Source organism: Ananas comosus, linkage group 21 (genome assembly GCF_001540865.1).
Source record: "Ananas comosus cultivar F153 linkage group 21, ASM154086v1, whole genome shotgun sequence".
Taxonomy (NCBI): Eukaryota; Viridiplantae; Streptophyta; class Magnoliopsida; order Poales; family Bromeliaceae; genus Ananas; species Ananas comosus.
This window is the reverse complement of record NC_033641.1, coordinates 10,576,288-10,645,290: the sequence shown is the minus strand read 5'-3', so window position 1 is coordinate 10,645,290 and position 69,003 is coordinate 10,576,288. Positions and strand designations below refer to the sequence as shown.

The 69,003-nt window shown below is 37.4% G+C and overlaps 5 protein-coding genes across 6 annotated transcripts; 3 read left to right on the top strand and 2 right to left on the bottom strand.

The window, feature by feature from the left end:
* Positions 21,848-22,536, top strand: LOC109726367. The gene is made up of 2 exons (XM_020255904.1): positions 21,848-21,976; positions 22,040-22,536. The coding sequence occupies exons 1-2, from the start codon at positions 21,848-21,850 to the stop codon at positions 22,322-22,324; spliced, it is 414 nt and encodes a 137-aa protein (XP_020111493.1). The 3' UTR covers positions 22,325-22,536.
* LOC109726133 (ankyrin repeat and KH domain-containing protein mask-like) lies at positions 39,727-42,122 on the top strand. The gene has a single exon (XM_020255569.1). The coding sequence runs from the start codon at positions 40,039-40,041 to the stop codon at positions 41,743-41,745; it is 1,707 nt and encodes a 568-aa protein (XP_020111158.1). The 5' UTR covers positions 39,727-40,038; the 3' UTR covers positions 41,746-42,122.
* LOC109726809 (pyruvate kinase 1, cytosolic-like) lies at positions 46,099-53,461 on the bottom strand. Its single transcript, XM_020256600.1, has 16 exons — positions 53,250-53,461; positions 52,881-52,977; positions 52,600-52,697; positions 52,225-52,380; positions 51,576-51,653; positions 50,568-50,699; positions 50,031-50,111; positions 49,777-49,848; positions 49,589-49,678; positions 48,835-48,979; positions 48,652-48,740; positions 48,324-48,419; positions 48,103-48,170; positions 47,872-47,971; positions 47,099-47,158; positions 46,099-46,476 (listed from the first exon to the last, which is right to left on the bottom strand). The coding sequence occupies exons 1-16, from the start codon at positions 53,316-53,318 to the stop codon at positions 46,324-46,326; spliced, it is 1,584 nt and encodes a 527-aa protein (XP_020112189.1). The 5' UTR covers positions 53,319-53,461; the 3' UTR covers positions 46,099-46,323.
* On the top strand, positions 55,547-65,648 carry LOC109726396. Of its 2 annotated transcripts, none has more exons than XM_020255961.1 (7): positions 55,547-56,693; positions 62,781-62,868; positions 62,995-63,048; positions 63,152-63,243; positions 64,407-64,642; positions 64,798-64,971; positions 65,107-65,648. In XM_020255961.1, the coding sequence occupies exons 1-7, from the start codon at positions 55,654-55,656 to the stop codon at positions 65,202-65,204; spliced, it is 1,782 nt and encodes a 593-aa protein (XP_020111550.1). In that variant the 5' UTR covers positions 55,547-55,653; the 3' UTR covers positions 65,205-65,648. The 2 variants fall into 2 exon arrangements, with proteins under 2 accessions (XP_020111550.1, XP_020111549.1); XM_020255960.1 differs by having other exon boundaries at positions 55,548-56,693; positions 62,724-62,868.
* On the bottom strand, positions 66,033-67,770 carry LOC109726397 (involucrin). Its single transcript, XM_020255962.1, has 2 exons — positions 67,221-67,770; positions 66,033-66,463 (listed from the first exon to the last, which is right to left on the bottom strand). The coding sequence occupies exons 1-2, from the start codon at positions 67,692-67,694 to the stop codon at positions 66,293-66,295; spliced, it is 645 nt and encodes a 214-aa protein (XP_020111551.1). The 5' UTR covers positions 67,695-67,770; the 3' UTR covers positions 66,033-66,292.

Sequence of the window (69,003 nt, the reverse complement as noted above, 5' to 3'; positions counted from 1 at the left end):
TGGTCTAATTCTCTCTTATATCTAAACTTGTATCTATCCCTGGTATAAGCTAGTTCTTACTTATATTCGAACCAAACAAAGCCTTAAGGAATAGATGCACCGGAGTTTTGAATAACAATGACAAATGTAGTCCAGAAGAAAAGATTATGCATGATGCAATGTGCTCCTCAATTGCAGGCTCGCCCAACCCAAACATAAAAAACCAACTTTTATCAATGTGATCAAAAGTAGAAAGAATCAGAGTAGATAAATTCTTTTCTATGGCCCACGGCTAAACTTGACCGCCTAGAGCAATTAGCTAGGCCTATGCAGCACTGAAAGTTTCATAGGCCATTTAATCTTGGGCCAGTTAAAAGTATTCTGGCCAGGCCCCTCCCGGCATATTAATTGCTCAGTCCATTATGTTAAAGGCATATAGATTAGCAGTCTTTCACCAGAACTCTATAGTAGCTTGATCCAATTTTCATGCTAAACATATTAGATCCAACTGACACATTCTTTTAGTGTCGTCGTAGCCCAAAGAAGCTACAAACTGCCCAGCCCATTATCCATGGCTGTGCCCATTATCCATGGACAAGCTCGTAGTTTCTAGGCCGATAATGGAACCAACCTGTGCCACTGTCATTTAATGTGCTGTCAATGATTTTTAATATGAAGAGAAGCAAAATTTCATTGCGAGACAAAGGATTGAAGATATATTTTGAGGCTTTTGAATATAGTGTGCATAAAAGAAAGGACAAGAGAAATCTCTCAAATAACATTTTACCATACAAAAGCCTACTTTTCTCATCACATATAATGTATCATCTAAAGTTCCATATGAAACCTACATTCTATTTTGAGCTTAGTTAAATTAAACTTTAATGAGTGTAGGAATAAGATAAACTGTCTAATACGACTGATAGCATAATGATTTTATATCCTAGATAGGATAATGGCCTTTTGCAGATCTTGACAATTTCCCTTAATGCTACATTATCCATTTAAAACTTATTAAATAATTTTCAAAACCCTGTTTATCTTTATTTTATAAACTTCAAGATTCATCAAATAAAAAATTGCCTCATATATTATGCTCCGAATTTACGTTTCTAGTTGCTCACACCATCATAGTTGCAATGCAAAGCATCACATATATCATTTTTGGCGAATTCAACAGCACCTTTTTCAGTAATAAGAGATTTTGCGTATGGCCCAACCCATTATTCGTGTACATATATTTTACTAAGTAAATGCCTAACGATTCATTCTATTTTTATCTTATGCACAAAATTCATACCAATATTAAGTCTTGTTTCCAAGAATGATGCTGGGCTACTCAATCAGTAACATTATAAATTTCATGTCGATAATTCAGTTGATTACTTATGTCAATAGCAATATTGATTTATTTGATTTAAATAATTTAATTTAAATACTAAAAAGTTAAGGGGATGTGATTAGAAATAAAGTATTTAAGAGGGCCGTTTCAAAATGGTGAGGGAATCTCCAAATATTTTAACAATAATAATTGGAATTCCTCTCGTATGAAAAATTATAATTAGTTATCTCAAACATCCTACTGTATTGTCATCCACATTAAAAAATTGCTTGTAACGAATTTGTTAGGGAATCTTTTGTATTTCCAAGAAGAATGGGGTTTTGGGAAGGAAGCTAAGAAAGGGCCCAGCCGGTCAGGCCACGCAATTTTATAGTTATGTGCACTTAATTTGTTGGGCATTATTAATATAACCAGATCACAATTGAAACAGTTCATTGCAATGGTCCAATCTACTAATCACGGACATGTTGGACCGAATTGGTAGTTACACCCAAGGAACTTTGCATAACGTTGGGTCAGATAGAATCCTGGAAATGAAAGAAAGCCCAGGCCATGTCATTGCAATGATCCGAATCATTATTCGCCACCCATGCCACTATTCTTACGGCCCCAATTTTCGGGCCAAGGCGGATACACAGCTAGAATACAGGTAGGGAGGGTAGGAAGACGGCACGGATTTACGGGCTGGATCGGCAGCCTAAGTTGGGGCTGGCCTGTGATCAGCTCGTTTAACCCTCTCAGTAAGCTTTCCATGATAACAGTTTCTTAAAATTAATTTAATAGTTCTAAATTTAAATTTCACTTTGACCTTGAATTAAAATTGCGAACTTAAGCTTTCAATTCAAATTATAAGCTTAAATTTAAATTTAAAATTTAATTTTAAGTTCTTGAATTTTTAATTTAGATATGATTCTGATTTTTAATTTAAATATGATTCATTTCTATTTCTACGAACTAAACAAATTATTATTTTTACCATTCTATTTTTTCTCTTTTAAACCATACATGCTCTATAAGTATTGAAGACAGCCTATGTCTAGCTCACCCAATCTCTGTACTCCTGCTTGGCCTTCAACAAAAATTGTTGAACTTGATCGTTAGCCCATTCCATCGTCACTAACTTAACATGGTGCTCGTTCTATATTTAAATTTATAAGTTTTATAGTAAATTAAAAGGATAAAAGATATATTGAGAATTGTTTAAGTAAAAATAATAAATATTTACTCAACTGACAATTTTTTGACATATCATATTTTTTATATCTTAACATTTTGATAATTACTATTTAAAATAGTTTGTGGGGAACGGGGGACGAGACAGGTTGTCTTACTTCTCTTAAAAAAGTCTATTATATTCACTACTAATTTCATCAATATAAGTATTTCAAAATTTTATTAGTAACATTTAATAGTAGTAGCTAATAGAGCCACTAATTTTAATAAAATTTTTTCTTAACTGATTATTAAAAACTCAATATAGAGATAAAGAAAGTATAAATCAAATAAATAATAGCTGGCGGGGGTCCATTTCCCTTCATCGAATTCGACCTGATCTGAGCCGTAATACGATACGTTTGGACTTTCGCCTACGTTAGTACCAATTCCAACACAGGCGGCCTCAACATTGAGCCCACGTATACGTCCTGACTAATGTGTTATAAAAGGCCTTTGTAGTGTCAACGGTGCTATTGGGCCCAACATCTTAACACTGCAGCCTAGATCCGTATAGACAACAGTCTATGTGCAACACCCGCCGCGACAATGTTCACGTTGAGGTACTGAAGGGCCAGCTTAGACAAGGCTCATTAGACATTCAGGTCCAACGCTCCTATTACAAGACGGAGTTCTTTTCGAGCCCCAATCCTACCTAGGAAGGCCTAGCCGCGAGTGACGGCCACCTAATAGAGGCCCAATATCAGTTCACATTTTCTGTGGCATTCCGCTTGCGGGTTTTGTTTCTACCAACTTTAAGACGTGTGGGCCTTTGTTCTTTGCCACTGATCAAAATAGTTTTATCATTCAACTTCGTTTTCCAAACCAACTATTATTTTTTCTTATTCGGTACAATTTTGTGGAAGCTACGTCTCCCTCGGATCTCATGTGAATCCAAATTGGCCCGCTAGTATTATTAAATACTCCCTTACATTTAATGTGGGAGTCTAATAACTACACTGAAATATTTTGCGCCAAACTCTTGAATCCAATGAGTTGCTATTTTTAACAGGCCCACGAGAGTGTTTGATAAATTTTTCTATCTCGTAGTGATCTCAAAGATATTTATATAATTGAACTTTTCCGAGACATTAAGAGATCATCGCATCTTAATAGCTTCATAGTAGATAATATGAGAGTGCTATCTATCGCCGGCACTCTTTTTTTTTTAGAGAGAAACACAACACACTATTCGATTCGCTTTTTCTTTTAAAAATAAATTTAGCTCGAAATGTGAAGTAATTAGGTTTCGAACTTGGAATCTTGGATATCAAGTATCAATCACTAAATCTTTTGCCACTTGCATTAGGGATGATCAGACACTCTAATTAGATTGTAAATGAGCTTTAGCATTTTACACTAATAATTTGAATCCAACAAATAATTTGTACTAGTAATATAATTGTGGCCCTAATTGTTCACATAACTAGGCCATACGTTCAAGTCAAACTGACACAAACCATCATAAACTTTTTATTTCGAGGGTCCAGTCCACTATTCACACAGGTACAATATAGACTCTGGGCTGGGAATGGGCCCAGCCCGCTGCCCATGCTGGGCCTAATTTACATAGGAACTAGCCTAACATCATAACTCATGCCATGCTCCCGCCAAGTAACATATTTAATAACATATTTAATAACAAGAGTCTTTGGACTAAAAAGGCCTACCGTATGTGAGCGTCACTCAAACGCATTCTTTGTTAAGGCTGGCTGAAACAACATAACTTCATTCAGTGGTCCCACAAACTGAACCGCATTAAACCCAAGAACAAATTTTAGTTCTATACATTAAATTTAATTACTACAGTCGAAATGCATAAAAATACTTAATGGTGATAATTTTAAATAAACCACAGTTCTGATTATATTAGTTCAGGAGAATAATTTTAAACAAGAGGTACTACCTAATTACTATTAAACAAAACAAATAAATATTTCATTTATGTTAGAAATAATTTCACCACTCAATATATAAAATACCAAAGTTTATAAATAATTCTTAGTTCCATGCAATCAAATGCATGTATTTAAAATATTTTTTATTTTTAACCACATGCATTTTTCTATCAACAGTGCATTTTCTAGTACAGCTAACAAAACGCCACTTCGTGTTAGTGTTGCTGAATATATAATGCATTTGGATATGCAGCAAACTCTCTGAGCTAATAACAATATATTTTGTTATCCATTACGGGTGATCATTCCTTTCATCCTAAATTATATTGAGGTTGATTAGACGTCTTTTTGAACAGAAGAATTTCAACAAGTAGGGCAAGCCTGGGCCAATAATCTCCATCCCAAGCTAGCTAGACCCTATGAAACTCGGGCTAATTTGTGCACGGGTTGTGCTGCATCTATAAATTTTGACTCTTTGCAATTTTAAGGGCGGCTAACTAAACGGACCACTTAGTCGGCCTGATTCCATTCTTTAGATACTCTAAGCCCAGCTAGCTTAGAAAGCACAAAGTACTACCCTGGCATCAACTAGAAACTTTCTATTTTGGGCAAGTTTCGAGACATACCAAATATAGATTTATCGATGTATATGGCCAGGCCCCGACAAAGTCCAGCCCAGAGACTACGGCCTAATAAAAGTTAGATTTCGCAGTCGCGGTCGATTCTGAACTCTGAAGCCCGATCGGGCCATTTAATGGGAGGCTGGCTGGTTCGGTGGGTACAAATTCACGTCATCATCGGACTGATACGCGAATCAAACTAACCTTTCAGTTTTTGCCTTTACCTAGCCAAGTTGTTGGACAGTATAGTACCATAGCAGTTTACCGGAGAGACTATCTAATTTGCAGTCTATCACATACAACTCTCAATTATTATTATTATTATTATTTTTTTGAGAGATAAGTAGCACGCTATTCGCTTCGTTTATTTCATTTAGAAATAAACTTAGCTAGAAATATGAATCAGCTAGGATTCGAATTTTGGTCTCGGGTACCAACCACGAAGCCATTTGCCACTTGTTCTAGCAACGGTCGATACAACTCTCAATTATTACACTTGCATTGATGATAGATGGATGTACGGCAATATTTAATATTATTTTGACTAAAATGCACGAATAGCGCATCTAGTCTTTCCAAATATTCCCACTTGATTTCTAAACTTAATTTTTAACGTCTAAACTTTCACGTGTAATACACTTTTAGTTTATAATTGTGAAAAGTTCTATGTCTTTTTAAAAAATTATCAAAATGGTAATTTTGAATATATTCAGGTTAATCCCAAGATTACTTTTAGCCTTTGTTTGGTTGGGGGTTAAGAGGTGGAATAACTTCTTAACCCCCATATTATCCTCAAACACTTTCAAAGTTACCTAACCTCATCTCAAATGGGCTATTCCGGATTAGCTAACCCCACCTAATCCTACCAAACCCCAACCAAACACTATTTTCTATTCATAATAACCCACTATCCTTCTTATCCCACTATCCCAACTAAACAAAAAAATACTCTAACCCCACATTAACTCTGAACTTAACCCTATACCTGGAATAACTAGTTTTTCCTTAACCCTGAACCAAACAGTAGCTTAGTGCTTATTTGGTTTATCCATTTTGGGTATGAAATAGGAATCGGACTGGAATGGGAATGGCCCATTAGCCTTTAAATTGATTCCGGTCTTCTAGTCCGGATTGAGATTTCATTCCAGAAGGCCACTAAGTTTTCGAAACCCATGTGACCATCTCACATTCCTTCTCTTCACCCCTTTCTCATCAAAATAAATAAAAAAAAACCTATCCTCTCTCAAAACCCTATCCCTAATCCACATCAATAAAAGTTTTTAAAAATAAATTCGATAATTTTTTTGAAAAACTTATTAGAGAATAGTATTATATTTTTCATAAATTTTAAAATTTATATTTGAGAGTAAAATTAGTATTATAGTATCCTATAATTTTTTTAGTTTATACGAACCAAACAATGAAATGTGAATAACTCATTCCAATTTCCAATCCACAAATAAACCAAACGTTTTGGGGGAGTGGGTCATTCCAATTACCATTCTAATTCATTCCTATTTCATTATTCATTCCAATTCCACCCTTGAACTAAACCCCACCAACAACACCCCTTCCTTACGCTCCTCGAGTGGTCTAGGCTGTAGAACTACTCCGGGAGCTCAGTTCTCGGCAAGAACTACAACTCAGCCACCTTGACCTAGGCCGGCACGAGGCCGCCACTCAGCTACTCCACAAGACATCTGTAGGCCTCGTTCCCCCCTCTTCGCCTAGACCGCTTTCCCCCCGGTTAACCTTGTCGTCATCTCCCCTGGGCATCGGCCCCCTCGTTTACTCTCTCTCTCTCTCTCTCTCTCTCTCTCTCTCTCTCCTTCCGCTCCTCCAGTGGCCTAGGCTGTAGAACTACTCCGGGAGCTCAGCCCTCAGCGAGAGCTACAACTTAGCTACCTTGACCTAGGGCGGCACGAGGTTGCCCCCGAGCTCCTCCACAAACTAGTACAGTGAGATCAGGCCTCTCTCCACAAACTAGAACAGCGAAATCTGCAGGCCTCTTTCCTCCCTATTCGCCTAGAGGTCTTTCCCCCCGGTTACCCTCGACGTCCCTTCCCTGGACAGTCGCGCCTCTCACTCTCTCTCTCTCTCTCTCCCCCCTTCCTACCGCTCCTCGAGTGGTCTAGGCAGTAGAACTACTGCGGGAGCCCAACCCTCGGCAAGAACTACAACTCAGCTACCTTGACCTAGGTCGGCACGAGGCCGACCCCGAGCTCCTCCAAGAACTAGAACACCGACATCTACAGCTGCCGCTCGTGGTCCTCCGCCCTCTGTTTACTCCACTCCACCCACTGTCGCAGGAGGGACCCGTCCCTCAGCAGCTGACTCCGGTGGGTGTGCGGCTTCTCCTGTCGACTCTGGTGGAGGAGCCGCGTGGCGACCAAGCGGGAGCAGCAGAAGGACTTCACGAGGTGCCCATGGGAGTGCTTGACCACGGCGTAGGAGCGGCATCAGCCCTCACGGCAACGGCGCCCTCGTCCTACCCAGGTTTGTAATTTACCTATGTTTGCCGGATTTGGCTTGGATTCGGGTAGAACAGGTATAAAAAGGGGTATAGTCAACCCTCGGCCAGGCGATAAAACAACCCGGCCTGCCTTATGAATACGATGGCGGGCATAGAAGAACCAAACTGGAAACAAGCTCGGGCCGGAAGACTTAGCTATTCAGATAAAAACAATACAGATGGACTTTATTTTTCAAAAGTCAATACTACATGTAAATTAATCAGCGTGGTCTTCCTGCGTAATTTACCCAGAGTTACGAAAGAAATACAATGGTTGGAATATAAGCCCCTATATTCTGAGAGACATGATGATTTAACCTTTGATAAGTTTAGTGTTTCTACACGCTATATAGAAAAGAAGAAAAAAAAAAACAATATTAAAAGATATGAGTGGGTTGCTGCATAGTTAACTATCAAGAACCAAGTTGAACCAAGGGTGAAAAATCGTAAACTTCAAACTGTATATAATGTTAAATAAAAGATCCTTAATTCCCGAANCTTCTCCACTCGTGAGGTGTTGGGAAGACTATTGGAAGCTTTCTCCCAAAGGATCACCCTCTGCGACAGGTGATATTGCCTTTTTTTTTTTCTCTTTGTTCGTTGTTGTATCTCACACTTTTCTCTTATGCTCTTATTGGTAGAAACTGAAGAAAATATGAAAAAAAAAAAGAAGAAAATGTCAAGAAGTCAAGTTGATTAGTGTTCGTACCCCCTTTCCTTGTGAAAACTAAAAAAAGAAAATCGAAATGTGCAATAGTAGTTGCAGATCTGTAATGGTGTTGTAGAATATTTGTGTGATTTCCGCAATAATGGTAGTTTTGGTGTTTGAATATGTATTTAAGCTGGTCCTTGATCTAGTACTAGCTGGTAACATAGTTTAAAGTGGGTCTTAGTTTGAAGTGGGTCGCGACTTTCTCTTGGATAGAGATAATGTCACTTTTGCTATGTTTATTTATATTTTCTTTTGGCTGATTAATCTTGAAACTGTCCATGAATTGGAATTCTAGCATCCATACAAGATCTAGTCAGTTACAACTGAGCAAGTAAAAAAGTGTTATGATGATGTTAAAGAGTAGATAGTAACATGTGCGGAGCTAGAATACTTCTAAGAATATATGAATAGTTCATGCTCCTAAGTTTTAACCCTTTGATGCGTAGAGTTTAGTAGGAATAGGCGGAATAATATTTGATTCAAGAACTAAAAGGTTGGAGTATGTACTACGCATATGCTTCTATTAGCACCGGGGATAAGCTGTAGTAAAATAAAAATTGTAGAGTTTGAATAGCCATTTCCAAATGTTTGAAAGTTTAGATTAGGCGAGGGTCTTGATCTAGTCCAGTTTGTTAAACAAGTCCTATTAAGTGCTCAATAGCGTCTATCCAACCTTCATGCTGGGATTGGATTCTCAGTCAAATCCGTACCAAAGCATCATAATCTTGATGTCAATAGCCCAACCCACTATTCACGCCTATAGGCCTTTACAAATATCAGATTCAGCCTGACCCATCTGGCATATAAAATCGTAGGGTTCGGATTGGGCTTTTTCTTGAAAACAAAATGCGTTTACTTCCCTTCTGTCCGAAGCCAGGCTTTGATCTGGTTCGTTTTTGCAATGTCATTTATGGCATTGTTTTCTAGATCGGTGATGGTTTGTCTAGTGCCTATTTAGCATAACGTGAGACCTAAATTTTGGCACTGCTTTTAGCTACAAGAAGCATTTTTGAAGAAAAAGTTTGGAAATTTTGATGTAGTTCAGAGCTTATGATCCTTTAGAACCAATTTTCAATTCAGAGCTTTTATTTCATTTGCAAAAGGAAGCTACTTGGAGATTTTAATAGAAAAGAAGTTGGCGTACAGTTTCTAACATATGTGGAGTTTAAAATTGTGAAACGCAAAGGTTTTTAATAATTCTCTTTGAGTGATGATGGCCTAAGATTTGTTAAAAGTGTGAATTCCGATATGAAATTATAATGAAGAAGATATTAGAGGATTTTGTCAAGAAAGCTAATAATTATTACCTTTGAAGATATGTGACATGAAAAGTGTTCACTTAGGATACTATTTGAAGATGAAATGTTAGCACAGTTGATCATATAAAGATTGTTATTGTTAGTCATTTTTGAGGAGGATCCATATAAAGTTTATTTGGGTCCTGCAATGGATGTAGAGTGGATTCATTAGCCATGTAAAAGTAACATGCTATGTAATTTTTCATTTTTTTACTTTTTACAGAAAGATAGTAGCTAAATGTCAATTTTACTTTAGAGGGCAATGATTTGTAAGGGTTCACTTGCTTGTTTGTTTATGTTTAACACGATGATACCTTTACATACTTTCATTTGTTTATGTTTAACACGATGATACCTTTACATACTTTAATCCACAGTTATTTTTGTTTTTATTATCAATTTTAATTCAATACACTATATATTGAAGTATAATTTATACTTCACTCATTTCTTGTCTTTATCAAATTTCTTTTCATCTTGTAGTTATCTCTAGGTACATCTTGTAGTTATATCTAGGTATTTTTACGGGCTTCTTGGGCTACTAAACCTACGAAACTTTTTAATTTAAAAATAGGCGTCCAAAATTTTTATTTATGAAAGTAGGCTTAAGCGGTGAATGGTTTACCGCTTTTAGGAACCGCTTTCACGTAACTTACATGTTTTCCACGTCCGAACTCCGAAAAACGTTTACTATTAAACTCTAAAAATAATTTTAAGATTTTGAAGAAAGGTGAATGATTTATCGCATCTAAAAAGCAGTAATTCATTCACCACATAGAACTAGTTTCGTAAATAATTTTTGAGTGGGACTATTTTTATAATTTTAATATTCTTTAAGCCTATTAATATTTTTTTTTGTAATTATAATATTCTTTAAGCCTTTTAAATTTTAATAAAAAAATGCTATTCATATAAATTTTATTTTGGTACTTGACGTATACTTATTTCTTGTCTTTATCAACTTTTGTTCATCTTGTAGTAATCCCTAGGTATCTGGACTATCTTGGTTGTGTGTTGTTGAAGATAAAAATGAAAATTATCAATATGGCAATAAACTTGGCTTATACACTTTTTAACTAGGGATTGCATATTCAGGGGGGAGAGTGGTTATGAAAATAAAAAATTATGTACATAGAAAGATGTGGAAAGAGTTACATCCCGAAGGGAGTGTGAAACTACCACCACATGTAGGAAAGAGCTACCACCCCGGTCGTCCGGTAAGTGTGTGAAGCTACCACATGTTTGTGATGTATCTAAAATAAAAAAAGGATAGATTTTTGGTGATATAAGGTTGGAGAGTGATTATAAAAATAAAATATTATATGCGTAAAAGATGTGGAAAGAGTTACATCCCAAAGGGAGTGTGAAAACTACCACCACATGTAGGAAAGAGCTACCACCCCGGTCGTCCGGTAAGTGTGTGAAGCTACCACATGTTTGTGATGCATCTAAAATTAAAAAAGATATAAATTTTTTGGTGATACAAGGCTGGATATGCTTAAAAGATGCTCAAAGAGCCACCCCAGGTGCTCGAATTATGCAATCTTCTAATTATAGAGTTTATTGGCCAAGTTTATATCATATGGTAATCTTCATTTTCTAACTTCATGATCTATTACATCTTGATAGTTTTTGTACCTCTGGATTACTTTGTGATGACGTGAGTATGATAAATGTAGGTTTTAAGTATTATTATAAATTCTCTTTTGGTGTTTGTTGTATTTGGATTAGATTATAATTTTTTATGAAATTGGAATGATTTTGTTGCATCTTGTGTGAAGATATGGTGTTCAAGTACTTACAGTATTCATTTCTATGTTTAACATATCAAATATTTTTGGATATTCAAATTTGAGTTTTGGATGATTTTTAAATTCAATTTTTGACATTTGACTTACTGATTTCTCGGAATAGACTTTTGATTTCTGGCCTTCCGGAACACGTTTGATTTTTGGAAACGACCTTCAAGTTCCGCTCAAAACTAACGAGGTTTCTTTGGGGAATTTTTTCATTAAAAGGCTTAAAAATATTGCAATCATAAAAATAGTTTGCTAAAAAATTTATTTACAAAACTAGGCATATGTGGCAAATGAATTAGCGCTTTATAAATGCGGCAAATCATTCACCGCTTTCTTCAACATGTTAAAATTATTTTTAGATCCTAATACTATACATTTTTCGGAGTTTAGATGTAGAAAACATTTAAAAAACGTGAAATTCACCACTTTCTAAAAATAGTAAACCATTCACCGCCTACAATTAGTTTTGTAAATAAAAATTTTGAATGCCAGTTTTTACAATTAAAATGTTGTGCAGGCTTAGTAGCCCAAAAAGTCCTCTCTGTCAGGATCATTTTTTCGGATTGAGGTTATACTTGGCAAATTTTGGCTCTAGCAAGATATAACGCCTATAGTGGCTTAAGTAAGATATAACGAATGTTGTACAATGGAGATAAGAGTAGATCCGTTAGCCAGCGAATCTATTATGTTATTTTGCACATCTGAGGTTTTATGGTGAAGCAGGAACTGAATGCCAATTTGACTCTCGAGGACATTGATTTGTAAGAGTTACACTAGCTTTGTTTTGGTTGATGCTGGGGAGGACTTTAGTATGTATACATGCCACCATTAAGTACTGTACGTTGTGCGTCATATCATAACGCTACCCAATTTTAGTCGAGTGTTTCTTAGTGATTCAGAAAGCAGAAATTTTAGCTTCAGTTTATGAACTTGAGATGATAGACCTTGTTGTAGTTCAGGACTATGAGCCTTTAGAGAAGAAAACTACAATTTGGAGCTTTTGTTTCTTCTGCAGAGGTAAGTTGTTGGGGGATTTTAAAGAACAAGTGGTTAGTATTTAGCCTATTATAGATGGAGTCAAAGAATGTGAAACCGAATGCTTTTCAGGATTCTTTTTGAGTGATGACTCTCTACACTTTGTGAAATTTAAAAGTGTGGATTCAAACCTGCAATTACAGATGGAGAAGCTATTAGGGAATTCTATAAAAAAAGGCAAGAGTTGTTGCTTTTGAAGATGTGGATATCGGAATAAGTTTTTGAGAAAGCAGTAAAAATTTTGGATCAGTTGATTTTTAAGGGAACCTAATTTGGATGTTCAAGACTCGATTACTGTTATGAAAGTTATGTTGTGTAGCAATAACGTGTTCATGAGTTCTAGGATATAGAAGAGAGAACAAAGTTTTTATAACAGATTTTTTTTTCCCTGACTATTGAGGTACTTGATTAATTGAATTGCAGGATGAATTTTACTTATGATACCATCTTCATAATGTTGGTGACGAATTCGTCTTTTTAAGTTGAACTAAAGAATTATTTGATTGATGGGAATTTGTTGGATTGATCAATAAAATATCATGAATTGAGATTTTGGCACAACATTTTGTGCAGATTTGTTTTTTTCCCTGTCTATTGAGGTACTTGATTAATTGAATTGCAGGATGAATTTTACTTATGATACCATCTTCATAATGTTGGTGACGAATTCGTCTTTTTAAGTTGAACTAAAGAATTATTTGATTGATGGGAATTTGTTGGATTGATCAATAAAATATCATGAATTGAGATTTTGGCACAACATTTTGTGCAGATTTGTGTTAAGAAAATTATCTTATTTGTTGTATTGAAAGGAATATTTGGACGTTTATCTGTGAATTTTGGTTCAATCGATGTTTAGAGCTTAAGGTAGAGTTCCTTATATGAAGCCACTAATACTTTTTGTTCTTTGATCATATCTGCTATGATTATTCTATATGAGTCGACTCCCAAAAGTTATATCGACTGGTACCTGTTGAAACTAGTTTGTGGATGTATCTATTATCATGCTCTTTTCTTTAGGTTTACTTGCTTTATTAATCTATTGCGGTTTTGTCAGGTTTGAGCTTGGGTTTAATCTCTTTCATGAATGCAAGGTAGACATTATTGATTCATTAATATGACTGTTTATATTTAGTTTTGTGTTCAAAATTCTGTTGCTTATTTTGTTTTTCACAAAGCAAACTCGTAGTGTCTATTTGCAATTCGGAGGATGTGACTAACTGCCAAAGCAGTTAGGTGTAGTCTTCTGTTGTTGTTGTGTGTGTGCGTGCTTGGGTGGGGGTGTGGGTGGGGCAGGGGGAGGAGGCGGGTTCAGTTTTCTTTTTGTTGCTATCATATGCAAGATGAGGCTATGTGGGAGTTATCTTGCACTAAAATTAGTTAGACTCGGAACAAATGTCTCAGAAAGAGTAGCAATCGAACGTTCATATACAGAAATTAGATTCTCTTGGTCAAATTATCGTTATTTTGTAATTAATGGATCAACTTGATTATACTGTAGCTTTGACACCTTTCTTAAGCTAAATGCAATTTCATTAGCCAAATTAGACTTGGAATTTTGGTGTTGATTCCTTAAAACCGAATTTGCTTTTGATCCCTTTGCAACAATTTATTTTTTTTGGTATTGTTACTTTATTTTTTTCTAACCCTAAAGTAGACTTATGTCGACACTCCTATCTAGATAACTATAGCCATATCCATATTTGATTTTCCATGGATCCACAACTGCTGGTTGATCCGCGTTATCTGCTCCTTTAAAACTCGACATACCAATCTATTCAAAACCACCTTAGTCTATCTAGGTTGACAACGATCCTTGGATTAGATGATCCCTCAGGTCTATAGGATTGTCCAACTATGAACAGTCTGTGGTAATTCAAGTGGTGTTGCAGGGTGGTTCTGCTAGACGATAAAAAGATTCGAGTTCTGTAAATTAAGCATCCCTATACAAATGGCATCCATAAATAAGTGTGTTGATTTAAGTTTGGTTTTACTATCTGAAGCTACAGTGTTTTCCAAATAGGTACCTAAACTTCAAAAATTTTGAATTTACTTCCTGACCTTTCAGTGCTTTTATCCTTTTTGACAGAATATTCCATAATTTAATGGAATGTTCTATTACTTGGTAAATTTCTATAAAAAATGTGAACAAATATTTGTAGTTTTAGTAAAATAAAACTTTTGATCTACGGGTTCAGTTGGTTTGGTATTCCAATTATGAAACATATTTAATATATAAATCTTCGGATCCACATCTGATCTCTAGTTTATCTTTGCATTGTTTATTCCTTTATAAAACTCCAAAGAGAATAAAAGAAAAATGATCCAATGATGGTATTTAATCCCAATATAACCTTCGACATTAAGGTATCGTTTGATTTAGGAATAAGCTATTCCTAGTTATTCCTGGTATAGGTACAACTCTTATTTTGCTTTTGGATAAAAATTGGGTTATTCTCTAGAATAGGAAAAATAGTGTTTCAAAGTTAGATTGAAATAATGACAATAAGAGTAATTATAGTTCTAAAATAATAATATTTTTCTAATTAATTAACATAAAAATATTAATGAAATAATAATTTAACTTATTTAACCACAAAATAGTGGTGGGAAGGGTGACATAGTTTAGTCTCTTTCATCCGCCATTCACACATGAGGCATATTATAAATTTGAGCTTGTTCTACTCATATGAGAGTTAATTTGTTGAAATTTACTATCCTATTGCTCTTTCAGTTGGACATCTATTTTTTAGTTTGATGAGAATGTATCTTGGTTATTTGATGAATTACATTTTGCTGAGAATGTATCTCAATGATCTTTACTCCATATTTAGCCCGCATATTGTGTATAATATGATCCTTATTGCTTTGAAATCAAGTTGGGAAAATATATATGCACAAATTTCACTACAAGTATTTTTCCTATAAAAAAATTACAAAAATAGAAGAAAATGGTTCTAGATTAAATTGAAAAGTCTACTGTCAACCGTCTGTCCTGTTCCTAAGGTCTATTAATTGTAAGGCCCACTGATGCATGAGATTGGATATTTTAGGTCAAAAGTGAAAACTTTGTATTTTAGGGTACAAAAATAAGTCCAATTATAGACTTGTCAATGAGAACATTTGGTGCAGTTGCACTAGCCTGCCCCAATAAAACATTGGACCGAACCTGTTGGGGGCATACATAGTAGGCCCACAATGTTGGTTCACTTTTAAGTAGGGTTGGGCATCTAAAGGAAAAATTATGAATTTTTTTTATAAATAGTCTTTTTGAAACTTTTATTTACAAAAATAGGCCTCCTTAAAATTTATTTGTAAAAATAGTCTCCAAATCGGCCAGGTCAGCAAGCAGGCATATGCGGTGAATGGTTTACCGCATATATATGCGGTAAACCATTCACCGCATTTGTGGGACCATCAAATACCCCCGTCACGTGTGCTAGGAACGTTAAATACCGACTTTAAATGCGGTGAATAGTTCACCGCTTTTAAAGGCGGTGAACCATTCACCGCCTTTAATCAGTATACCCTACCCCACCCGAGCCCCTTTCCTTTCTCTCTCACTCACCCGCGCGCGAGCTTCTCCTCTGTCTCCCGCACGCTCCCTCACTCCTCTCTACCTCACTAACTCTGACCCGAGTCCGACACCGCCGTCGCTGCCGCCGTCGCCGGCGCCGACTGTACCCGCGTGCGAGCTCCTGCGTCTCCAGAGCTTCTCCTCTCTGTCTCCCGCACGCTCTCTCACTCCTCTCTATCTCACTCACTCCGACCCGAGTCCGAGGCCGCCGTCGCTGCGGACGCCGCCATCGCTGCCGCCATCGCCGGCGCCGACTGTACTGCTTCTGCCGTGCCTTCTCTCCTCAGCATTGCAACGACATTGTTCCATTAGGTTAGTGGTGAGAGGTTTGAGAAAAATCTAATTATTTTTGAAATAGAGTTGATTGTTTCTAAATAATTGTGTTATTTTACAGTATTTTATCTATATTTTGAAGTATGCACAATTTTAGATCACATTTTAAGCCCTATTAGGTTAGTAGTAGAGCCCAACACCGAGAATAATGTCGTAGTTGGTTTTTTTTGTGAAGGATAGTGTTTTTTGGGTCATTTAAATTGAATTCATACTGTGGCATCTATAAAACTTAGGATAGTATTTTTTGGATCATTTAAATTGAATTCATACTGTAGTTGATTTAATTCGAACTCTCATATGTAGATCGAAACCAACAAATGATGCTCCGTAAGTTATTAGTGTTTCTAGGGAAAGTGAAGTGCTTTGGGTGAGTTTAGCAGCTTATTTGCAGTATCAATTCAGCATTTTAATTTGGTATAATTATGTTTGTTTACAAATTTTATATTTTGTTTAAGTTAGGATGTCGCGTAGTAATGTGGCTATTGTTGTTCATTGGAATGGAGAAATATTTGCGCATGATAGCAATCCAAAGTACGTTGGCGGTCGTAAGAAATTAAGTGGTATTCCAGTGGATATTACATTTACAGAATTCGAGAGAAAAATATATAGATTGACTGATACTTCGAGAGATGAGTATCACCTAATTATTAAAGTCCGATATTCGACCGGGATGAATCAATTCGATGTGGTTGAAGTTACGGACGATGACTCACTGTGTGGTGTGATGGCATTGTCGGGAAACCCTCCGTGTTTGATAATTTTCGTTGAAAAAGAGATAGTTCTTTCTCAGTGGTATTATTCTAGAATGTTAAACAGTGACTTTAATGTGGATGTATTAGCCCCTGGCCCCGAAAGAGAATCTTTTCGTGCTGATATTGGAGGAGGAGCTGATGCACCTAGGTTAGTATTGCAAAATTTAACTTTTGTATACAGATTTTATTAAAATATTTATATTGCCTTCTCCCATCAATTGTAGGGAGTACAATTTTTCAAATGTAGTTGTTGTTGATCCTCCTCCCATCCCACGTACTATTCATCATGCCACGGGTTTTAGTTCTCATGCCCCACTGGGTAGAGAGCAAGGCGTCTCATGTGAAGAAGGGTTAGAATACGCTACAATTAATTTAATCATTCACTGTTTTATTTGGTTAGAAAGTGATTAACTACGAAATAATTACAGATTTCATACCTCTCATGATGTGCATGACTTTGGATCGTATGCATTGGGAACCGAAAATGACGGTATAGGAAATCGGGCGGAAGTGCAACAAGAAGTAGCTGAAGACCGTTACACTACTGATCATGAGGGTGTTGGACATGAATCTTCAAATTTGGCCGTAAATGAGAACATTGTGGCAGAAGTTCATCATTATGATGCAGATCATGATGGTGGACTGGGTGTTCTCGCAGATATCATATATACTGAGGGTGATGATCCAATTGTCAATAATGAATATGTTGATGATCCAGATGAAGGTGCAGAGTACATAGATCATCCAGACCAATTTGTAGAAGATGATGATTGGATTGACCAGTATGTGGCTGATAACGATGTGCATGATCGTCCGCAGATTGAACAGCCCCCTTCTACTATTGATGACTTATGGGTTGGTCGGGTATTTCCTGATAAAGCAAGTTTATTGCACACTCTGGGGGAATGGCATATTGCTCACAACGTGCAAATGAAAGTAATAAAGTCGACGACAAAGGCGTATACAGTTAAATGCATGGTAGATTCATGTCCTTGGAGATTACATGCATCGGTACCAAAGGATGTGAGTTATTTTAGAGTTAAAAAATACTCCGGGCAACATACATGTTTAGTGCCGGTGCTTAACACTGTACATCGAAACTGTACTTCATCTCTTATATGTCTACATATTCTCCCATCATTGAGGGTAAAGCTTACTTTGACACCGGCGGAAATTAAAGAAAAGGTGCGTAATGAATTGCATGTAGACATACCTTATTCGAAAGCGTGGCAGGCTAGAAGTAAAGCACTACAGATCATTTATGGTGGTTGGAAGGAGTCATACACCGATCTTGGTCGCTTCCTATCTATACTACAGCGCGTGAATCCCGGGACTCAATGGCGTCTTGATCCTAAAATCCTGCCAAATGGTGTTAGGCAGTTTGGGCGAGTATTTTGGGCCTACGGGCCGTCAATTAATGGGTTTTCTTATTGTCGACCATTGTTGAGTATTGATGGAACCCATATGTATGGAAAGTATCAAGGGCATGCGTTGATTGCGACGGGTGTAGATGCTAATAATGGGTTATACCCATTGGCGTTTGCTATTTGTGAGGGAGAAAATGCGGCTAGTTGGCGTTGGTTTTTACGACATCTAAAGGTTTTAGTGACACGTGATCGATCTATTTGTTTAATTTCAGACCGCTTTCCTGGGTTAAAGGAGATTGTTGCGGAGGAGTTTCCGAGAAGCGAGGGACATGCTCACCGTTGGTGCCTCCGCCATATGCAGGCTAATATGAAAAAAGCCGGTTTTAAAAATGAAACTGTGCTCAATAAATTTTATACGGGCATAAGATGTGCTGCAACTGCAAAGGAATATTATGAGCATAAGGATCAGTTGAAAAAAATGGATCCAGCGGCATGGCTTTGGGTGCACGAGCTCCAAGGGGAAAGGGAATATTGGGCGAGAGCATTTGATGGTGGACGGCGTTTTGGGACAATGACGACAAATCGGTCGGAGAGTTTAAATGGAGTGCTTAAGGGTGTACGTGGTTTACCTATCACAGCATTTGTGGCCGCTACATTTTATAAGATAAACAATTATTTTGTTAAGCGCCGTGATAAAGGTGAGACATACACTACAGTATTGACACCAAAACAGGAGGCGTTAATTAGGAGTTATATGATAATCGCAAGAGGACACCGTGTGGATCGTTACGGAGTAAACGAGTTTCAAATTACTACCGGAAATGGACAATATGAGGTGGTTCTTGACGGGAGAACCTCGACTTGTTCATGCCATGAGTTTGAGCTCACTAGGTTGCCATGCTCACATCTTCTAGCTGTATGCAGTAATGGTCAAATGAACATTGACTACTATAGTCTGTGTTCTGAATGGTATACATGTGAGAATTACCGTCGTGCTTACTTCCCGCAATTTCACCCTGTCCCAGACAAAAGAAGCTGGCCACGCCCTCAAGGACCACCGCTGGCACCACCACCAATCAGGAGAAAGAAAGGTCGTCCAAGATCAACTCGTATTCGAAATGCCATGGACGAGAGAGAAGGAATGCGAAGAACTATGTGCACTATTTGTAAACAACAGGGACATTATAGGACTACATGTCCAAATAATCAAGATAGAACAAATGAAGGCCGTAGACGTAGAGCTATAGGTTGATGATAACTTATGTTTGACTACCTACAATAATTTGATTTCTAGATTCATCTATTAATGTTCAATTTAATGGTCACTAATTTATATACTTTATTTTGCAGATGGACGATTACGAGGATCCCGGGCCAGTTGATCCATCAGTTCTATCAGACCAGGATAGGCATCGGTCGAGCTACGTGCGATCAGAGGTATGTTAAGTTATGCATTTATAAAAAAGTTTGTAATTTAAATACTTAAAAGGAGAATTTGCTAAAAAGTGAATAAACTTTACAGGGGTACGCGCCAGTTCAGTTTACGGAGCATGGCCGTAAACTGAACACATGGATAGTCGAGCATCCGGGAGTGATAGAGCACTTACGACATGCTGGCTTTTACTACGTCTCCCGCCTTAGACGAGTACAGCTAGATCAGGCTCTGTTAGGGGCGTTGATAGAGCGATGGAGGCGCGAGACGCAGACATTCCACCTACGTCACGGAGAGATGACAGTTACGCTACGTGATGTGGCCATTATAGCTGGACTACGAGTCTCCGGGGAGCCTGTTACAGGACGTGTTTCATTTGATTTGTTGCATACATGTGAGCTCCTTCTTGGGATACAGCCAGACGATGTCGTCGCCGGCCAGATCCGCTTGGAGTGGTTGTTTCAGCATTTCCGGCATATTCCTTTGGATGCTCCGGCGGCCGTGATTGCAGCATCTACACGAGCATATATTTTATTTCAAATTGGATGCAGTTTGTTTCCTAACCCCACTGGATATCGCGTTCACCTCAAGTGGCTATCGCTACTTGAGGATTTTGACTTCTGCGGAGGCCTAGCTTGGGGCGCAGCTACCTTGGCCCATCTCTATCGGGCATTAGGGAATGCCTCTATGAAAGGAAAGGCCGAGTGTTGTGCTTTTGATACACTACTACAGGTCAAATCACTATAACTTAGTTTTTTTTACTAATAACTTATAAGTTATAACTTAGTTTCTTTTTACTAATTTTATAGTTAACTTTTTATTGTTCTTAGATATGGGCATGGGACCATATATATATTGGACGTCCCGATCGAGTTGGAGCTCCACCGGATCTCCATGATTGTCCATTGGGTTGTCGGTATGCTATGTATTTAAAATATAATATAATAAAATAATAAATATTGATATTGTATTGATACATTATACCGCTAATTTAATATACTATTAATCACTTCTGCAGGTGGAACATGGGATTGCGATTTCGTGAAAATGTCAGGGCGACTGACATTGAGTTTTATCGCGATGAGCTCGATCAGCAGAGAGAATCACAAGTACGTATAGATTTCATAAATTAAATACATGCATATACATTCTAAAATTTTACATTCAATTTTTTTAATACACTTGTACAGGTTACATGGACGCCCTATATGGAGGATGTTTTGGTCGGTCTTCCTGCATTTTGTCTTGAGGGCTCTGCAATTTGGCGTTCGAGAACTAGTTTGATATGTTTTTATATTGTTGAGCTACATTTGCCTGATAGAATTCTGCGTCAGTTTGGATTGCTGCAGCATATACCGGAGGCCGTAGAAGCTATACAGAGGATCACCTCGCAGGGTAGATCAGGCGAGGACTAGACAGCGTTTCATGCTCCATATATTCAGCGTTGGGCAGATCGTCTGGAGCATATTGCGGAGCAGAGTCCGTTCGTTGATCCAGATCCGATACGAGCTACCTCTGTGTACATGCAGTGGTATTGAGGGATCACACGGAGGTGGATTTCTCGTCCTGTACAGCGGCCTCCACTTACTTTTCTGCCGCGTGGGAATGTCGAGCGACGATTGGTAAGATTACTTTTATTTTATAGTTTATTTTAATATAACGATATTCATTATATATAATAATGTATGTTTATACAGGTGTATGCTATGCGGCATGCTGTTAGCAGTATCGGTCATTTGATGGATGATCTTCCGGAGCCCATTAGATTGATGGATGCTCTAGCACATGTGAGATGAGATCTCGAGAGTGTGTTAGAGAGCCTTCCGACATTACCCGTGACAGGACATTCGGATGTTTCTTCTCCGACTTTTGGTGCTTACGGTGATATTCCCTCCACCTCCACACCTGCATATGATTTCGGTGATATTCCCTCCACCTCCGCGCCTGCATATGATTTCAGTGATATTCCCTCCACTTCGATGCCTGCATATGATTTTCCATCGACATCCGCCCCAATTCATCCATCTGATGTCCCTTCGACATCGGAAGTGCAGTTTGATATTCCGCCGGCATCCATCCCTCCATTTGATATTCCATCTACGTCAGAGGTATTATATTTTGATATTTCATTCACGTCTATCCATCTTTCTGACGGTCCATCTACATTGCAGGTTCGTCGCGATGATATTGTATATCGACGTAGGCGACGACGACAGGGTCATATTGAGACGCAGGAAGGGATACTACCATCAGCTGTTGAGCAAAGGATGGAGCCGATTGTCGAGGGCATCGCCATCGAGCATATTGATCAGATGCATGTCATTGAGCCCGTGCAGCCTGAGATGGAGCATGACATACATATTCGAGGACGGAGTCGAGGACGCAGTCGTGGACGCGGACGTGGACGTGGCAGGGGACGAGGGCGAGAGCATAGGAGGGGGATGGAGGGGACTTGATGTTTTTTATTATTTTTGAGATTCTTATATATATCAAATGTATTTCAGATCTTTCTACATTGAATTTTTATAGTATTATCTAAATTTATTCATATTAAAATGTGTTGATATTGGTATAGCTCATTTTGTATGTTTAAAGTGTGGTTGAAGTTGGTGTAGATGATTTTATGTATTTATTTCTGTAATTGAAATGCTTGAAAACATTGCTTTTTTGTATTGTGTGGGAATTTTGCATAGTTGCTGTGGGGGGGAGGGTGTTTCGCTTGAATGCGGTAAACCGTTTACCGCATTTAAATGCAGTAAACTGTTCACCGCATATAAAATCGGTAAACCATTTACCGCATATGAAGGCGGTAAGTAGCTCCCGCTTTCCCAGTAGGAAAACACAATGAAGGCGGTGAATGGTTCACCGCCTTCATAGTGTTATTAAATCCTCCTAAAAGCGGTGAACCATTTACCGCTTTCACATGAAAGCGGTAAATGGTTCACCGCTTTTAACCCCTCCCGCCAGCTCACTGCCCACGTGGCAGTTTGGAGTCTATTTTCGTAAATACAAATTTCAGAGACCTATTTTTAGAAAAAAATTGTTGGAGGAGATTAGTTGGATAAAAAACCCAAAAATTATTTCATGCCGCAGCTTATGCATTTGCTCTATGTTACTAAGTATCATAAAATATTTATGTAAAATTTTTTGTCAATATTAGATTTTGAGTGTTCCTTAAAGGTATGGTATTTTTCGATAATCTTACAGATTAAATCAAGTATTTCTTAATTATGAAGTCAAATTTTTAATCTTTGTTATGATCTGAAGATGATGTTATCTTATTATTTGTTGTCTAAAGGATGTGTGAGTTTAACTCTTGTGTGGACTTTGATATTGGAGAGTGAGCCTTACAAATTTGCTGTTGTGAATGGAGTGTGGTTGCATTAAAGAAAATATCTACTACTACCACGCTAATCTCATGGCACCAATCACATGTATTATAGCATGTGTAATGCAATAGTCAATATATTTTAACATCCAATGAACCCTTTTGGCATAATATTATATATGTGGTATAGCAACAGAATCTTGATATTCTCTAGTAACTAAATCAATTGTCTGGCGCCCGGGACAGTTTGTGGCCGAATTCTGGGCTTCAACATGTGGAACAGAATCTACTTTTTACATCATGAAGGAAAGTTTCTCCTTTCTAGTAGTAGGTGCTTTTAGAGGGTAGCACTGGCTATATTAAATTTATGTATATCAATTTGAAAGAACTTGATGGCACAAATTAGGTTTTTAATTAGTTGACTGTGTGCAGCTAAGGCTTTATCCTACTAGTTTAATTTGTCAATCTAGGCATCTATCTTTGAGTTGGATTGATGAGCATATATTCTGGTTATTTGTTGAATCTTATTTTGTTGCCTTGCTAGTTTCGTTTACCATTTTAGACATCTATTTTTAGGTGAATTTGATGAGCACATATGCTAGTTATTTTGCTGAATGTTATCTGCTTTTCTGCTAGTTCAATTTGCCATTCTAGCATTTATTTGGTGAGTTTACATGCTGGGTACCTACTGAATATTATTGTGCTGTCGTGATAATTCAGTTTGCCATTCTAGACATCTATTTCTCAGTTAGTTTGATGAGTATATATGATGGTTTTTTGCTGAACCTTGTTTCGCTGTGCTGTTTGTTCTGTTTACCATCCTAGACATTTGTTTTTGAGTCCGTTTGATGATTGTATATGCTGGTAATCCTGAATATTTTTTGTTGTCCTGTAAGTTTAAAACCCTAAACTTTAACTTCCAATGCTCTAAAACCCTAAACTGTGAATATTTTTTGTTGTCCTGTCAGTTTAAAACCCTGAACTTTTAACTCCCAATGCTCTAAAGCCCTAAACTCACAAATCCTAAAGCCTTAGAGGGCTAAAATTTTAAAGAGAAGATTAACTGAATGCCCCCTAGACTTCAAATATGAACGTTTAAATTTTAGCTAAATTAACTTTTTTCGAAAATGCTTGGTGAGGATTTCAGTAGATCTTCTCAGATTAGCCATGGCCGACCGAATGGGGCTAATAGTTTTTAAAAATGGGTCCAAATAGAATATTACTAGACCGACTTGGCTTAGATATGATTGACTGCAAGGGTTTTCTGAATAGAAACTATTGGGTTAGACATTCGAATCCACTTACAGGGAATGTGTTGTGTCTGCCCTTCCAAAAGCAATGTTGTCAAATTGTTAATAAGAGCCAGGAGCAATTCATCGATTTTGATCTTCTCCAAGAACTAATCATCTATCTTAGATGAGTGGCCGAAGATCCCTCTTTTCAAGACCTCATCAATTGTAGGGATCTTGAGAACCCAAACAACACCCTAGTATCTCCCTTGATCACGACTCCTTTCGACTTTTTTTTTTTAAAATCTTTTTTGAAAGAGTTGAAACTATAATTTGTAATCAAAATTTGAATCTATATTTAGACTCAAATATGAACTTAAAATTTGAATTTGAATGTGAATTCAGAGTTTCAATTCAAACAATATGATTGAGATCGAAATTGGAATTCAAGTTCAAATCAAGATTTAATTCAAAAGGCCAAACCATTATTCGAATTCTAAATGTGAACATAAGAAATTAAAATTTGAATTCATAATTTAAAGGATGGTTTTTTTTTTTAATTTTTTTATTTTACATTTTTGTGTCATTTCGGAGGATTTGATTTCTGCTTCCTGTGATGGAAATCGGAAGCCCTCAAACCGAACACCAACAAAGAGAGTCACTCGTTTTGATTCTCTTTGCATGCTTCAGATCTTTCCAACCATACAAACCTAAAAGAGGACCATCGAAAGTCATGTTATGGTATGTTGGCCAACCTATGTGTTGAATCATATCTTGTTGTTTAATTTAGTTTGTTCTCGTAAACCTCTAATACTTATTTTGATGGAAATATATGATATATATTGCTGAATTATGCCTTGCTATTTAGTTTAGTTTGCTCTCTTAAACATCTATTTTTTATTTAGTATGATGAAAATATCTACTGGCTATGTTATTAATTATAATTTGCTATCTGTTTAGTTCATTTTGCTCTTCTAAAAGGCTTCTAAAAGTCAAACTTTCAATAAGTTTAATGAATATGTACTTTATAATGTGTTGAACCATATCATGCCTACAGCTATTTATTTTGCTAGTATGATGAGATGGGTGGCACAACTTCTGTCTACTGCATCCACCATACGTGTATGACACATTCTGTGATTGATTGTGTTAAGAATATTATCTTCATATTAGATACGAATTAGATTCCAAACCATATATGACAGTTTATCTTTCGGAATGGGTGTGAGCTGCTGTCAAGGAAGGGGGACGACTTGTCTGCCACCACGAATGATGCACATCGCACGGTCGATGGATTTGGCTGTGTGGAGTAGTATTCATGATTCAGATAAGTATCTATATGTATGTGGGTATCAGGTATTGCGGGTCCATGGCTTCTAATAGATGTAAGCATTTATTGTTAATTACTCTCTGTAGATTGGGGTACCTTCGATTAAGAAACCTTTATAGATGGGATTAAATAAATCGTATCTTGGTTTATTGAATCATAAGTATATGTATTAAGATTCAGTTGAATTTGAAATTAACTAGGTCCTAAGTATATGTGTTAAGACGTAATCGATATTAAACTCTATGTATTAGAGTCTAATTGGCTCTAAGTATATGTCTTAGAGTGACCAAACCCCAAGTATATGTATTGAGGTAGGTCGGATTTGATATTACCCGAAAGTAGAGATCGTGGCTAATTCCTGTGTGTATGTATCAGGATTAAACGAGTTTAATATATTGTTCACTCTAGTTATATGTGCTAGAGTGAAGATCTGACTAAGTCCTGAGGTATTATGTTAGGCTTCGTCGGATTTGATTTGCATAAGCTCTAAGTATATATATTAGAGCTCGATCGGGTATGGATTTCACTCTAGGTAGATGTGCTAGAGCAAAAGGCTGACTAGGCCCTAAGTGTATGTGTTAGGACTAGTTGAGCTTTGTTTGACTTCCACTCTAGGTATATGTGCTAGAGTAAAAGGTTGACCAGACCCTAAGGGTATGTATTAGGGTTAGTTGGATGAACTCTAAGTATATGTGTTAGAGTTCGAATGAACTTAATATCATGTGATTGAATTCTAAGTATATAGTTTAGAACTCTGTCGATTTTGGAGATGTTTTGCCTTAATATATGTGCTAACGCGATTGACTTAGCTCTATGTATTAGGGGTAATCGATATTGTTCATGAGATTTGAGTATTGGCTTATGAGATTTGGTTCATGGATATAGTCCATGAGATTTGGGTATGGTTTGGTGTATGGCTCATAGGATGGGATGTGGTGTATGGTTCAGAGGATGGGATGTGGTGTAGTCGGATGAACTCTAAGTATGTGTTAGAGTTCGAATGAACTTGATATCATTTAACTGAATTCTAAGTATATAATTTAGAACTATGTCGATTTGGAGATCGTTTTGCCTTAGTTATATGTGCTAAGGCGATTGACTTAGCTCTAAGTATATGTATTAAGGGTAGTCGCTATTTAATTTTTACTCTAGGTATATGAGCTAGAGTAAAAAAAAGATTCATAATGAACTTTGGGCATGATATTTGGATATTGGTTCATAAGATTTGAATATTGGTTTATGAGATTTGGGTATTGAACATGATTCAGTTCATGAGTTTAAGATATAGTTCATGTGGTTCATGAGATTTGGATATAGTTTGGTGCATGGCTCATAGGATTTGGTATATGATTCATGAGGTTTGGTATATGGTTCATGGGATTTGGTCCATGGGCTTTGGTTATGGTTTATGGTTCATGAGGTTTGGTGTATGGGATTTGGTTCATAAACTTGGATATGGTTTATGGATGAGGTTTATGAACTTGGTTTATGGTTCATGAGGTTTATGGACTTGGTTTATGAATTTGGTTCTTGGTTCATGAACTTGATTCACTTTGTTCACGAACTTGGTTTATTGTTTATGAGATTTGGGTATTGAATTTGTTTCATGAACTTGAATATGGTTCATTGGGTTTGGTATATGAAATTTGGTTCATGAACTTGGGCATGGTTCATGTGATATGGTGTATAGTTTATGAGGTTTATGTCTCATAGGGTTTGATGTATGGTTCATGATATTTAGTTCATGAGCTTTGGTATGGTTTATGGGATTAGGTTTATGAACTTGGTTCATGGTTCATGATTCATGATTCATGAACTTGATTTATGGTTTATGAGGTTTATGGACTTGGTTTATAGATTTGGTTCATGGTTTTTGAACTTGGTGTATGGTTCATGAGGTTTGGTTTATGATTCATAAACTTGCTGTATGGTTTACGGTTCATGGTGTATGGTTCATGAACTTGGTTAATTTGGTTCATGGTTCATGGTTCATGGTTCATAGTTCATAAAGTATGGTTCATGAACTTGTTGTATGGTTTATAGGTTTGGTTTATGGTTCATGAGACTCGGTTCACGAACTTAAGTATGGTTCATGGTTCATGGGTCATGAGGTATGATTCATGAACTTGGTTTATGGGATTTGGTTTATGGTTTATGAGACTTGGTTCATGAACTTGGGTATTGTTCATGGAATATGTTTCATGAGGTATGGTTCATGAACTTGGTTTATGATTCATGAACTTAGTGTATAATTTATAGATGTGGTTTATGGTTCATGAGATTCGGTTCATGAACTTGAGTATGGTTCATGGGACTTGGGTATGGTTCGTGGTATTTGGTTCACGAACATGGGTAAGTTTCATGAACTTTGTTAATGATATATGGGATCTGGTTCATAAACTTGGGTATGGTTCGTAGTGTTTGGTTCACGAACTTGATTCATAGTTTATGGGATTTGGGTATGGTTTATGGTGTTTGGTTCACGAACTTGGGTAAGCTTCATGAACTTGGTTTATGATTTATGGGATTTGGTTCATGAATTTGGGTATGGATTCAAGTTGGAAGTCGGATTTGGATTCTATTTGTGGTCTGGATTGGATTTGAGTTTGGGATTTTATTTGTGGATTGGATTGGTTTTGGGTTTATCTGTGGACTGTATTTGATTTTGGGTTTAATTTGTAAACTTGGTTTTGGTTTGGAGATTTGATTTCGGTTTTGGGTTTGGGTTTGGATTTTATTTGGAATTTGTGGACTTGATTTGGATTTGGATTTGATTTGGCTTAGATTTAGGTTCGGATTTTATTTGGGTTTTGGTTTGGTTTGGGTTTGGATTTTATTTGGGTTTTGGTTTGGTTTGGGTTTAGTTTGAGTTTGGATTTGATTTAAATTGGTTTGGATTTGGTTTGGATTTGGATTTGATTTGATTTGGATTTGGATTTGAATTTTATTTGGGTTTTGGTTTGGTTTGGGTTTGGATTTATTTGTGGAATTGGGTTTTGGGTTTGGGTTTTGTTTGTGGACTGTATTTGGTTTTGGGTTTGGATTTGATTTGGTTTGGATTTGGGTTAGGATTTTATTTGCGTTTTGGTTTGGATTTGGATTTGGATTTGGATTTGATTTGGATTTGGGTTCGGATTTTATTTGGGTTTTTGTTTGGTTTGGGTTTGTATGTGGACTTGGTTTGGTTTGGGTTCTTATGTGAACTTGATTCGGTTTGTGTTTTTATGTGGATTTGGGGTCCGAAAAAATTTTCGTTTTAATTTTGATTTGAGGTCCGAAGAAACGGGGAATCTATCAAAGATTCCTCTCCGCTCTTCTTGCGATGCTGCAGATGACGTCGACGAAGTTGACGAAGGTGGCGTGGATCTGTTCGGCCATCGAATTTGATTTGACATTTTCAAAGAAATGTTTAAGGGTTCGAAGAAACGGGGAATCAAAGATTTTCCTCCCCTCTTCTTTCGTAAGTATCAAACCGTCGGTGTTGTAGATGATGTCGATGAAGTTGATGACGGTAGTGCGGATTTGTTTCGCCGTCGGATTTGATTTGATATTTTCGAAGAAATGTTGAAGTGTCCGAAGAAACAGAGAATCAAAGATTCCCCTTTCCTCTTCTTTCGAAAGTATCAAACTGGCAATGCTGTAGATGTCATAGGTAAAGTTGATGACGGTGGCGTGGATCTGTTCGGCCATCGAATTTGATTTGACATTTTCGAAGAAATGTTGAAGGGTTCGAAGAAACGGGGATCAGATTCTTCTCCCCCCTTCTTTCGAAACTATCAAGCCATCGATGTTGGGTTGGTCGCGGCAATGTAGATGACCTATTCCATCCTCAACAACTTCGAATGGGGTATTGAGAGGTTCGAAAAAACGGGAAGCCATTGGCTCCCCTCCACTCTCCTATCGAAGTTATTTAGACGGTATGTATGACTACGGTAGCAGGACCAAAAAAAAAAAAAAAAAGAGGAGGGGGGAACAAGAGAATTTTTTTTTTGTGTGTTTTATTATTGTTTTATCTTCTTTCTTTCTCTCATTTTTTTTTTTTAACTATCTGTTGATAGATTGGATGAAGCGGCTCAATGATCTCTCATTCTTTTCGCTGCTCGACGATCTCTTCTCCTTTCAGCGGCTCGAGTGATCTCTCCTCCTTTTCGCGGCTCGGCGATCTCTTCTCCTTTTAGCGGCTCCAGTGATCTCTCATCCTTTCGGCGGCTCAATGATCTTTTTTTTTTTCTTCTCCGTAAAATTGTATCGTGTATCATCCCCCGTATTGATCTCGATTCTTGTATTTATAATGGGAGGGGTGGTGAGAGATATTTTGAGGGATTCAAAATTCGAAATTGAATTTTAAATAGGTTGTTATGGTTGGTTGAAAGATATTTGGGATTGGTTGAAAATTCAAAATTCGAAATCGAATTTTGAATGGTTTGTTGGATGGTTGAAGGATATTTTGGAAATTGGTTGGGAATTCGAAATTTGAAATCGAATTTTGAATAGGTTGTTGGATGGTTGAAGGATATTTTGGGGAGTCGATTAGGGATTCGAAATTCAAAATCAAATTTTGAATAGGTTGTTGTAGTTGGTTGAAAGATATTTTGGGATTGGTTGGGAATTCGAAATTCGAAATTGAATTTTGAATGGGTCATTGGATGGTTGAAGGATATTTTGGGAATTGGTTGGGGATTCGAAATTCGAAATCGAATTTTGAATCGGTTATTGGATGGTTGAAGGATATTTTGAGAATTGGTTGGGGATTCGAAATCCGAAATCAAATTTTGAACGGTTGTTGGATGGTTAAAGGATATTTTGGAAATTTGTTGAGAATTCAAAATTTGAAATCAAATTTTGAATGGGTTGTTGGATGGTTGAAAGATATTTTGGGAATTGGTTGGAGATTCGAAATTCGAAATCGAATTTTGAATCGGTTGTTGGATGGTTGAAGGATATTTTGGGAATTGGTTCGAAGTTCGAAATTGAATTTCGAATAGGGTTGTTAGGATAACAGATATTTTCTGGAGGTTTAAAAATTTAAAATCGAATTTGAATATGATATTCAAAATTGAATTTTCAAACGTGAGTGAAAATGTGGACCGTGATCCCATGAATTGGGCTGAAATTGGGCCCATTTTGATGAAACTTGTTGGGCACAAATATTCATTGGGCTGAGATGAGGCCCGAATTATTGTATAGGCCTAAAATTTTAAAGGGCTTTCATGAGGCCCATTAATTCACATTTATGAATGGGCCTATTGTGGATTTTAAATTATAATTATTAGCCTCAAAATTTTCTGATCAACATGAGACGTATCAAAATTGTTTGAGTCTGAATCTAATCGGTTTCGATTATGATTAGAAAATTTTTTATTTTTTTCACTTCAAACAGTATATGGTTTTTGGGATTTGGTTCATGAGATTTGGTTTGGTTTTGTTTATGAACTTGGATCATGGTTCATGGTTCATGGTTCATGGTTCATGAACTTGGTATATGGTTTATGAGTTTAGTTTATGAGGTTTGGTGTATGGGATTTGGTTCATAAACTTGGATATGGTGCATGGATAAGGTTTATGAACTTGGCTCATGGTTCATGGTTCATGAACTTGGTGTATGGTTGTATGGTCCATGAGATTTGGTTCATGACTCATGTAGTTGAGTATGTGGATCGAGTTCATGAGCTTGGATATGGTGTATGAGGTTTGGTGTATGAATCTTGATTTATGGGTTTGATTCATGATTCATGAACTTGGTTTATGGTTTATGAAATTGGGTATATTGGATATGGTTCATGAACTTGGATATGGTTCATGAGTGAGGTTTACGAACTTGGCTCATGAATCTTGCTTTATGGACTTGATTCATTATTCATGAACTTGGTTTATGATTTATGAAGTTGGGTATATGAGATTTGGTTTATGAATTTGGATATGGTTCATAGACTTGGTTCATGGTTCATGAACTTGGTTTATTTTGGTTCATGGGTCTTGATTCATGAACTTAGGTTATGATCTGTGGTGTTTGGTTCACGAACTTAAGTAAGGTTCATGGATATGGTTCGTGGTTCATGAACTTGGTTTATGAGTTTTGGTTTATGAGACTTGATTCATGAACTTGGATATAGGATTTGGGATTTGGTTCACGAACTTAGGTATGGTTTAGGTTCATAAGCTTAAGTTGGAAGTTGGATTTGGGTTTTGGGTTTAGATTAGGATTGTGGATTTGATTTGAGTTGGGTTTGGGTTTTGATTTTGGGTTGGGGTTTCGGTTTGGATTTTGGTTTTATTTATAGACTTGGTTTAGGTTGGGTTTGGATTTTATTTGTGGAATGGGTTTGGGTTCTTTATGTGGACTTGGTTTAGGTTAGGTTTGGATGTGGACTTGATTTGGGTTTAGATTTGGATTTGATTTGGGTTTTGGGTTTGGGTTTATTTGCGGACTGTATTTGGTTTTGGGTTTGGATTTGATTTGGATTTTGGGTTTGGGTTTATTTGTGGACTGTATTTGATTTTGGGTTTGGGTTTGGGTTTGGGTTTGGATTTGATTTGGTTTGGATTTTATTTTGGTTTGGTTTGATTTTGGATTTGATTTGGTTTGGATTTGGGTTTATTTGTGGACTTGGTTTGGGTTAGGTTTCGTTTGGGTTTGATTTGATTTGGTTTGGGTTTGGGTTTATTTGTGGACTTGGTTTGGGTTAAGTTTGGATGTGGACTTGATATGGGTTTGGGTTTGGATTTGATTTTGATTTTATTTATTTGGGTTTTGGTTTGGTTTGATTTAGGGTTCGAAGAAATTCCCCTTTTTTATCTCGATTTAGATTTGGGGTTCGAAGAAATCCCCGTTTTGATTTTGATTTGGATTTGGGGTCCGAAGAAATCCCCTTTTGATTTTGCAATTTGATTTGGAGTCCGAAAAAGTCCCTTTTTGATCTCGATTTGGATTTGGGGTCCGAAGAAATTTTCATTTTTATTTCGATTTGGATTTGGGGTCCGAAGAAATTCCCGTTTTGATTTTCCAATTTGAATTCAGGTCCGAAGAAATTTTCGTTTTAATTTTGATTTGGGGTCCGAAGAAATTCCCGTTTTGATCTTGGTTTGGGGTCCGAAAAATTTTTGTTTTGGTTCCAATTTGGGGTTCGAAAAAATTTTCGTTTTAATTTTGATTTGGGGTCCGAACAAACTCCCGTTTTGATCTTGATTTGGGGTCTGAAGAAATTTCCGTTTTGATTCCAATTTGGGGTCTGAAGAAATCCTCGTTTTAATTTTGATTTGAGGTCCGAAGAAACGAGGAATCAAAGATTCCCTCCCCTCTTCTTGCGATGCTGCAGATGACATCGACGAAGTTGATGACCGTGGCGTGGATTTGTTCGGTCGGATTTGATTTGACATTTTCAAAGAAATGTTGAAGGGTCCGAAGAAACAGGGAATCAAAGATTCCCCTTCCCTCTTCTTTCGAAAGTATCAAACCATCGGTGTTGTAGATGATGTCGATGAAGTTTATGACGGTAGTGCGGATTTGTTTGGCCGTCGGATTTGATTTGATATTTTCGAAGAAATGTTTAAGGGTCCGAAAAAACGGGAAATCAAAGATTCCCCTCACATCTTCTTTCAAAATTATCAAACTGGCAATGCAGTAGATGTCGTCGGTGAAGTTGATGACGGTGGCGTCGATCTGTTCGACAATCGGATTTGATTTGACATTTTCGAAGAAATATTGAAGGGTCTGAAGAAACGGGGAATCAAAGATTCCCTTCCCCTTTTCTTTCGAAAGTATCGAACCATCGATGTTCGGGTGGTCGCGGCAATGTAGATCACCCATTCCATCCTCAACAACTTCGAATGGGGTATTGAGAGGTCCGAAGAAACGGGAAGCCATTGGCTCCCCTCCACTCTCCCATCGAAGTCATCTAGACGGTATGGATGACTACGGTAGTAGGACTAAAAAAAGAAAAAAAAAAAAGGGGCGGGGGGAAGATGAGATTTTTTTTTGGTGTTTTATTATTGTCTTATTTTCTTTCTTTTTCTTTTTTTTTTTACTATGGATTGGATGAAGCGGCTCAACGATCTCTCCTTCTTTCCGCGGCTCAGCGATCTCTCCTCCTTTCAGCGGCTCGAGTAATCTCTCCTCCTTTCCGCGGCTCAGCGATTTCTCCTCCTTTTAGCGGCTCGAGTGATCTCTCCTCCTTTCCGCGGCTCAGTGATCTCTCATTCTTTGAATATTTTGTACGTGGGAATGTGTGTAGCAATCTATCTTTGTTTTTTCTTCTCTGTAAAATCATATCCTCCCCTGTATTGATCTCGATTCTCGTATTTATAATGGGAGGGGTGGTGAGAGATATTTCGAGGAATTCGAAATTCGAAATTGAATTTTGAATAGGTTGTTGTGGTTGGTTGAAAGATATTTGGGATTGGTTGGAAATTCAAAATTCGAAATCGAATTTTGAATGGGTTGTTCGATGGTTGGAGGATATTTTGAGGATTGATTTGAAATTCGAAATCGAATTTTGAATGAGTTGTGGAAGATATTTTGGGAGTTGGTTGGAAATTCGAAATTTGAAATCGAATTTTGAATGGGTTGTTGGATGATTGGAAGATATTTTGGAAATTGATTCGAAATTCGAAATCGAATTTTGAATGAGTTGTGGAAAATATTTTGGGAGTTGGTTGGGAATTTGAAATTAGAAATCGAATTTTGAATGGGTTGTTTGATGGTTGGAGGGTATTTTGGAAATTGGTTGGGAATTCGAAATTCGAAATCGAATTTTGAATGGGTTGTAATTTGAAATCAAATTTCGAATAGACATTTTATAGGATGTGGATGGGCCGTCGTTGATCAAGTCCACTTTAATTTATTGGGTCCAAACGATAATATTTAATAGGCTGGAATGAGGCCCTCTTTTTTTTTTTATTTGCATGGGTTTTCATGAGGTCCACCGACTTACATTTATGAATGGATATATTGTATATTTGAACTATAATTATTTACTCAAAAATTTAATGGCTAACACGAGAGCTATTAGGATTGTATGAACTTGAATCTAATCATTTTTTTATTATTATTATGATTAGAATTGTTTCATCCTATATAAGCATTATTTTATTGCAAACACGACTAAAGGAGGAGGGAGAGAAAATAAAAAGGGGAAAAGAAAAAAAAAAAAGAAAATCAGCATCCTCATGGTGCTGCACTTCAGGTAAGAAGTCTTCTAAGGTAGTTGCTTAGACGGAAGATTTTATTGAAAGAATAAAACTTCAAAAATACACGATTGCAAAAGAGAGCAAAATGGGTACTGACCCTGTCACGCACCCGAAAGTTCAAACTAATGCATCTAAAGATTTTAGTCCAACTTATACCTTGTCAAATGAGATTTTACGGGAAATACTGAGTGATCAAAATTGGGTCTCGATAGTATCATCGACCAAAGTCCAGTGGATCGGGCCGCCCAGACTTGCCAGGCCATAGCTAGGCATGGCTACTGAAGCATTGGACCGGGCCGTGCTGGGCCAATATTTTTGGGCCCGAAGGCTCGGCCTGGTTAGGCATGGTTCGATACTGGTCGGGCTGAAAGGAGGCCCGTGGCCTGGCACGGTATGGCCAGCTTACGTCCTGCCAGCCGGGCCAGCACGGCCCGAACCCTAAGGCCCAAGTGCCTTGGGCCTTGGGGTTGATCGGAGATAGATCTCCTTCCAAGGTACCTTGGGAGGAGGTTTTTGATCCAATGGACCAAACAAGCACAAAACTTGCACTATAATTTTTTTTTTTCAAAAAAAATAAAAATAAATATATTTTTAAAAAATTCAAATATTTGTTATATTATAATTATTTTTATAAATTTTAAATTTTAAATAGAAAAAATTATTTGTTTATTTTTAAATTTTATATATTTGGCCAATTTGTATAAAAAAATCTATTAGTTTTAAGTTTATGCAAAAGTAGGTCGTCTTTTTAGATTTTTACAGTTTTGGACCGAATTTTCAGAAAGATGACCAAACTACCTCTTTTTTAAAATGCATAAAAATTATATACTTTAAATGTCTAAAAAAATACAATTGCTAAGCCATAAGTGTAAAAAATTTTTAAAATGACAACTGTTAAGCCATAATTATATGTACCTTTATCGTGAAACGAGAATTTTTATTTAAGACAAAATAAAAAGAATAAAGTATAATTAATAAAATAAAAAAGTGCAACATCATCTCAAATAGTGCAACATGCTCTTTCAAATATTGCAATATATGTAAAAGTAGTGCAACATAGGCATTGTTAATGAACATTTTACATTATTTTTACACTAAATTATGTATAGTTTAGTATATTAGGCAAAAATATTATAATATATTATAACATATTGTATAAAAATAATACAATATGTGTATAAACGGTGCATATTTTACACTATTTGTACAGATATTTATATTATTTGTGTAAACGTTACACTATTATAAGAAGATATTGCACTATTTAGATATGTGTTGCACTCTTTTTTTTGAAAATTAAATTTTCTTGCATATTAAATAAAGTGTCAAATTTTTTTAAAATGACAATTGCTAAGTTATAATTACATATATCTTTTTCGTGAAACGAAAAAATTTCATTCAAGACAAAATGAAAAGAATAAAAAATAATTAATAAAATAAAATAGTGCAAGATTCTCTCAAATAGTACAACATACTCTTTCAAATAGTGCAATATCGGTATAAGTAGTGCAGCATATGTATTATTAAATACACATTTTGCATGATTTTTACACTAAATTACGTACAGTTTAGTATATTATATGAAAATAATATAATATATTACAATATACTATAAAAATTATATAATATATGTACAAACGGTGCATATTTTACACTTTGTGCAGATATTTACATCATTTATATAAATGTTGCACTATTATGAGAGGATGTTGTACTATTTAGATGTGTGTTGCACTCTTTCTTTTTGAAAATTAAATTTCATTGTCTATTAAATAAAGTGTCAAATTTCTTAAAAATTACAACTGCTAAGTCATAATTATATGTAGCTTTCTCGTGAAACGAGAAATCTCATTCAAGACAAAATAAAAAGAATAAAAATTAATTAATAAAATGAAAGAGTGCAAGATACTCTCAAATAGTGCAGCATGTTTTTTCAAATAGTATAATATCTGTATAAATAGTGCAACATATGCATTGTTAATACACATTTTGCATGATTTTTACACTAAATTACGTACAGTTTAGTATATTATGCAAAAATAATATAATTTTTGCGTAAATTACGTACGATGCATATGTACAAACGGTGCATATATTATATTATTTTCGTGTGATATACTAAATTGTACGTAATTTAGTGTAAAAATTATGCAAAATGTGTATTAATAATGCATATATTGCACTACTTATATATATATTGCACTATTTGAGAGAATGTTGCACTCTTTTATTTTATTAATTATATTTTATTTTTTTATTTTGTCTTGAATGAGGATTCTCGTTTCACGAGAAAGATATATGTAATTATGACTTGGCAGTTGTCATTTTCGAAAAATTTAACATTTTATTTAATATGCAATAAAATTTAATTTTTTTTAAAAAAGAGTGCAATACACACCTAAATGGTGTAACATTATCTCATAATAGTAGAACGTTTACACAAATAGTGTAAATATCTGTACAAATAGTATAAAATGTGCACCGTTTGTACATATATTGTATTATTTTTATAATATGTTATAATATATTATATTATTTTCGTGTAATGTACTAAACTGTACGTAATTTAGTGTAAAAATCATGCAAAATATATATTAACAATGCATATATTGCACTACTTATACAAATATTGCACTATTTGGAAGAGCATGTAGTACTATTTGAAAAGATGTTGCAAGCTCAACTCTCAGGGGAAGGTGCGAAGCGAAAGCTTTCCGAACAAGTAAAAAATAGTGAAATCCAACTCCCAGTCTCATTCACTGCTCAAACTGAGACCACTCGGCTGATCTCATCCATCCTCCATCTTATTAATAATTATACTTTATTTTTTTTATTTCGTCTTGAATGAAAATTTTCATTTCATAAGAAAGGTACATGTAATTATGGCTTAAGTTGTTATTTTTAAGAAATTTTACACTTAATGGTTTAACAGTTGTATTTTTCTAGGCATTTAAAATATATAATTTTTATGCATTTTAAAAGAGGAATAATTTGATCATCTTTCTAAAAATTCGGCCCAAATCTGCAAAATTCAAAAAGACAGCTTATCTTTGCAAAAGCTCAAAACTAATAGATTTTTTATGCAAATTGGACTATATATTTTTTAAAAAAATAAAAAAATAAAATTCTTTAGGGGCTGGCCCGAAGCACGGCCCGGGCCGAAGGGCCGTGCTGGGCCAAACATTTGGTAGCTTCGGCTCGGCACGGCTCGGCCGGAATTTGAAACCGGGCCAGGTCAGGCTTGTCCCTAGCCCGAATCAGCACGAAAAATATGGGCCGTGCCCAGCACAGCAGACATTACACCCCTATTTCAAGGTGCGGGACTAATAAATTTTATAAAGGTACCTATCGTTCCTAGTGCAAGTGGCAAAAGATTTGGTGGTTGGTATTCGAGATTCTAAATTCGAATTCTAGTTGGTTCATATTTATGGCTAAGTTTATCTCTAAATGAAATAAACGAAACAGATAACATTCTATCTATCTGTCTAATATATATATATATATATATATATATATATATATATATATATATATATATATATAGTGTGAGGCTACTATGCTATTTGAAGCACGGAGCCTTCCGTGCTTCCAGCTCATTTTCGATGTTGCGACTTTCTAATCGTCGATCGGCTCCATTAAACATGATCTAGAATATTTGAAGTACCTAGAAAATAAATTTTGCGATTTTTCGATATCATTTGCCTAGTGATCGAAGGGGCTCAAAATCAATAATTTTAAGCTAGTCGAGGTAATCTAAACTAGATCCCATAAACTTCATGGATCTTTTATTTAATACGCTAAAAAGTTATAATAAATGGATCACTTGCTTCCCCCCGATTTTAGTTACCTACTTTTATTTTTAGAGTATTTTCACTACGATATTGTAATTCTAAAATCTAGTTTCTTTAACTAGAACAAAATATATCATATTTCTTAAAAGATAGTTTTAAAGTCCACTAAATCTATAAAAACGTGGCAATTTGAACGTTTGCTCCGGTNCGAAAACGGCTCAGGAGTATAGAGGCCTCCGTGCTCCTGAGAGCACAGCAGTCCTGCTATATATATATATATATATATATATATATATATATATATATATATATAAAGGTTGAGGGGGCCACCTCCTGTATTGTAGGAATGTGTTAGATGATATTGCATATACATGTAAGAATATATTTATAAAAGGAAGAATTTTTGAAAAAATGAATATGATAACTTAAATTTTATAGAAATATAATTTTTTAAAAAGACTACCTAGAACAAGATTTACAACTTCAAGCTGAAATCTAATGTTCAGATCTTTGATTTTTAAAAGATTGTTTAGTTTTAGTTGTTCATGAATTATGTTGAGTGAAATTGAATTAATGACTTGGTGTTGTTAATAATATTGTATTTGGAATATATGAAAGACTTGATGTTGTTAAAGACTATACACGGAAGAAATTAAGTATGCTAAAAGTGTATAAATCTAAATCGACTTGTGTAATTTAGAATATTTAGGGAGCTTATTATGATTCAACATACAGAAGGATAGAGTTGATTAAAAAAGGAAAAGGCAAGGAACAGTGCCCAGTACCCGTTAGGTCACTTTATTTGCTCAAATCTGTGGGGACTTCTGACTACCGGATTTGGCATCCAAAACCATGGGCAAATCCTAGCAGCTGTATTTGCAATGCCAAAGAGCCCAATCCAAGTTATCCCCACACCCTCTGCGCGCGAGAAGAATCGGTCGATCCATATACCCCCCCTCATTTAATTAATGGAAAATTTTAAAACACAGAAAAACTTTAAAAAATGGGAAGGGAAGAAAACCGCCCATCCAGCCTGCTGTTACTGCTCTACCAACCTCCTAATACCGGCGGCACCCACAAGTCTATTACACGCCGCAGGTCCTTCCCCACCCCACCCTCGGGTTTCGGTACTCGCCTATCTATAATCGTTACTCTGCTGACAAAGGACGAAGAAAGGAAGCGGTGATATGCCGAAGAAGCATAAGAATCGAGCTTTTTTGGACGGCGCACGCGTGCTTAATCAAACGGAGGAACGAGCGAGTGAACTACCGGTTGGTTGGTTGGTTGGTTGCTTAATTGAAAGCCCATGGAGGCAGGAGGTGATCATCACGGCATGGGCGGTGGAGGGATGCTCCCGAGGAGCATAGGAGGGGCAGCAGGAATGCTGGGGCTGGAGATGCCCCTACTAAACGCACACCCTCAGCAGCAGCAGCAGCAGCAGCAGTACGTGTCGCCCTTCCAGCAGCCCCAAAACCAGCAGCTAGCTGGACATCATTCCTCCTTGAGACAATCCTCCTACGCGAGCTACGGCGTCCGGGGGAGACAGCAGCAGGCTCAGCACTCCCCGGAGGGCGAGCCCGAGTTTCGAGAGGGCGGCGGTGCTGGCGATCATGGGGCGGCGAAGCGGGGGGGCGCGTCGCTGACGTCCCAATCGCCGTGCCCCTGGACGAGGATGAAGTGGACCGATAGCATGGTCCGCCTCCTCATCTCGGTCGTGTACAGCGTCGGGGACGACGGAGGAGGAGGGGAAGGCGGCGACCACAATAATATCCAATTACCGCCCCCCGCCTCCTCGTCCTCCTCCTCCAGGGGAGCGAACACCAGAGGAGGCGGTGCGGCCTCGGCCTCGGCCTCGGCGTCGCAGCAGCAGCAGCAACAGAAGAAGGGGAAATGGAAGTCGGTGTCGAGGGCGATGATGGAGAAGGGGTTCTGCGTGTCGCCGCAGCAGTGCGAGGACAAGTTCAACGACCTGAACAAGAGGTACAAGAGGGTGATCGATCTTCTGGGGAAGGGGACGGCGTGCCGGGTGGTGGAGAATCCGTCCCTCCTCGACACCATGGACCACCTCCCCGCAAAGGCCAGGGAGGAGGCCCGCAAGCTCCTCAGCTCCAAGCACCTCTTCTTCCCGGAGATGTGCGCCTATCACAACGCCGGAAGCGCGAACCCCTCCTGCGCAGCCGGTCCGCCAGCGGCACCAGCAGCGCAGCCGTCCCGGATGCCTAGCCTTCCGCAGCTGTCGGATCGGCAGACCAGCTGCTTCCACCACCCGGCCGGCCCCGGCGCAAGCCGAGAGGAGGAGGCGATCGGCAAGGCCGCCGCCGCGGGAGCGAACGATGGTCGCCATCATCAGCCCGCCGAGGAGGACGAGGACGAGGACGAGGGCGAGGACAACGACGCCGACGAGGATAGGAGCAATAACGAGGAGGAGGAGGAGGAGGATGAGGAGGAGGAGGACGACGACGACCGGCTGGCGGACGACGACCCGCTGGAGGACGACAGGAACGAGGAGGACCGCGGCGGGGACGTCGAGGACATGAAGGCAGTCGTGACGGCATCGAAGAGGCAGAAGAGAACGCCCCGGCTGTCGCTGTCGCTGCAGTCGTCGACGACGGCGTCCGCCCGGCTTCAGGAGCTGCGGAGCGAGCTGATGGGCATGGCGGCGGCGGCGGCGGCGGCCGGGGAAGGAGGAGGGGGGGCGATGATGCAGTGGGTGAGGAGGAGAGCGGCGGAGCTGGAGGAGCAGCGGGTGGGGTATCAGTGCCGGGCGTTCCAGCTGGAGCGGCAGCGCTTCAAGTGGCTGCGCTTCAGCACCAACAAGGAGCACGAGATGGAGCGCATGAAGCTCGACAACGACCGCCTCCGCCTCGACAACGACCGCATGCTACTCCTCCTCCGCCAGAAGGAGCTCGAACTACTCTCCACCACCGCCAGCGACGCGGCCGGAGGCCATGCTGCGGCCGCCTCCTCCACCGACCACCATCACTTCCTCAACCACCACAAACAGCAAGAGTAGAGGAGTCAGCAAGCCAATGCAGTGACTGCAATTCCTCACCAAAATCAACAACCTCAACCATGCAAGCAGCCAAACAAACGAAACCAGCCTCGCAGCTTCTTTGTGTGCGCTTGTATTATTAGGGAAACCAGAGCCTCGCAGCGCTAGTAAGTCTGAAGTTGGTAATCTTACCATCCTCAATTTTAGGATTTAGGTAATATTTTTTAGATTTGTAGTGTTAAAAAAAATAATGATAATAACAACATCACTGGGAAAAGAAGTCTGTCTTTAGGGCTGCGTTTGGTTGGAGAACTAAATTTTGAAGAACAATTTTTGTTATTTCCGAGAACAGAGAATATTTCGGTACAAAATAGAACAATTGTAAATTTGTGTTTGGATGCATTCGAGGATATTCTAGAGGATATTCTTAACAACGTTTGGATAAAAAGTCTAGAACAACGTCTAAATATATTTTGAAAAATAAAATAATTAATTTATATTAGTATATTTTATATAAAATTATTTATAAAATTATTTCATATAGTAATTTATAATATAATATTTTATGTAAGAATCTAATTTAAAATAATATATTTTATTTTATTATATATAATAATTTATTTTATGTAATAATTTATTTTATATAATTTATTCATAATATATTAATGAATAAAGTATAATACTAACAATATCCCTATATTTTTAATTAATAATTAGTATAAATTTCAATACAAATAAAAAAAATATATATAATTAAATATTAAAGTATAAATGATAGAGTTTAATAAAATAAAAAATATATCAAATTTAATTAATTTATATTATATAATAAAATTTAAGTATAAATATATTATCATAAAAATTTAAGTATAAATTTCAATACAAATTAAAATATATATATAATATATGAAAAAAAGATTTTATGTATATAATAATTAATATAAAATAAAATAATTAAATATTAATATATAAATAATAAAACTTAATAAAATATAATATATATCAAATTTAATTAATTTATATTATATAATAAAATTTAAGTATAATATATTATCATAAAAAAAATATTTATACTAATTAAAATAATATTTATACTAATATATTTATTTATATTTATTTATTAAATTTGAGCATTCATTTAATTTATTTGAAATTAATTAAAATAAAGTATAAAAAATTAAAAGGCCAGAAAAAAAAAAAAAAGAAAAAAAAAAGCCCAAACTCTTGTTCCGGCTTGTTCTCCCTTTTAGGGAGAACAAGTTTACCGGGTTGTTCCCGGCTTAACGGGTTGTTCCGGGAACAACCCGGTTGTTCCAAAATACATTTTGTTTGGAGGGATATCCCGCCTTGTTCTGGGATATCCCTCCAACCAAACGCAGCCTAGGAGTCCGGCTGCTATGCTATCGATAGCATCAAGCACTTGATGCTATTAAGTTTTCTGCCGTTAGATTGATCTCTTTGATTATTTTTATCCGTTAGATTATGCAATTCAACCAACCACTCACTCAACTCTTGGAGGCCTATATTATTCTAACCTTATATTTTTCAATACAAGGACTAAAAAACTAATAGCACCAACAACTTGGTGCTATTGATAGTATTTCAGCCTAGTTACTGTCTTTGGATAGTGAAGTTGAAATATTTTTTTTAAAAACAAGGTAACACGCTATCCGTTTTATTCATTTAGCAAATGAATTTGACCGTTTTATTTATTTAGCAAATGAATTTGATTGCAAAGGTTGAGGTAATGCGGTCTCAAAAAATATTGAAGGTAATCAAAATTAAAAAAACAAATAAAAGCAAAGAAGAAAAAAGATAGAAAAATCACTAATTCTACTCCTTACTGAAGACCAAATTAATAAGTACTGCAAAACACAATTAATTTCTTGCTCATGTCAAAAAAAAAAAAAAAAAAAGTTTGATTGGTTTCTATAAATTATGTGCTAGATCATTCACCAGCATATTGCCATCCTGGTATAATACCTAGCAGCCCCTTCATTTTCTTTGTCTTGACTTTTGTTCTCTCCTCTTTATTTAAACTTTATCATGTTTGCAATTTGCCATCTGAATTATAGAAGTATTATAATTTATAGGTAAAAACGAAAACTTATGGAATTGAGCCTCACCATGGACAATTTGATTTTGACTATCAAACATTTTAAAATTTTAACTTTACTATCTAATCTTTCAATTGCTTTGATTTAAATTAATTAATGATATTTTTAATTTTAAAATTTGAATATACTATCTATCTTTGCGTATTTAGTTAGTATATTTTATATAATTTTTATAATTATAATTTTATTAAAGCAAGTAATTAGTTTAAATTTTTTAGTTATAGTATTATTGATTGTTTCAAATCAAATAAGTTAAAAGATTGGATGATAATATTAAAATGTGAAAGTTTCAATAGCCAAATTTAAGTAGTCCATAGTTTAAATAAATTTTATGTTTATTTTCCTAATTTATATTCAACATCCTAGTGCAAGTGGCTAAAAGCTTGGTGGTTGGTATTCGAGGTTCCAAGTTCAAATTTTAGTTGCTTCACATTTTTAGCTAAATTTATTTCTAAATAAAATAAAGAAAGCAGATAGCGTGCTACTTTTCTCTCAAAAAAAAAAAAAAAAATTCAACATCAAAAACTACTTTTCTCTCAAAAAAAAAAAAAAATCAACATCAAAAACTAAAAAATAGCTGCTAGCTAAACTCATGAACTGACAAAAGCGGTCATCTCACTTATTCTTTCACCATGTAACTAGCCAACATCTAACCAAATTAATGGAACTAACAATTTTATGATTAATTCCAACCAAATTATTTAAATGTAAAGTTTAGCATTTTAAAGTTCAAATGGTAAATTATGTTGAGAAGAACTCCAAAATTTTTAATATGTTGTTTTATCTTTTTGTATAAAACTTCACAAAGCTATCTATAGAATTCTAATATGCAGAAATTAATCGAGTGCTACACAAGCTATGGCATTGTATTTACAACTTTGTCATCCTATATTATATAAAATATAATATTTTATTATTTTTTAAAATTGTCGTCGTTATTTACGAAAGCCTTAAGCCGGAGAGTAAAATACTGTGGTTTGAACCACATGGCAGTAAATTGTAGATATGTTATACCACAGATGACTATTTCATTTTCGGTAAAAATCTACTAAACTTATCTAAATTATGGAGCATTTGGTGTTTGTTGTGCGATCTGTCAAATTTTAAATTTTATTATTCAATCCTACAATTTATTTAATTTGAATTAATCAACAATACGCCGATTTCAAATTTAAATGCATCGTTTATTTATACAAATTTGATAAATATACTTCATACAATTTCAGCAATAATAAATTTATTAAAGTAAATAATTTAGTTATATTTTAAAATCAAAATACCGTTGGCTTGGCCAAATCAAATAAATTGAGAATGTTGAATAATAAAATAAAAATTTTAAAAAGGTTAGATAACTAATTCAAGATGATTCGTAATTCAGATAAATTTGACATAATTTCACCAAATTTTTATAAGGGTAAACTTCAAATAGTACCCCTGTGGCTTCACACTTTCTCACTTTAGTACCATATGGTTTAAAGTGTATCAAGTTAGTATTCTGTTGTTTCATTTTTATCTTTTTATCAGTTTTTTCGTTAATATTTTGTTAAATTATATACAAAAAAATTTCAGACACCCCACCTACGTTTATCGAATATTTACTTTAGTACCCTTTAGTTTTAAGTTTGTCATTGATTTAATAAAAAATTTAGTAAAATCGATAATATAAAATAAAAATAAAATCACAGGGTATTAAATTGATACATTTTAAGCCACAGAATACTAAAGTGAGAAAGTGTGAAACCACAAGATGGTATTTGAAGTTTTTTCTTTTTATAAATACACTTCTCAACCGCACGTACTCAAACAAATTATATATAATTTTAGCATTCTTTACTACATTCAACAAAATAAATTGTAGATAATTATAATTACTGCATTTTTAATTATATATACTTTTAATTATGTATTATATTTATAATTAAATCCAACCAAGCAGCTCCAAAATACTGACATTTAGTAACAAACAGTTTAACCTTGTTGATATGGACATGCGTGATTTTCCCTTCTTGAAAATATCAAAATAGTTCGCCGGGGGCAATCAATGGAAAGACGACTAATTAAAGATGATAGCCACAGCTCAAAAGAAGTTCAGAGGTATTCCATCAAAAAATAGAAGTTCAGAGGTAGACTGGGTAGTCACTTCATCCTCACTACCACAGCTTTATTTTTATAACAAAATAATGTTTAGTTAAGCAAATAAAAGAAAATTTAAGATCGAGATGGAACTATTTGCAGCCTAATTATGCTATCATCGGGGTAAACAGAACCAGAAAACTTTAATATGGCAAAAATCATCAGCCAGTCACAAAATTTGTGAGCAGTTGTCTATAATACCACAGCTCCAACTTTGAGCAAACCATCCATCAGCACGGCACTAAATAAATAATAAATATTAAATATTTAGGAGCAAAATGAGCTTCGATGCTGCGTGGAGCGTATTCCAGATCTTGAAGATACAACTCTAATCATGTATAGCACCTAATCAGTCCTCTAACTCGATAATCTTCACCACAGAAGCATCCCCAACCTTCTGGCAGACAACAACACGGTCATGTGACTTAATCACCCCAGATTCCTTACCATGATCAAGAGCAACCTTCAGAACTGATTCATTGGTTGCACTCGTAGACTCGGCCTGCACAACCCCAGAAAAAAAAAAAAAAAAAAAAAAAAAAAATCTTAAATGAGAACACTGATTGGAACAGACTTACGCGTACAAGCAACAAAATTATTAATCTCGACTTGAACATTGAACCGAGCACCGTAACCCATTCTTAGCTGGTGCAAGCACGTTTATTACTACTTTGCAATTACCTGTTATTTCTAGCCAAAATTACATTACATTGCAGCGATGAAGTCCATAACACGTTTGTCCATATCAGGTTACAACTATAAGCATCAATGCATTCTTTAGTTTAAAGGCATATAATAGAATAGTTAGAAGGAAACTCAACCAAGATAGTGGTCAAACAAGCGTCACCCTGTTCTACTGGAAGGACAAGAAATAGGTAAAAGGGCTGTGCCATTATGACGTAAAGGATCAGCATCCCCAGTGAGGATCAGTTTGTCCATCCATGATATTAAATTCCAACAGTTTTAGTAACCTTAGAAGCATCAATTAAGGCCTCCGATGTGATGCATCTATACCTTTCTGTGAATAAGCGAAGTTTCCTTTTATCTTTTGTGCATGTGTGACTATGTGCCTATGGGTCCATATTTACACATGTGAATGCTTATGAAAAGAAGAAATGACTTACAGGATGACGAGGATCAGCAAGCATGGGAAAGAGGCCTCTAACAATGAGGGATTGCCTTGCCTGTGCATTAAATATTTTCCCATCAATAGTCATTCTGTTAAAGACAATTAGTAAAACAACAATGAAGTAATAAGCATCAAAAGAACATGAGATTACAGTGGTAAACCAATACACCGATGACTACCACACACAAAACGCTTCTATAGATATACTTAAACAAGAGGGTTACCAAGTTATGGTCCCACCAAAATGAGCTCCTAAAAAGAGCCAGCCCTAAGTCCCTAACCCTCAGGCTTGTCATATAAAGTGCCTGCCCCCAAAACTTGAACTTGCAACTATGTTGGCACAGGCCCAAGACTTCATCATCTCTCCTAGTAATGGCCCATCATGTGATTATGGTAAACCATTCCAGTAGGAGGAGAACAATGTCTTCCTAAGTTTTGAGCAAATTCCAAGGACACGAGGAAGAATCAATTATATGGACCCAAGTTAACCAGATAGGCATTAGAACAATATCTCAGGCATGCAAAGCTGGATAAATGATAACGTATCCTGTTCAGCTTTATTTCCTTTTAATGAATATGACATTCTGTTCCACACAAGGTGCTACGGTATTCTCTATTTGGCTCTGCAATCCTAAGTCGATCAGCTATGATATTTTGGATTCAAGGTGAAGTCAGATCATATTGTTACCAGGCCTGAATGCAACTTTTAAATAATAAACCATATTAAGGAATGAAAAGGTAGGGGAATAGAAAAGGCAAAGCACTTACTTCAAAAGCACCAGTGAAACTCCAGCGAAGCTGGTTTGTTTTGAGCCGAGGGATGACGACAGATAATACCGGCATGGTAGGCCTGTACTTGGCAATCAATCTGCATCACATACGATATCATGACTCATGAGAGACATCCTAGAATCAATGAAGAATGCAATGCAATAACTATCCATGTCCGTAAAGGATGGAGAGTAGGTCTGTAGTTTGCATATATTCCTGTAACAGTACCTTGCAGTCCTTCCTGAAGAAGTGAACACAATAATGACAGAGGCCTTTACTTTAATAGCAGCACGTACCTATACAATAGACAAACAAAAATGACTTTACAAGAGTGAATATTTTCTAGAAATTTAAGTTACATAACTAAATATATATAAAGGTGAAAGAACTTTCATTTATAGACTAGTGAAAACTTCGTTCAGAATGAAAAAGGGAATAAAAGGACATACAGCAGAGGAAGCAATGGACTCCAAGTGCGACATGGGCTCCCCAACATATTTTACAGTTTTCTTAAAGTACAAATCCTGGTTGAAAACCTTCTCTGCCTGCAAGAATACAATTTCGACAAAGAATACCAAAATTATGCAGAGAAAATGGCAAGAATGAACACATGCCCCTAGCAACAATGGATACCACCATGTGCATATTAGTCCTCAATGAGCAGGGTAATTTTACCCCATGAAGGTTCCACAATTTTGTTCAATATCTTTTCCTTGCCACTCGACTATAGAAATACATTTATAAAACATTGTAAGACTCTCATAATAAGAGACTCACTTCTGCACAAATTTTACCCACAGTTGAAATAGTTTCAACAGGGTATAATCCCCGAAGAGTCTCAGCGCCTAAAAGGATTGCATCACTACCTGCATCATGATGATACTTGAAAATCAGATAATGAAATAAAAGATTATAAATTTGAAAAATAGACCAAAACATGAGAGTAAAAACACTATATACCATCAAGTACTGCATTAGCAACGTCTGTTGCCTCTGCACGAGTAGGTCTAAGGTTGTCAGTCATACTGTCCACAACCCGAGTAATCACAGCAGGCTTTCCAGCCATGTTACACTTATAGAGAGCAGCCTTTTGAAATAAAAACACCTGCAAGCAACACCAGAGGTCAATGACAATGCTAATGGAATCTAAAGCAATAATGCAACAAAGAGAGAGAGAGAGAGAGAGAGAGAGAGAGAGAGAGAGAGAGAGAGAGAGAGAGCCAGATAAGAGAAGATTAATAAAGGACCTAATACATAGCCCAGTGATCTGAAGGCCATGTACTTGTCAGACTACTTTACTGAAGATAAATAATGATAGCTCATTGGTTGAAAAACTGCTTTTTCAGTTTAGCAAGAATTGATCATGCAGTCGCCACTGAGCTGCAACACCAAAAGTGAAATTGTATACGAGTTACATGCAGATGCAGTGTTACCTCCAATCACAGATAGACACGAGCCACTGTCAACCCAATCAAGAGATTCATGCATAAATATTATAAGAATAAATCATACACTAGGTGAAGAGATTCTACTGTCATAAACAATTTTTTTTTGTTTTGCAGTAAGTGGACTGGATCTTCCACGATCAACAGAAGCATAAAGTGTTGACATTTAAGCATGCATACAGTGAAATGAATTAATCTATTTAAGCAACACAACAAGAGGAATACATGACCATTATTAATACAGACAAGAGAAACCCCAAATTTTCAACCTTCTCTGGAGGGAGGTCAATCCCCAGATTCCCTCGTGAAAGGATAATGCCATCTGCTTCTTGAAGAATCTCATCAAAATGAGTCAAACCCTGCAGAAGTATAGAAGTGTGCATTAGTTAGGAACTTGAGCACTCAAATAGTCAAATAGAACTGTCTCCAACAAGGTACAAATTGGTTTTTTACTTACTTCTATGTTTTCAACTTTTGCAAATATCTGAGTTTGCTTTAGGTCACCCAAATTTGAGAGGAACTCTCGTGCCTATACCACAATAACAGCATTTTTATTGGTTACAGCCGGCAGCACATTGGAAACATTAAAAGCAAGCAAAATAGATCCAAAGAGTAAACTGGCCCAAGCTATTTTTCAACTCCTTGCGCTCTCCCCATACACTGTACCTGCAGGAGAAAAAGGAAAATAAATTAAAAGGTATTTGTCCTTACCTGTCGAACATCTTCTGCATGCCTTGTGTAAGATAATGAAAGAAAGTCAATCTTATTTCGAACACCCCATTTGCTGATGACCTAAAGTGTTGTCAACATTCCAAATTACATCAGAAAGTAATGCTATTAAGTTTGAAAAAGCATCTAGATACCACATAGGCAAGATACATTAGAAAAAACTTGTTTGTGTGCACCAATTTCCATGCTTAGGGGAAAAAAAAAAAGAGGGTCAACAATAGGTGGAAAACTACTTATTCTTGTGATATTTCCACACAGTAGATAGTGCAGAAACTAGGAATCAATACAGAACCATTAAAGCAAGCCCATGGCCAAGAAGGAAAACCAAACTGTATACTAGGAAATAAAGCATTATGTGATTATATTACTAAATATGGAATAAGATAGTGGAAATAAAAGAAAAATAAAGGAGTTGCTCAACAACAGTTACAAAAATATCAGGTAGAAGTAGATGTCATGTTCAAAGACAGCAGCGGGAGATAAAAAAGTATAGAAAATTTTCCAACGTAACATCCTTACGTCTTTGTCAGCATCAGAAAGTGTAGGCAAGTCAATGTGGATTTGAGAAGCATGGAGCGTAAATAGAGATCCAGTGAGAGTCGCTGTGTTCTTAATCATGCAAATCACATCATCACCATTCAATTCGGACACCTGCAATATTGAGCTCCTCCATTGTTCTAATCAGATATCAAATATCAGACCAAAGATGAATATATACCACAACATTGCAACACATAAGTTTCATAAATAAAAACACCTATTAATCTTCCAACTCTTCCAAATCATGCTGTGTGTGTGCAAACTACATCACTTCAATCAAACTTTCATTAATAGAGGAAAAAAAAACATATGGAGAATTGATCACTTTGCATGCCATCAACCAAGTAATTAATGTAGAGTCAGGTAAACCAAGATACTCTACTAGTCTAATACAAAATCCGACCACAGGGGAATCTGCCCTTGTGTTTAGTATCCCATACACTCGCCCGAGAAGTCAAGGGTATGAGTACCGCTTAGAGTTGCCGGGATTACAGAGCAGACCCCCCTCCAAACTGCGATCCGGATCACACATACCGATTCAAGGTGGGTTCTCGATCCAGATCGCAAAAGAAAGGAATGTATTCACTAGATAAAAAAATACAAAAGAGTCATACTCATATGGAAAAAGGTTGAGGCGGTCTTTATTAGAAGAAAGAATTCCCAATCCGACCGTAATGAAAGAAAGGACTATATGGTAACAAAGGTAAGTTATTGACTATTTTATATATGTCGATCTGTATTGACATTCTAAACGAGCAAAATTTTCAGCATAACATTCTGGATAACCCTAACCCCATCAAACCGCATTCCTAAGAAACTAGAGAACTACATTCCCGTAACAGTACCACGCACCACACTGTATCCCGTTCCAGGTAACATTGGCCCTGCTTGCAGGGATTATTAGGGGGTCCTAGATCCACGTTCTTGAAAAATAGAAAAGAAAAAAAGAAAAAGAATCTAAGCAGCTAAGTCTACTGGCCACCATACCTCCAACCAAACAGAAGTAGTTTCACTGCCAGTGAACAAGTATTGCCCAATGAATATCGTGTCTCCTGGCTTTACTGCCTGCAAACAGCTAAAATTCAATAAGAAAACTCATGTTGAAATAACTGGAAAGCAAATTGATATTTATTATTTTGTATTAAATTTTCCTGATATCCCATGTTGACATTGCTTATTGCGTGACAACACTTACGAACCAGGTTCATTAATTCAATTTATCTACAAGCAAGATGTGTTTACACAAAACCCATTAAAACCACTTTGCCAATAAGAATGTAAAACTAGTAAATATATGAATCTTTTGGAAAGTTCGACATAAAAAACACCTAAATGTGTTGATCAGAATAAAACTTGGAATGTAAAAATGTGTGAACATATGAATTAGTAAAGATTGAGTGGCAAAGAAACATGAGAGCAAGCTGAGATCCAGTGAACAACACAAGTAGATGCCCCACAGAAAATAAACAAGATAAATCCGATTCTCATCAAGTGGTTGAGAGACAGATCAATGGCAGAATTGAGACAGAAAAAATGAGATCTCAGTAGCCATTTAACAAGTCGAGCCTTAACAGTAAAGCGAAGGCAGCGTGACCACAAAAGGTAGACTAGGAACTTAGGAAGTGAAATTGCTTGCCTTTGCTAGTCCGGTAAAATTGATGGGCAACAACTTTGATGATGCTTCTTGTCCCTGATCAGGAGTCAAGACAACAAATGCATTCTCCTCGAGCGAAATTGCATTTTCACTCTTGTTGGCAACTTGCAACTCTGGACCCACAGTATCTAGCATGACCTTGAACAAGCACGCAATTATGTAACTCAGCTAGGTTTAGTATTTACTAGAGTAGCTCACAGAGGATGAAATATTAGTCCGATAGACTGAAAGCTGTGAAAGAGAGGAAGAGAACAGCCTCGTGTATTTGTAATTTTGGAGGATCAAGCCAATGATATTCTCTTTTTTTTCCCCCGATATTTACAGATTTCAATGTGAGCAAGTGCACGAAGTACTCACAGCGCACAGCTTTTTGGTGCTCTTGATAGCCAGTTTCAGATATTCCAGAGTTTCCTGGTGATAATCCACGCCCCCCCACGAGAAATCAAAGCGTGCCACTGACAGAGAAAATCAACAGAGCGATTAAACCCAATGCATCATGGGTGCATCTCATGAACACGATTTAAATTGAACTAACACAGGCATATTTTATTTTAAAGGGAGATACTGGAATGTGTAGATAAAGCAGCAACAGATGAAGCATATGAATCATAAGAAAAGGAGAGCAGTAGCGAGGATACCAGACATGCCGGCCTTGAGGCAGGCAGAGATAATCTCGACAGAGCGCGACCTGGGGCCCAGCGTCCCGACGATCTTCGTCATCGCAGGGAAGAAGCTCTGTAGGCGATCCGTTCGATCACACACACGCGGTCAGTAAAGAGAGAGCAATAACAGGACGATTATCATGAAAACATCGGCGGGAAGGAAAAGGAAGGGGGCGAATTTCGAAAAGAAAAAAACAGCAGAAGCAATATTTCTGTTATATACATATATAAAAAAGCTAAAAGCATCACATAGACGTAAGAGGAAGAAAGAAAAAGAAAACGAAACGGGAACACAGTGGAGAGAGAGAGAGCGAGAGAGAGAGAGAAGGGCAAGAGAAGACGCACGGGCTTGGAAGGCTCGAGGACGGAGGCCATCCTGATGGGTTCTTCGAGCAGCAGGTGCGTCGAATGCATATCTTCAGTAGCAATCAAGAGAGGAGGAACGAGAGGAGGGATCTCTCTGTGCGCAGTAGATATGGTGCGTATGCTACGGACGCAAAGGAGAGGAGGAAGCCGATGGTCATATTATAGAAAAAAAAAAAAAGCGGAAGGCGGCACAACAAAATAGAACGAACTCTCGGTCGACTAGGAATTACGAACGACGCGTCCAGAAGAATCAGAGGGAAAGCGGCGCGCGGGGTCGCTGGTAAAATGCATGGATAGTCCTTCTACTCTACATTAATTTTTTAGGAGATAGGGATAGGAATAGGCCCTTATCCCTCCCTTTATATTCAAATATTAATTTTTTAGCCGAAAATAGTAGTTCTCGATTATCCCACCAACACTTTTATTTTTTATATAAAACTTCCTAATATTTTTCTTATCCCCGGGAATAACCCAATTTTCATCCAAACATTATTTTTCTTATCCTCATACTTGTTTCTATTCCTGTAATAACTAATTTTTATTTATACACGAACCAAATGGTACCGTATATAAATATTGCGCCCCCAGTTCTTCAAACTTTCCAAAAATTATTGTATTTCGCTGATTACTCGATGTTTTGACATTTATTATTGATTTTGATGGGAAAGTTTTCCCTTTATTATTTATGTACGGACAATCGGACAAACTCAATTCGGTTGCTATTTGTGTGACGATTCTGTGTCAAAAAAATATATATATATTGTAGGATGCGAGAATGGGTTGTAAGGCTCAGGACTAGCAAACCTTGACCGTTGAACCCGACTATGATATAAAACAGATAAATAAATTTTTTGAGGAGAAGCGGGTAAATAGAACGTGCACGCCATGACCATTGGACCCGACTATAATATAAAATAGGTAAATAATTTTTTCAGCTAAATTTATTTTTAAATAAAATAAATAAAATGGATAGTATGCTACTATCTCTAAATATATATATATATATATATATATATATATATATATATATATATATATATATATATATATATATTTGGAGGAGAAGGGAACAAATTTTAAACTAAACAAATACATGGGGATCGAGTTTTTTTAACGCAAACAATTTCCCTGTTTTAAAACTCGGGTCTGTTGGGACCACAAGCGTGCTTCTAGAGGTAATGAAAGCAACGGAGGAGGTCGTGTCAATGGGAATTGGATCCGTGGGCACAAACGACTGTGTAATATTCTGGACGATTTGCAGGCTGCTCCCCTTCCCACAGAAACTTCGAGGGACCAATTCTCTGCAAGCTAATTATGTATGAGATTTCGCTACAGCCTGGGCATGCGGCGCTATCCTCCTTCCCATTAGTTTGAGGTTACCGAAATTTTGGGTTTCAATACGCAGGCCCGAAGATTTCAACAAGCAAAAGTTCATACCGAACTAGAATCAAAATCCCACAACCACCACCAGTTAATATGCTGATATTCCATAATGCAGTCCGTATGACATATGCTTCGCAGGTGTACGCTAGCCAGATATTGGTTGGCCCAGCGATCCTGATTTGCCGGCAGTTCAAATTCAATACGGAAACGAGAAGACAATGGTCGAGGACCATCGAGCTTGGTTTCAGCTTTCTAAATACAGCACTAGTACAAAAGAAAGATCTGATTCATCTGAATCAGGTCCAATCCCAACACCCCATTCACTCCTTGAAAATATGCGATGCTTTTTAAGGGCCTACTATCTCAAAAGAGGCCCGCTGCGTAGCAGGCCGCTCTACCACGCTCCAACTTTGTATAATTGTGTTTCTGAGCTTCTGAGACCCAAGACACAATAACAAAGGGCCCTGAAGGGAGGTACGGGCCCTCGGGCCGAACAATTTCTACAACCAAGTTTGATGATGCGGTGCTCAAGATTAAAAACTTTAAAATCGTTTTCGAACTCGTCACCTCTAATTCTACAAATACCATCGGTCCGTAACATCTTTCTCCAAATAAAAGAAATAAAAAATAAAAAATAAGTAAAATTAAATTAAAGAAAACAAACAAAGACAATGGCACGCAGGATTTCGATTATACAATATACACAAGGGCTGGTTCATGTATGACGTGGTGGACCGATACCAGGCCATGATTTCTCTTGTCGGGGCCCAAGCGTCAGAACCGCGTGCCGTTATAACTTGACGGAGCCGTCATAATCTCGTCACGGCCCCGTAAGCAGTAGGTCACGGTAGGTTCCCCCGTTACCCATTTTAGGTGGGCTTTGCTGGACGAAGCTGCCGCCGCCCGCTAACGTCGTCTGTCTCCCGTCCCGTCTCTGTCTCCCCGCTCCGCCAGGTTCGGATCCCTAACCCTTTCTTACCCCCCCTCCGCCACCCCGACCATGGCCTCCTGCGACGATGACTTCGCCCTTCTCGGAGACGACGCCCAGTCCCAGCCCCAGCACCAGCACCAGCACCAGCACCAGCACCAGCAAGCCGCCGGCGCCGCTGTCCCCTTCGCCCACCGCTACATAGCGAAGGCGGCGGCGGCGGCGGCGGCGGCGACGCTGCCCCTCCGTTCCCGGACCCACGCTGCTCTCAACGCCATCGCCAGCCCCAAAAAGGGGGCGGTAGGCGACGAGGAGGAGGACTACGGCGAGGCCTTCGCCCAGGCGGACGCCTCCAAGTGCCCCGCCCCTTCCTTCCACGACGTCGCCTCGCACCCGCAGCACCACTGCTTCTCCGCCGACGCCAATCCCTTCGTCCACGATGGTCACGACGACGACGACGACGACGACGTCGCCGCCGCCGCCGCCCCCTCTCCCGCCAACGGCGGCAACAACGACGGTAATCCCGATCGCAAACCTCGCGCATCCTCCTCGCACCAGCAACACCGTCCTCAGCAGCAGCACCAGCACCATCCTCATCCTCCCTCTGCCCCCCGGCCCGATCCCAAGCGCAGAAACCCCGACGATCCGAGCGATGGCGAGTCCCCCTACTGCTACGGCAGCGGCGCCTCCAAGAAGACGAGGCCGATGTCGTCCTCCAGCGACTACCGCAAGGACCGCGAGGAGTGGAGCGACACTGCCATCGACAGCCTCCTCGATGCCTACACGGAGAGATTCGAGCAGTTGAACCGGGGTAACCTGCGGGGGAGGGACTGGGAGGACGTGGCCACCATAGTCAGCGACCGCTGCGACGGGCAGAAGGCCGGGAAGAGTGTGGAGCAGTGCAAGAACAAGATCGACAACCTCAAGAAGCGCTACAAGGTGGAGTGTCAGCGCCTCAGCAGCGGCGGACTCGCAGTCAGCCACTGGCCCTGGTTCAAGAAGATGGAGCACATAATCGGCAATTCGTCATCCTCCTCAAAAGCCGGACCTGATGACGACAAGTCCCTCGTTCCTATTACCTCCACTTCCACTTCGAGGCAGCAGATCAAAAGGTTTCTCGTTCTTCATTTATTGCATCCTTCTTGTCTTCTTTCCATTCCCCTCAGTTTCATCGCCCTTAGAGTGTGCATGATTGTCCTTCCAATGTGCCATCAGTAATTGGTTTGGTTGATCGCCAACCATATGAGATAATTAAACTATACAAGTTCAAAAAATTCATGCTTACATTGTTCTGAAATGTTCGAAAGAATGAAGGCCTCAAGATTGCATCCTTTGTGAAAGCAAAACGGAAGCGCTGGGGCATGGGTGGAACGGGCATCTTGAAGCATCAAATCTTGAAGCATTGATGCGCGTACTCCTTGCAGGACTTGCATCTAGATCATTGGAATACTTATTCAATCTTTAGATTGAATGTTACTCGAGTTGACTATGAGAAACTAAAGTAAGTTTGCATGTGGAACCTATCCTAACAAAGGAAACGGAGAATATAATAATATTAGGTTAATTAAGATGATAGGCAAAGGAAAATTAGGTGTTTAAATCCTATAACTTCAACAACTCAAGGGAGGAGCTTCAGTATGGAGGTTGGGCTGAAACTCTAAGACCACAACCTCGTTTGGTGCAAATGGGGTATAACAGCATTAAATCACCTTGAGAGTTGAAGATCTCAGTTTCCAATAAGAATAGCATGTGGATGGCTTAGCTTTAGAACATTGGACAAAGTGTATGAAAACTAATTTTTTGGATCAAAGCTAACTTATAAATGATTGATATGTAGTTGTTTTATCTCTTTGATAATTTCAAGTCATGATTTCTGCATGAAAGTAGTTACTTAAAATATATTGAAATGCTATGAAAATCTTTCTATGATCATTTTGATTTTCTATATTTGCTTCGATCTTTTGACAAGTTTAGAGATGTTCCATCCAAAATCCAAAAACTCAAAACAAATACTCCAGGTGCTAGGATTAAAACTGAAACTGAGATATATATTTTGAACATTGGATCAAACCAAGTAATGTTGGAAGGGTAAGGTAGATCAAAGGAGTATTCACTGAAAGTATAGTCATAGATAATTATAGAAGGCAATTGTCGTATATGGACTGTCAAGGAGCCCCATTGCATGTGCGCAATCTGTACGGTGTAAATAGGTAATTGTAATAGATAAAGGATCTCCAAAGAAATGGTAAAGATAGATATTATGTGTATAAGAGAACATGTTATCTGTACTCTGTAGATTCCAACTAGTGATTATTCTGAGGCCTGATTGGTTATATTACGTCCTCATTTCATTGGTGCAATGAGAGAAATTTTATGAGGTTATACACAATGGCCACATAATTGAAAATTCAAGTAGAATAAGATAGGTACTAGCTCTTGTGGGGAAGTATCATTGAAATTAGAACTAGGCTAATATACTATTAATAGTACCGAGTCATTGGTGCTACCAAGTTTTTGGCCATTGGATTAAGAGATGTGCGGTTAGGATGATGTGGGCCTCCTAAGGTTGAGTGGGTGGTTAGTTGAATAGTATGATCTAACGGGTGAAAATGATCAAAAGGGTAGATCTAACGGCGGAAAACTTGGTAGCACAAAGTGCTTCGTGCTATTAATAACACAGTAGCCGGACTCTTGAAATTATGCCAATTATGCATCCTGATCTTGCCCAGAGTGATTACTTTCGGTCAAGTTAGAATAGTGTTATTAATTCTGGGATTCGTATTCTTTTTGGAATAAAGATTTTGTATAATTTTATCTTCATGTGCTTTTGAAGGAGCTAAACAAAGATATGCATATCCTACTAGATATGACTTTGTGTAGATTTCACTTGATTCCACTGACTTACTATAATTTTGTCTAGGTCTAGGTGAATCTTGTTAAATCTAATTGTAAACTATTTTACTATGGTTTTATATTAATTTTGTATGATAGTACTAAAGCATAATTTGATTCCTTCCAAATTTGATATGAATTCTATATAAACATGATATAATTTTATTAAAATCTACTATCATTACATTTTATTCTGTCCGATCGTAACAAGGATTGTTGTGCCAATGTCATGGGCATATCAGTGTGCCATCGGCACCGCACAACTCGCTGACACGGGACATTCCAGTGTCTACATGCCCCTTCATGCCAGCGGCATGCAATTGGTTCATTGGCACTTGTTCACATGTTTTATTTTAATCCTTTCACATGTAGGAAAAAGCTTTCTAAAGTGTTTTAATGGTTCTAGTGGCTATCAAAATGGCCTAAATGGTTAATCTCATGAAGGTTAGCAAGAAATATGAATAGATGATGGGGGGATGCACATGTTAATGACCCAAAATATGCTCTTAAACATTTCATGTAAGTAACATGCATGAAGATGAAACTGTAGCAAAACACATTGGTGACATTGCATCATTTAGTAATACATCAGTCTCCGTTACACAAGATTGATGTGTTGGCTATGCAAGAATGGCAGAATTGGAAGAAATATCCAAATTTGTACTGTTTGCACCAAAACTTGGTCCAATTATGTTGTGGAGCTAATTATTGGATCCAACTATTACTAGTTCTACAAGATCATCGAATATTTCAAGTAAAAAAGACTTCACTGTAACTTTAGTTTTCAGAATTTTCAAAAAAAATCAAAATGAAAGATGGAAGAAACAAAATAAGTGAGAAGTTGTCAAAAAAATGATAGATACTTCATCAATTTCCATGAAGAAATCTAAAATACCTTCACGATATGATTTACTAATATTTTAAGTAAACAAAACTTATTTTCTAAGTTTTATTTTCTAATTTTTTGTTAAAAAAAATGAAAGAAACTTGTGAAATCTTTGCCAAAAAAAAATGATGGCTGATAATGCCTAGATCTACAAGATTCTTGATTCCTACACATAAAAAAAAAAGCTCCAAATCTCTCTAGATCTAAAAGAAAGCCTAATATTATTTCACTAACAAGAACAAAGTAAAAAGACAAACCGTTTTATTCTCATATCTTCCTCTTGGTAGGTTTCCTAAGCTGCTCTCCCACCAAAGGATGAAGGCACGGGATGGAGAGATCTTAAAGTAGTTCTAGGATTTTGCAAGTATTTTAACTTCAAGAAAAAACTTCAAAATATATATGTAATCTGACAGCAAACTGGAACGTAGAATATCAACTTGGCAAAATTCAATACATTGCAGCACACCTCCATATGAGGCGGCACAGACCCTGTGCCACGTGCCAACATGGGAGTGGCACGCACTTCACGACAATATTTGGATCCTAACCAAGTTGTTGGCTTCTTTGGATTTAGCTTTCTTTGGTCTAGTTTCACATGTTTGCATTATCTACTATTTAGGAATATTTTGTTCCTTTTTTTTATTGTATTTAGAGTGTGGTTCTACCTGTCATGGCATGACACTCGGCACTGTCAACACATGCCCACCGTGTCGACCGGCACAACATTCCTTGATTATAGTGTATCATGTAATGTTAGAAATTAGAATGAGAGCTAAAGTTCAATTCCAAAATAATGACTCTTACCATATAAGACATATGTTGTTGGGATTACAATAAAAGGATGTCTGAGAGTTTAAAGCTCGCATTAATTGAATCGACCTTCTAAATAAGACGTAGAAACTGCAAATTGACAGATAGGGCTTGATATACAATAATTTTATGTAATTTGAATTATTTTCTAGGAGAAATAGTGATTAGTACTTGATTGTGGTGCTCATGATGGATTTTGATATGGAAAGAATAATTGTCTTAGACTCTCTTATCTTATTATAGTCTCCTATCCCTTTCTTCCTTTATTCCATTTATTTGCTCTTTTCACCATCTCTATTAACTGGTTTATTAGTTGTTTATCGTTATTATGTCGCTGGACTTCTCCTATAATCGATAACAGCATTTTAGCCTCACAAATTTTCTCCCAATAAAACTTCTACAAGTCATATGATAACTTGGAAAAGTGTAGGCCATTATTCATTTTAGCAAGGATGGGCTATTGGCTTCTAATGTACATTGTGGATTTTTTTTATAAGAAATTCTGTTTCATTAGGTTGATTTTTACCTTTTAATGTGTATCTGGTATTACTTACTATGTTAGTCATCTCGATTTTCTATTTCCTCTTCCCTTTATATGATTTAATATCTTTCATCTACGTTTCTTTTTTAATATTAAATGCTTTATCCTTTTTCTTGATTATTATATTATGTGTATAAATAGCAACACTTGGGCCTATTATGTGACTCTGATCTATGCCCACTAATTAGAAAGAGTAACTTACACTCAATTTCTTATCTGCTTCCTACTGAAAATGGTTCAAATTTTAGCTATATATATATATATATATATATATATATATATAGAGTCCAGCTACTATGCTATTAATAGCACGAAGCACTTGGTGCTACCAAGTTTTTCGCCGTTAGATCTACCATTTTGATCATTTTCATCCGTTAGATCATACTATTCAACCAACCACCTACTCAACCCTAAGGGGCTCACATCATCCTAACCGCACATCTCTTAATCCAATGGCCAAAAACTTGGTAGCGCTAATGATTTCGTGCTATTAATAGCATAGTAGCCTAGTTCTATATATATATATATATATATGGTTTATTCTCATCTCATGTTTGTCCAGTGAAGTAGGCCTTGTGATCAATTTTCTTTATCTAAGACACAGATGAAGTTGAGGCCAAGGATTTAAGTGCCCAGTGGCACGGGCCGTATCTAGTTGAGGCTATAGGAAGTGAATGTTGGAGTGGGATAACTAGTGAGTTTTCTTGGTGCAAAGGACATTCGAGGTTGTAAATTCTGTTTGCTAAGAAATGTAGAAGTTAGTAGCTTATTGTTGCATGTAACTGTGTGAGGTCTCTCCTGTAACAATTCAATGAACGTGCCAGATTGTTTGCGGTTTGAAGATACATCAGTTAGAGTGTATAGTGTTCTTGTATTACCAGGCAAATATGGGATTCCAAAATCTCCTTCAGGGTGATCATTCTATGCACCAATTCATCTTTCCATAATTTAGTAGTAGTGATAAAGACGGAAAAGATAGTTCCTTGGGTATTCTTGTTTCTACAAGCATTGAATTGGGTTTTGAATACAATGGATATGAATGGTATCCTCAAACAAAAGGAAAAGAAATGGAAAAAAAAACCCTCCTGGAAAGGTTGCAATTCCTGCTTTGCTCCCAAAAATATGTAGAGCTGGTGGAGGGGAAAGAGGACTATGCAGAATTTACGATATTTCAGGGGGCAAAGTGAAAACTATCTTTCAGGGGGTTTTCTGTATGGCAGCCTTATCTCAGTTATTACTCTTTTTGAGAAAATAATTACTCTTTTGTTGTTCTCTCTTTGTTAAAAATATGATAAGAGAAATCTGCATTACAAGTTAAAGAATGTTGCGCAGACCCTTTGACTCAGAGACTAAAGGAATCATGTTGATATAGCTTCTTTCCTCATTTAGTGCACCCTATGTCATAGCTCTCTTTGTGAAGCAGTTGCTGTGTTGATATATGTGTCACCCATGTATTTCTTTATATCATCCTATCTTTTAAGTAATGTTTTTGTGTCTGACAGAAGCAAGCCCTTTCTAGGATGCGGAAATTGTGATGGATGAATGATTCATTTTATTAGTAAAGTAGTATTTATTAAAGATCTTTTAGTATAGAATTACTTGTGTTACCTAGGTCTACAAGAAATTTTTTTATTTTCAAAACAATTATTATGCATTTATTGCTTTAGTACCTTCTTAGGCAGTTCGCTTCTTTGCTTCAAATTCCGCTAATGAGATGAAGCAAAATTTTGAATAATTTCTCTGTTATCAATTTGATGGATCATCATGAATTATGATGTTCTTAATCAAACTATAATAGCCTGTGCATCCTACGAAGTTGTTTAAGCCTTTTTCTCTTATTCTATTCACTTTTTAGCCCTTAAAGTGTTGAGGCTTTTTCAACCTCTTGGCCAATCTTGGAGCCGAGCCAACTCTTATGCATTGGGTTATACACGGTTCTGCTCGTCTAGTACTACAAATTTTAAAACCATGATATGCTTAGCCGTAACAGTATGATGTTAACTGCATGTGCAGGTATCACGGTGCTGCATCTGGTCCTGTTAACGTTCCAAATAACTCGAAAATGAATAGTCTCTCAAACCCAAGATGGAAAAGGGTGGTTTTGAAAATCAGTGGTGCTTCGTTAGCTGGAGCTGCTCCACATAATGTTGACCCTAAGGTGAATTATGAAGTTATTCTATTTGTTATGTATTTTTCTCTGTACCTCCTATTTTTGGCTACTACGGTTCTATAACCACTGCCCCGATTATCCCCAACTTGATATGCGTTGCTTCTTTCTTCTCAGGTGATCATGCTGATATCGAGGGAAATTCAAATGGCAAACCGTCTTGGTGTACAAGTACTCTCTGGTCTTCTTGAGAGGAAATATAATATCAATTTTGGATTATGATCTCAAGAAGTCAAGATTCTAAAATTTTTTTTATTGCTTGTGCTGTTATCAGGTGGCAGTTGTTGTTGGAGGTCGAAATATCTTTTGTGGTGACAGTTGGGTAGCTACAGCTGGCATTGATCGGGCTACAACATACCAAATAAGGTAACTGGTTTACTGAGTAATGCTATTGTAGACCAGTAGTTCTTGTTTATCATCCAACTATATGTTTGTTAGCATGTGTTATTACTTATTACACCAGTCTTACAAATTCGGTCTTGTGTTAATGTAATATTGAGTCATGAAGTTGGAAAGTTCTCATCATAGAAATAATGCAGTCTAATGAATCCGTTTATTATTTCAGTAACTCTAAAGAAATTCCTAGAGGACTAACCATTAGTACATAATGTAATTTATCAATATATTTTTTATTACACTATAGTAGTGTTCAGTGCATGGCTTTGAGCCATGTGATATAATTTTAAAGTAAGATATCTTTGTATATAACGTAGAGAATTACTCAAGCTTTGGAAAGAGGACCTGCCAATGTTTCACTCACTGTAATTTATCACCTTGCTAATTGTTACTCACAAAATTAAAGCAACTATCTTAACTTTGATGAAAGTGTCCAGGTGGGACTCACAAAATTAAACAAACAAGATTTGTTAAGTACAGTAGCAGTTCGTGATATTATTGGATTTCTGACTCAGGAAACTAGTTAAAAAAATCTTATTTTCTTTTCCCTCCCATATTGATATTCAGGCTCGTGTAGAACTATTGCAGCTTTTTGTACATGTTTCTTCATTCTTCTTCTATGATTTGTTAAACAAACAAGATTTGTTAAGTACAGTAGCAGTTCGTGATATTATTGGATTTCTGACTCAGGAAACTAGTTAAAAAAAATCTTATTTTCTTTTCCCTCCCATATTGATATTCAGGCTCGTGTAGAACTATTGCAGCTTTTTGTACATGTTTCTTCATTCTTCTTCTATGATTTATGGGTTAGTGAATCTGTAGTTTTGAAGCATTGAAGACTCAGCACTGGGCATCTGACCTCTTACATATTTGAAGATGACCTCTATGTGAAGATGAAAACTTTTAATGACCAACATTTACCAGTATCTTTCTTTATCTTTGCATATAGTTTTCTTTGAATGCAATAATTCATTATAGGTTCCTACTCGCTTGTCTAAAGATAAGTAAGATTAAAATGACTATGATGATTTAGTACATGTTACTTCTGTTTCAAGTTCGCTGTGGCAGCATTTGATAGAGTGTTTATTTCTATAAGATAGTTCACTTTTTCTTTAACATGTGAGATTTGGCAGTATGATGGCATCAGTAATGAACGCTGTATTGCTGCAAGCTTCCTTGGAGAAAAATGGCGTAGAGACACGTGTGCAGACTGCGTTAACAATGCCAGAAATTGCAGAACCATATGTAAGTCGGCGGGCTATGCGTCATCTAGAAAAAGGAAGAGTCGTTATATTTGGCGGAATTGGTGCAGGGATCGGGAACCCACTTTTTACAACCGACACAGCAGCTGCCCTAAGAGCGTCTGAAAGTATGACATTTTTAGTGATCAACAAAAGCCCCTCTCTCCTAGGGCCTTATTTTCATTTTTGTTTCTTTTCTACTTTGGTCATTATATTGTCAAAATTTCCATACGCATCCCTCGAGTAAAACGTCAATCATCTAAAAAGTCATAATCTTGGGCAGTTAATGCGGATGCCATCCTTAAAGGAACTACTGGAGATGGTTTGTACAGTTGTCATCCGAGAAATGGCAATAATGTACCATTTGAACATATCTCGTACAGAGAGTTGGTCTCAAGAGGCTTTACTGCAATGGACATGACAGCAATTACCTTTTGTGAGGAGAACGACATTCCAGGTTAGATTCCTGTTCTCTTCCTCTCACTGCCGACAAATTCCTCGTTGGTGAACTTTTGGGTTTGGTTGATGTTTATCGCTGTATAAGTTTCTGCACTCCAAAGTTTTTCATCCGTTGTAAAATTTTGGCCTGCAGTTGTTCTGTTTAATCTACTAGAGCCAGGGAACATATCTAGGGCACTTTGTGGGGACCAAGTTGGAACGCTGGTTGACCAATCCGGGAGGATAAACTGATCCTTTTCATGTCAGCCAATTGGCCCCATATTGGAGAACCTTTGTTGCATTTAATCTTCAGATGGCATTTCCATGTAGCCTCCGTAGCTAGCTGCGGTTTGAAGTAGCTGCAGCCTGCAGCATGCCATTTGCATCTGAAGGGCAAGCAGCGATGGCAGTGTGATGATTGATCGAGCACTGTATAATTATAACTACCAGATGGATGGTCAGGCCGCCCCAGCTCCGTGCCCAGCCCTCAATCGGGAAATGGCATATTGCTTGTAAAATTGGATTTGTAATCTATATTTTGTGGTAAATGATTGCTAAGAAGTCCTTGAGCCCGTATATAGTGTTTTGATGTTATCTGGGATAGGTTGTATACAGATGAATTTAGCGTGACGCTCTTTTTTCTTTTAGGTAAGATCTGATGCCCTTATTGGGAAAGAGAAAAAATGTTTTTAAGTAGTATCGTTTTAAACTGCTTGTCTGCTATAGGCTAACACCGGTTTTGCCTTTTAGAAAGCCAACTAACTGTTTGGCTGCATGAATTCCTTGGTACCTGCACATGATTTTTCCAAATACAAATGACTCCGCATGAGGATATCCTCTGCCCAACCACCTATAACTACAACGAAAGGGAACCTCGTGATGCCAAACCATTACCTATGACTAAATATTCATGATGGTGGTTCTACGGCTGCTCAGACGTTAAGGAACTTATAATAATCCTTAACTTATAATAATCATCTTACCGCCAGCATTACCAAAAGAGAAATTTTCTCTTCTTTTGCTAGTTCTTTGCATCTGAAAGTTAAATATAAACGACTAAGCACTCGCAAGCAGGCTCAATTGCCCTAGTCACATACAGGGTTTAGTATAAAACACAACAAAAACATACTTTCCACAAAATAACAAACTTGAAAAAAATTCTTTATCACAGCTATCTTTTAAAGATTCAAACAGTTTGTTATACTGGAAAATCAAAGAACATAGCAAGCTGAGAGAAGGTTCTGTTTGTTGCAAGAACTAAGAACTAAGAAGACCACTGTGCTTCAAAGTTTGATTAGAGCAGCAAACTTGCTCAGCATCTTGTTAGCTTCCGCATCAAATTAAAGAGGGGTTGCATCAACGATAGCCTCCAATATTCTCTTCTCCAAGTTCTCCTCTGAAACCCACATGGAACTCTGTTGGCGTAGAAGCCCTTTCTGTGCAGCCTTCTTTTCTTCCCTTGATTTCTCTTTTGCCCTCCAACTTTCCAGTTTCTCAGCTCGTTCTTTTAACTGTTACAGACAATTGTGTAAATCAGAGAATATCAAGTGAATCTACAACTCACATTGAACTGATTTCTTTTCGATGCAACTGTATAATTTGGATTGTAATTGTCAGATCATTAGAGGATTGTTCTACACAAAGGATTAAAGTCGGTTCAGTTGTGGAACGATCATGATGTTGCGAGCCTTTCCAAACAATTATAGTGTGCTGGCTCTCATTTAACTGATTTAAAACCCATTTGCTCTTCAATTGTGGTATAACTCAGATTAGATCGTTATGATGTATACCGTTTGAAAAGGTTCATAAGTTTTGATCATTCTAGAGCATGAATCTCAGCAAAATCCTGCACCTGAATAGTACATCTATCCATACTTTTTGGCACACTACACCTGATGTTCGCTCATATGGCATCCAAATCAAACGATTTCTCGCACTAGTTGATCGAAAATTTCACATCACAGCGTACACCCGGTTTTGATCTTGAAGTTAGATGTTGGGGGACGCACTGGAGCTCAATCATTTGTGCAACTGAACAAAACTAATCATAAACTATTCAATGAAGTTCTCTGATTTAAGTTGGAACACCGGCAGATCGACCGAGCATTGACAAAACCCCTAGATTGGACCGCCGAGCGAGGGTTACGTGCGAGCGTAACGAGGGCATCAACATCAGTAAAAGTAAGAAGAAAGAGAGATGATAACTTCGTGGAGAATAGCAGAGGAGAGGAGAGGAGAGGTAGGGTAATAGTGAGGAGAGGAGATTACGAGGGTTTGGCGGAAGTCCTCCTCGAAGGCCCTGCGCTCGGCGGCGCGGGTCTGGGCGGCGGCGGCCTTGGCGGCCTTCCGCTGCTCGTTGGCGAGCCTGGCGGCCTCGCGGCGGGCCTCGTCCCTGCGCGCGCGCTCCACGCGCTGCAGCTCCACCTCGTACGCGTACTCCCTGCGCAGCTGCTTCACCTCCCGCGCGTAGTCCCGCCGCAGCCGCCCCAGCCGCGCCTCCGCCACCCGAGGCTCCGTCACGGGTTCCCAACTCCCCAGGTACGCGCACGCCTTCGAGAACTCGTGCTGCTGCTGCTGCTGCTGCTGCTGCCGCGGCGCCCCCCGAGGAGGAGGAGGAGGACCCGACGCCGACGCCGACGCCGACGCCGACCTCATGGGGGAGCGCAGCGCCAGGAGCGGCGGCGGAAGAGGGGTTGGACGACGAGCGGAGAAGGAGCGGTGGAGGATCCGAGCGGTGGCCATGACTCGGCCTCGGCCTCGCGCGACTTCGACCGCTCCCCAAAGCCCTTTTCTCTTTTGATTAGGTCTCTCATCCGACTAAACCAAACAAACCCTAGGCCGAGGGGGTTCGGCCGGTTCGGCCTAAATAGGTGCCGGTTCAGCACGCCCGAACCGGTTCCTTTTCTTTTTTTGGTGACAGTTCGAGACTCTCCCTTTCTGGGTAAGTCCACAAATGGAAACTCTCGGGAACACTACCAAAACGGAAAGAAACCGAAAAAACGCATCCGTCGGTTTTTTTTTTTTTTTTTTTTAAGAGAGGAAGGTACTATACAAAGTATCAATCAAGATTCGAACTTAAAATATCGAATATCAAACATCAAATACTTTACTATTTGCGCTAGAAACGATTGATGTATAACAGGACTCTTAAGCCCACAAATATATGGACTCTGTTTTTCGGCAATTATCTTTTTTGAAGTAATAAAAAATGGAATGTCTCAGAAATATTACCAATTTTAAAAAGAAATCGGAAATATGTACATAACATAGCTTAACAGATAAATTCATGTACGGTTTTTTTTTTTTCTGAGAGAGAGGAAAAAGCAGAGAAATTTATCGGGTTAAATCTCTGGTTGTTTTACTCTGTTTTCTTCTTCCTTTTTTTTTTTTGGGTTTAACAGCATAATTTTTTTCTTGTTTTGGTTTAACATGCACGACTTTTCTTTTTTAATCTGGATTAATCACAAAATAGAAAATCTCGGGAGTGACAATCACAAAATAGAAAATCTTGGGATTGATCATGGGTTCAATTGAATTTCAAATGATAAGGTAAGCTTGATGCTTTGAGCATTTCAAATGATAGTGCATATAATTGAATATTGTACAAGTATTTAAGATTTCTTGAAACCAAATATCATGTCTTGTTGGCTGCTGTTGACTTATTGCTCCAGAAGTCCCAATATGATAATTTAATTGTTGATCAAGGACGTCTGTTTGTGTAACATAGTATACTAAAAAATCTTTGCTTCATTAGAGAGTTTAAGGTGAATCAATATTAAAAACGTACTTAAAAAGCAAAGCTTTAAAATAACCAATAATTAATCTTATCCTCATGCTAATCAACCATAGACTATTATAAGATCACAAGCAAATATTTATAATACATTATCCGATGGGTATAAAAAAGAGACCAAATAGTTGCCCGTCATGCAAAAGCTCTGCCTCAGTGACGTGCATGCATCAACCGTGACTTTCCCACTCCAAGTACTTGCAAAGCTGCACTTGTTGCTAGAGCTCATGGGGATGCAGCAGAATATAGCAACAGGGTACA

Bases quoted from the DNA above. Each gene is read 5' to 3' on its own strand.
- LOC109726367 (XM_020255904.1), top strand. From the start codon at position 21,848: ATGCCTGCATATGATTTTCCATCGACATCCGCCCCAATTCATCCATCT. The intron at 21,977-22,039 runs GTATTATATTTT...TCTACATTGCAG, and splicing joins ATATTCCATCTACGTCAGAG to GTTCGTCGCGATGATATTGT.
- LOC109726133 (XM_020255569.1), top strand. From the start codon at position 40,039: ATGGAGGCAGGAGGTGATCATCACGGCATGGGCGGTGGAGGGATGCTC.
- LOC109726809 (XM_020256600.1), bottom strand. From the start codon at position 53,318: ATGCATTCGACGCACCTGCTGCTCGAAGAACCCATCAGGATGGCCTCC. The intron at 51,654-52,224 runs GCAAGCAATTTC...AGCTGTTTGCAG, and splicing joins ATTTTACCGGACTAGCAAAG to GCAGTAAAGCCAGGAGACAC. The intron at 49,679-49,776 runs GTAAGTAAAAAA...ATACTTCTGCAG, and splicing joins CAAAAGTTGAAAACATAGAA to GGTTTGACTCATTTTGATGA.
- LOC109726396 (XM_020255960.1), top strand. From the start codon at position 55,654: ATGGCCTCCTGCGACGATGACTTCGCCCTTCTCGGAGACGACGCCCAG. The intron at 63,244-64,406 runs GTAACTGGTTTA...GAGATTTGGCAG, and splicing joins GCTACAACATACCAAATAAG to TATGATGGCATCAGTAATGA. The intron at 64,643-64,797 runs GTATGACATTTT...AATCTTGGGCAG, and splicing joins TGCCCTAAGAGCGTCTGAAA to TTAATGCGGATGCCATCCTT.
- LOC109726397 (XM_020255962.1), bottom strand. From the start codon at position 67,694: ATGGCCACCGCTCGGATCCTCCACCGCTCCTTCTCCGCTCGTCGTCCA. The intron at 66,464-67,220 runs GTAATCTCCTCT...TGTCTGTAACAG, and splicing joins AGGACTTCCGCCAAACCCTC to TTAAAAGAACGAGCTGAGAA.